Source organism: Cricetulus griseus, chromosome X (assembly GCF_003668045.3).
Source record: "Cricetulus griseus strain 17A/GY chromosome X, alternate assembly CriGri-PICRH-1.0, whole genome shotgun sequence".
Lineage (NCBI taxonomy): Eukaryota > Metazoa > Chordata > Mammalia > Rodentia > Cricetidae > Cricetulus > Cricetulus griseus.
Window position 1 is genome coordinate 6,698,027 of NC_048604.1, and position 71,376 is coordinate 6,769,402.

Consider the following 71,376-nt stretch of genomic DNA (forward strand, 5'->3'; position numbering starts at 1 on the left):
AGTATTGGGGGACATGCTTGAGAAGGTTTTTTCTCAGTGAGTGTCAAATCATGGTTAGCTAATGGTCTAGATTTCTCTTCCAGCCTCTTTAAGGAAACAAGCTTGGGTTGATTTCATTTATTGGATATTTTGAATGTTTCTGCAATGCACTTGGGAGTATAGTTATTGTTTCTGTATTGAGTCTGCATTTCTTTCTGCTATATATCCAAAACTGCCATTGATGTATCATATGACAATTTTGTTTTTTGATCTTGGGGAACCTCCAAATTGTTTTGTTGTTGCCCTATTCACCCATTGACAGTTTGTAATGGCTCCCTTTACTGTGTCTTGGCCAACACTCGTTAGCTTTTGTGTGTGTGTGTGTGTGTGTGTGTGTGTGTGTGTGTGTGTGTGTGTGTGTGTGTTGTGTGTGTGTGTGTGTGTGTGTGTGTGTGTGTGTGATATGCGCATATTACAGATGTGAGCACCTGAGTGAGCATGCAGAGGGAGGCCAGAGGAAGACAGCAATGTCTTGTTCTTTCACTCTTCACCTTAAGACAGAGTCTGTCACTGAAACTACAACTAAGCTGGTGGCCAACAAGCTCCAGTAATCCTTCTATACAGTTCCCACAACACTGGAAGTCACAGTATGTGCACAAACATGCCTGGATTTTTCACAAATACTTGGCTTCTGAACTAAACACTTCATGCTGTGAGCATGCTTTATGGTGCCATATGGATGCTAGGAACTGAACCTAGATCCTCTGTTAAGAGTAGCAAGTGCTTTTAACCAGTGAACCATCTCTCCAATCCCCAAAAAGTAATGGTTAGAAAGCGCAATATAAATATATTTGTTTTATGAATGACAAAGGGAAGATCAGGCATAATGGTGCACACTTCTAACCTGGCACTCAGGAGGCAGAAACAAGCAGATATCTGTGAGGTAGAGGGGCCACCCTGGTCTTCCAGGACAGCCAGGTTTACACAGAGACACTCCATCTCAAAAAAAGGAAGGAAGAAAGGAAGAGAGAGACAGACACAGAGAGAGAGAGAGAGAGAGAGAGAGAGAGAGAGAGAGAGAGACAGAGAGACAGAGAGAGACAGAGACAGAGACAGAGAGACAGAGACAGAGACAGAGACAGAGATTGATTGATTGATTTGGACTTATGCCTGGTACTGCAACCCTGATCAGAAGCCTGCATGCTTAGATAATTAGTTCAAGGTAATATAATTTCTGCTGGATCTTTTTCCAGTCAGTTGATGAAGTCTTAATTTGCCCTTTAGAATCAAATCAGAGATCTTTTCTATATAAGTCTTTAGCTTTTTATTTTGCTTGTGTGGCAGAATAAGCACAATTATTAGCAAGAATTATCCCAAAACTGGCAGAATTAAATTCATAAAAGAGACAATCTGGATCCTTCCACATATTGTAAGACAATTCTTTGTAATGATTTCCTAGTTTCTACTTTATTGATTTCAGCCCTCAGTTTGATTATTTCTTGGTGTCTACTCCTCCGTGGTGAGTTTGTTTCTTTTTGTTCTAAAGTTGTTCTGTCAATTCTCTAGTGTGACTATTCCCATATTCTTTATGTGGGCACTTATCACTGCTTTCAGGGTGTCCCATAAGTTTGGGTAGGTTGTGTCTACATTCCCATTAAATTCTAGGAAATCTTTAATTTTTTTTATTTCTTCCTTGACCCAGGAATGGTACAATTGGGTGTTATTCAATTTCCATGAGTTTGTAGGTTTTCTGCAATTTGTATTGCTGTTGAATTCTAGCTTTAAAGCATGGTGATCTGATAAGATACAGGGGGATATTTAATTTTTTTGTTTATATTTTTTATTAATTCAAGTTAGGGAACAGGCTTGTTTCACATGTAAGTCCTTTCTCCCTCTCCCTCCCCTCCCCCCACCCTCCTCCCCCACCTCCAACCTACCCCCCACCCCATCCACCCACCACTCCCCAAGCAGGGTAGGGACCTCAACAGGGGCTCTGCAAAGTCCACCAAATCTTCCTGTGCTGGGCCTAGGCCCTTCCCCATGTGTCCAGAGTCAGAGTGTATCCCTTCACGTGGGATGGGCTCTCAAAGTCGCTTCTTACACCAGGGGAAAATGCTAGTCCACTTCCAGAGGCTCCCTGGAGTGCAGGGGCCTCTTTATTGGCATCCATGTTTAGGGGGCTGGATCAGTCTTGTACTAGCCTCCCAGATAACATCTGGGGTCGATATGCTTTCCCTTGTTCAGGCCAACTGTTTCTGTGGGTTTCTCCAACCTGGTACAGACCCCTTCGATCTTCATTCCTCCCTCTCTTCAACTAAATTCCCGATTTCAGCTCAGTGTATATCTGTGGATGTCTGTCTCTGCTTCCATCAGCCACTGGATGAGGGCTCTAGGATGGCATAAAGAGAAGTCGTCAATCTCATTTTAGGGGAAGGGCTTTTAGGTTATCCTCTCTTCCATTGCCTAGATTATCAGATCGTGTCATCCTTGTAGGTCTCTGGAGATTTCCCTAGTTCCAGATCTCTTCTCAGACCTATAGAGGCTCCCTCTAGTATGGTATCTCTCATCCTGTTCTCTTTCCTCTATTCTTCCCCCTACTCAATATCTCTGCTCCTCCATTTCCTCTCCTCTACTCCTCTTCTCCTGCTCTTCTTGTGGCAGCACCCTCTCGCCTACCCTCATGCTCCCAATTAGCTCAGGAGTTCATGCCACTTCCCATTCCTGGGGTCTATTTTTCCCTAAGAGTCCTTCATGATTCCTAGTTTCTTTGGTGAAGAGGATTATAGGCTGGCAATCATTTGCTCTATGTCTAAAATTCTTATATGAGTGAGTGCATACCATGTTTGTCTTTTTGTGACTGGGTTACCTCACTCAGGATGGTTTCTTCTAGTTCCATCCATTTGCCTGCGTATTTCAAGATTCCATTGCTTTTTTCTGCTGAGTAGTACTCCATTGTATAAATCACCACATTTTCTCTATCCATTCTTTGGTTGAGGGGCATCTAGGTTGCTTCCAGGTTCTGGCTATTACAAACAATGCTGCTATGAACATGGTTGAACATATGTCCTTGTTGTATGAACATGCACTATTTGGGTATATACCCAAGAGAGGAATGGCTGGATCTTGAGGTAGACTGATTCCCATTTTTCTGAGCAACCACCATACTGATTTCCAGAATGGTCTTACAAGTTCACACTCCCACCAGCAATGGAGGAGTGTTCCTTCTTCTCCGCATCCTCTCCAGCATAGGTTGTCATTGGTATTTTTGATTTTAGCCATTCTGACAGGTGTGAGGTGGTATCTCAGAGTTGTTTTGAGTTGCATTTCTCTGATGGCCAAGGATTTTGAGCACTTTCTTAAGTGTCTTTCAGCCATTTCAGATTTCTCTGTTGAAAATTCTCTGTTTAGTTCTGCACCCCACTTTTTAATTTCATTGTTTGGTGTTTTGGTGGCTAGCTTCTTGAGCTCCTTGTATATTTTGGAAATCAGTCCTCTGTCAGATGTGGGGTTGGTGAAGATCTTTTCCCATTCTGTGGGTGGTCGTTTTGTCTTACTGACTGTGTCCTTTGCCTTACAGAAGCTTCTCAGTTTCAGGAGGTCCCATTTATTGATTGCAGACCTCAGTGTCTGCACTCAGGATGTTCAGGAATCGGTCTTCTGTGATAATTTGTTCAAGGGTTATTCCCACTTTCTCTTCTAGAAGATTCAGTGTGGCTGGATTTATGGAGAGATCTTTGATCCATTTGCTCTTAAGTTTTGTGCATGGTGACAGTTATGGATCAATCTGCAGTCTTCTGCATGTCTGAATCCAATTGTGCCAGCACCATTTGTTGAAGATGCTATCTTTTTTCCATTGTATAGATTTAGCACCTTTGTCAAAAATAAGGTGTTCGTAGGTGCGTGGGTTAATATCTGGGTCTTCAATTCGATTCCATTGGTCTATCTGTCTATTCTTGTGCCAATACCAAGCTGTTTTCAGAACTATGGCTCTATAGTAGAGCTTGAAGTCAGGGATGGTGATGCCTCCAGAAGATCTTTTATTGTAAAGAGTTGTTTTGGCTATCCTGGGTTTTTTATTTTTCCATATAAAGTTGAGTATTGTTCTTTCAATGTCTGTGAAAAACTGTGTTGGGATTTTGATGGGGATTGTGTTGAATCTGTAGATTGCTTTTGGTAGGATTGCCATTTTTACTATGTTGATTCTACCTATCCAAGAGCATGGGAGATCTTTCCATTTTCTGGTATCTTCTTTAATTTCTTTCTTTAAAGTCTCAAAGTTCTTATTTTACAGGTCTTTCACTTTTTTGGTTAGTGTTACCCCCAGATATTTTATGTTGCTTGTGGATATAGTGAAAGGTGATGTTTCCATGATTTCTTTCTCATTGGGTTTATCTTCTGTATACAGTAGGGCTACAGATTTTTTGAGTTAATTTTGTATCCTGCTACCTTGCTGAAGGTGTTTATCAGCTGTAGGATTTTCCTGGTAGAGTTTTTCGGGTCACTTATGTAGACTATCATGTCATCTGCAAATAGTGAAAGTTTGACTTCTTCCTTTCCAATTTGTATCCCTTTGATCCCCTTTTCTTGTCTTATTGCTCTAGCTAGAACTTCAAGTACAATATTGAAGAGGTATGGAGAGAGTGGACAGCCTTGTCTTGTTCCTGATTTTAGAGGAAACGCTTCGAGTTTCTCTCCATTTAGTTTGATGTTGGCTATTGGTTTGGCATATATTGCGTTTATCATGTTTAGATATGTTCCTGTTATTCCTGTTCTCTCCAAGATCTTTATCATGAAGGGATGTTGGATTTTGTCAAAGGCTAGTGAGATGATCATGTGGTTTTTTGTATCTGTGGAGGTTTGCTATGTTGCCAAGTATGTGGTCAGTTGTAGAGAAGGTTCCATGTGGTGCTGAGAAGAAGGTATATTCTTTTGTGTTTGGATGGAATGTTCTTTTTCTTTTTCGAGACAGGGTTTCTCTGTGTAGCTTTGGAGCCTATTCTGGCACTCACTCTGGAGACCAGGCTGGCCTCCAACTCACAGAGATCCGCCTGCCTCTGCCTCCTGAGTGCTGGAATTAAAGGCATGCACCACCAATGCCTGGCTGGAATATTCTATAGATGTCTGTTAATCTCAATTGGGTCATAACTTCTGTCAGATCCTTTGTTTCTTTAAGTTTCTGTCTGGTGGTCCTGTCTAGTGGTGAAAGTGGGGTGTTGAAGTCTCCTATTATAAGTGTGTGTGATTTTATGTGTGGTTTGAGCTTTAGTAATGTTTCTTTTACAAACGTGGGTGCCTTCGTATTTGAGGCATAGATGTTCAGGATTGAGACTTCATCTTGATGGACTTTTCCTGTGATGAATATGAAACTCCCTTTTTCATCTCTTTAGATTGATTTTAGTTTAAAGTCTAATTTATTAGATATTAGGATTGCTACACCCGCTTGTTTCTTGGGTCCATTTGATGAGAAAATCTTTCCCCAAGCCTTTTCTCTGAGGTAATGCCTGTCTTTGAATTTGAGGTATGTTTCTTGTATGCAGCAGAAAGATGGATTCTGTCTTCATATCCATTCTGTTAACCTGTATCTAAAAAAGATTACTACAGACCAATATCCCTCATGAACATCAATGCAAAAATACTCAACAAAATATTTGCGAATCGAATCCAAGAACATATCAGAAATATCATCCCCCATGATCAAGTAGGCTTTATCCTAGGGATGCAAGATTCGTTCAACATGAAAATCCATCAATGGAATCCACCATATAAACAAACTAAAAAAGAAAAAAAAACACATGATAATATCACTAGATGTTGAAATATCCTTTGACAAAATCCAACATCTCTTCATGATGAAGATCTTGGAGAGAACAGGAAGACCAGGAACATATCTAAATATGAAAAAAAGCAATATACAGCAAACCAACAGCCAACATCAAAATAAATGAAGAGAAACTCAAAGTGATTCCTCTAAATCAGGAACAAGACAAGGCTATCTACTCTCTCCATATCTCTTCAATATTATACTTGAAGTTCTAGATAGAGCAATAAGACAAGAAAAGGAGATCAAGGGGATACCAATTGGAAAGGAAGAAGTCAAACATTCAATATTTGCAGATGATATGATAGTCGACATAAGTGACCCAAAAAACTATACCAGGGAACACCTAGAGGTGATAAACACCTTCAGCGAAGTAGCAGGATACAAAATATCTCAAAAAAATCAGTAGCCCTAATATATAGATGATAAACACTATGAGAAAGAAATCAGAGAAACATCAACCTTAACAGTATCCACAAACAACATAAAATATCTTTTGGTAACGCTAACCAAAAAAGTGAAACACATGTATAGTAAGAACTTTGAGTCTGTAAAGAAAGAAATTAAAGATGATACTAGAAAATGGAAAGATCTTCCATGCTCTTAGATATGTAGAATTAACATAATAAAATGGCAATCTTGCAAAAGTAATCTACAGATTCAACGAAATCCCCATCAAAATCCCAACACAATTCTTCACAGACCTTGAAAGAACAGTACTCAATTTCATATGGAAAAACAAAAAACCCAGGATAGTCAAAACAAACCCTGTACAATAAAGAACTTCTGGAGGTATCACCATCCTTGTCTTCAAGCTCTATTATAGAGCCATAGTCCTGAAAACAGCTTGGTATGGGCACAAAATAGACAGATAGACCAATGGAATTCAATTGAAAACCTGCATGTTAACCCACACACCTATGAACACCTGATTTTTGACAAAGAAGCTAAAATTATATGTCTCTACTAAATTGGAGCAGTTTTTCAAATATTTTAACATAACGCATATAACCGGTATTCCACACAATCCTACAGGACAAGCAGTGGTAGAGAGATCTAATAGAACACTAAGAGAAATGTCCACAAACAGCCTGGGGGAACAACCCCCCCAAAAACATAGGTTACATAATGTGTTATTAACACTAAAGTTTCTTAATTCTGATGAGAAAGGACAAACAGCTGTAGAAAGACACTGTACAGAAAAAAAAACCTGCATAATTGAATCAGCCAGTATACTTCAAAGATGTACTGACCTCTGTATGGAAACTAGGACATGTGTCACGTGAAGGAGAAGGAAAAATTTGGATACCATCAAAGTTAATCAAGATTCGTGTCGAAAAAGAAAAAAACTCTTGATGAGGAAGAATGACAGGTAACATACCAAGGTATGTCTCATAAACTGTATAGAAGCCTCCCAAAGGAAAGGGAAGTGTTTTGCTTTTATCGTCACAGGAAAACTCATCTCCAGAAGTCAAAGGACACTGCATGGGTAGTTACTTAAGAAGAGAAGGTAGCTATAACCATCAAACAAAAGGAACGTGCCATATGGTTAACTTGACAGCTGTCTCTCAGAGAACTCAATTTCTCTTTATTTCCTAGTCCCTATTCAATTAAACCAATGCTGGCTTTAGAGTTGGATTTGGCTTTCCTCCTCTAAATCCAAGCACGTTGTTAAAATAAACTTCAGAATTTCTGTATTGTATCAAGAAGCCAATTGATGTAATACAGAATAGGAGGAAGATTAGGGACTGCCATTTGTCTTTTCTTGGCTTTATCTCATAATTGTTATTTCCCATTGTTGCCTTTCCCGGTATGCATACATCAAGCAAACATTTCTCTGCTAACATTTATGTTTGAGTCCCACACAAACAATGAAGACCTGCCCGACAGCAATCCCTGGATGCTCCGGAAAGAAAATGGGCTACACCTCTTCAAGTACACTGGATCCAACTTGCTTCATTTCAACTGACACTCTAGCCACAACTTCAGGTACTGACTTCAATCAGTACAAGAACTTCAGTCAAGATAAGGACTTCAACCTGGACCTTCAATCAAGCATCTCCCACCAGACACAGACTGGATATAACCCATTCAGGACTTTCACTAACATTTCTTCTCATGGGACCCCACGAGGCTGTGGTCATCCCAGTTCAGCAGGAAGTAGGTAGCATGGAGAATACTACGCCCCCTTTCCCTACTGTTGACACCTACTTAGGGCTAGTTTCCTATTGTTTAAGGTTGGTTTTGGAAGGAGATGTTCAAGCTTTGACATCTCTTTTGGATGACTTTAAGGTTTAGTTGGAATAGTTATAGGTAAGATGTGACATTAGTAGATTATTATAACTTCATGTAATTCTCCCTTGTGATTGTTAATGATAATTTACACTGTTAAGTTTTAATCCTCTTTTAGACTAAAGGGGGAATTGATGGCGAATGTACTATAGACACATTCTCAGGGTTCCAATGGGCTACTGCTCTTAACTCTGAAAAAGCTGATTCTGTTATTACGCACCTGCTAGAGGTGATGGCAGTTATGGGTATACTTGCACAAATAAAAACTGACAATGCTCTAGCATATGTCTCCACAAAATTGGGACAGTTTTTCAAGTATTATAACATAAAGCATGTTACCTGTGTACCACACAATCCTACAGGACAAGCAGTGGTTGAGAGATCTAATAGAACACTTAAGGAGATGCTCAACAAACAAGCTTGGAAGACTAAACCCCCCAAACATAGGTGGCATAATGCTTTATTAACGCTAAACTTTCTTAACGCCAATGAGAAAGGACAAACAGCTGCAGAAAGACACTGGACTATGGAGAAAACTGCTAAACTCAATCAGCCGGTATACTTCAAAGATGTACTAACCTCTGTATGGAAACCAGGACATGTGTTACGTTGGGGAAGGGGTTTTGCATTGGTTTCCCCAGGAGAAGAAAAACTTTGGATACCATCAAAGTTGATCAAGATTCGAGCTGAAAAGGAAAAACCTCTCGACAAGGCGAAATGACAGGTATTCTATTATGGTATATCTCATAAACTAAATAGAAACCTCCCAAAGGAAAGGGAAGTGTTTTGCTTTTATCATCACAGGAAAACTCATCTCCAGAAGTCAAAGGACACTGAATGGGTAGATACTTAAGAAGAGAAGGAAGCTATAACCATCAAACAAAAGGAACGTGCCATATGGTTAACTTTACAGCTGTCTCTCAGAGAACGCAATTTCTCTTTATTTCCTAGTCCCTATTCAATTAAACCAATGCTGGATTTAGAGGTGGATTTGGCTTTCCTCCTCTAAAATCCAAGCACGTTGTTTAACTAAACTTTAGAGTTTCTGTATTGTATCAAGAGGCTAATTGATGTAATACAGAATAAAAGAAGAATTTGGGGACTGTCTTTGTCTTTTCTTGGATCTTTCTTTCAAGGTGTGCACCCTCTCATAATTGTTTTGCTCCCATGGTTGCCTTTCCCAGTATACATACTCACACAAGTAAACATTTCTCTGCTAATATTTATGTTTGAGTCCCACACAGCCAATGAAGACCTGCCTGACAGCAATTCCTGGACACCCTGGAAAGAAAATGGGCCACACCTCCTTGACTGCACTGGATCCAACTTGTTCCATTTCAACTGACACTCCAGCCAAAGCTTCGGGTACTGACTTCAATCAAGTTGAGGATTTCAAGCGAGATCTTCAATCAAGCAAATTCCATCTAACATGGACTGGATACAATCCATTCAAGGCTTTCACTATACTAACATTTTCTTCCTACAGGACCTCACAAGGCTATCGTCATCCCATTTCAGCAGGAAGTAGCTTGGAGGATGCTACACCCCCTTGCCCCCCATTGTTGTCACTTAGGATAGTGTATATACCTAGTTAGGGATAGCTTCCTATTCTTTATGGTTGGGATTGGAAGGAGGTGTTCAGGCTTGGACACCTCTTTGAGATGACGTTAGGATTTAGTTAAAATAGATAGGATGTGATATAAGCAGATTGTTGTATCTTCTTATATTTCACCTTTATGGTTGTTAATTTTGGATACTTTACACTGTTAAGTTTTAATTCTCTTTTAGACTAAAAGGGGAATTGTAGGGGAAGCTATAGCCACACCTACTTAGGGGCTGGCTACAGGTGTTCCTGTCCATGCCTGTGAGTGTATGGCCAGGGTGATGTAGAGTAAGAGGTTCAGGTGGCTGGGTTTCACTTTCATTTTCCTTTTTGGCTTGCTGTACAGATTGCTGCCACGCCGGCTGGCTAGGTCACTCTGTAAGTAAGGCTTTTCCCTATTAAATACCCTTATATTTCTACTTGGCTCCATATTGGTAATTTCCCATTTTAGGGAATTGTAGGGGAAAAGTTAGCCATGCCCTCTTGGGGACTAGCACAGGTGACACAGACCACACACACTGGGGCGTGGTCAGAGTGATGTAGCAAGACCTTAAATATGAGGGTCACATGCAGGCGGCTCTCTCTGTTCCCTGACCTGCCTGGTGGTATAAGATTGGCTCCATCGCGTGATTACTTTTCTAACAAACTTCTGCTCATCAAACTTGCTTTGACTCCATCGCGATTCACATAGATTGTGTTTCACAACAGGAACCTATGGCCTTCTATGTATTTATTGTGTATATCTATAGATGTGTGCTATTCTCAACCTTCATTAGAGACATTTCTTTTTCCAGTGAATAGCAGTTGATGCACTCATTATTGGTCAAATTCCTGAGAATAAGCAAACTTGAGTCTTTAGCTATACACAGGAAGTCTATATCAAGCTTCCCTTGACCCAAGATTCTGTGAACATTGTAGAAGGGGAATGTGCTGGCTGGTTTTACGTTAACTCAATACAAGCTAGAGCAACTGTAGAGAAGGGAGCCTTAATTGAGAAAATGCCTCCATAAGATTGGGTTGTAGGCAAGCCTGCAGAGCATTTTCTTAATTAGTGATTGATGTGGGAGGGTCCAGCCCATTGTGGGTGGGGCAACCTCTCTGTCCCAAAGCAGGTGGTCCCGGGTTATATAAGAGATCAGGCTGAACAAGACATGAGGAGCAAGCCAGTAAGCAGCTCCTGCCTCCAGATTGCCTCCAGGTCCCTGCCCTGTGTGAGTTCCTGTCCTGACTTCCTTCAAAGATAGACCATCATGTGGAAGTATAAGCCACATAAATACTTTCCTTCCCAACTTGTTTAGTCATGGTGTTTCATCACAACAATAGTGACCCTAACAAGGACAAGGAGACAGAAAAGAATGTAGGAATCCGAGAATGGGTAGCAATGCTGTGAAATGCTGCTTTCAGGACATGGCATAGCCATTGCACGTATAAGCTCAGCACATCTGTGGTTGCCTATACAAGATCAAGCCAGTAAATAATTTTAGCCTGGATGGAGGAGGAGCTCTCAAGGACACACCCAGCTGAGGAACTATTGGCAGTTGATGGCTGCTGCAGGGGTGAGAGTCACCTTGTTTTTTTTGGGGGGGGGTGCTGCCATGGGTAGATTCTCTGTCCCCCCAATGGATGGCCCCACAGTCATGCACACAGCTGGACTCAGTTGATTTTCAAACAAATTAATTTAAAAAGGACATGAAGTTGGAAGGGAGATGTAATAGGGCAACCTGGGGAAAGTTGGAGGAGGAGTGAGAGGTGGATATAAACAACATACAAAGTATACATGTAGGAGACTGTTGAAGAAAAAATTGTGTTCAGCTTTTAAAATTTAAGGTTTTCTAAATGTTTTTAAAAATTAAAATATAATTACATTATTTCCCCTTCCTTTTCTTCCCTCAGATGTCCCATGTACCCCCCTTCCCTCTCAAATTCATGGTCACTGTGGTTGTTTGAATAAGAAGGGCCCCCATAGGCTCATATATTAGTCACCGGGGAGTAGAACTCTTTGGTAGGATTAGGGGATTAGGAGGTGTGGCCTTGTTGGAGAAAATGTGTCACTAGGGGTGGGCTTTGAGGTTTTGAAAGCCCATGTCAGGCTCAGTTCTCACTCTGTTGTCCATGAGAATGTAGCCCTCGGCTATTTCTCCAGCACCATTCCTGCCTACCATCATGCTCCCTGATGATAACGGACTAATCCTCTGAAACTGTAAGCAAGCCTCCAGTCAAATGCTTTCAAGAGTTGCCTTGGTGAAGGCATGTCTTTGTGGCAATAGAACAATAGCTAAGTCTCCTTTTCTTTAACTGTCTTTTATTACATATGTGTATAAATGCACGCATATATAAATGCAGTCTGATGAGTCCATTTAGTGTTGCTTGTGTGTATATATTTTCAGGGTTGACCACTTGGTATTGGATAACCAATTAGGGGCTCTTGCCTGACTGTTCTCCTTCTCAGGAGTGGCTAGTTGCCAGTAGTTCTTTGCCAGGAGGTAGAGCCCCATGAGATTTCCTCCTTCCGTGATGGCATGTTTATTAGTGTTGTCATTGTACAGGTCCTTCTTAGGTAGTCATATTGTTGATGCAGCACAGCTTCCCTATTGTTTCTAGGAGATACAATTTCATAAGTTTCCTGCTTTTATGGCTCTTACAATCTTCCCACTCTTCTGTGATGTTCCCTGAGCCATATGCATAGCAAATACAAAGGAGAGGGCCAGGGGAAGAAAAACTAATACTAAGGATGTGTGTAAAAGTTATTTTTATTTACCTAAATTGCATATAACGTGTGTGTGTGTGTGTGTGTGTGTGTGTGTGTGGTGTGTGTGTGTGTGTGTGTGTGTGTCTCGACCTGTCTGTGGCTTAAATGAAGTTGTACCACTTTGGCTGCTGATGCGATCCCCACAATCCATATACTATCTACCAAAAATCCTAGGACTAGGCACAAAAACACCCCTCTCAAGTTGTTATCGGGGAAGTCCAAGAGACTTCACCAAACAATATAGGCTATTCTGCTACTCTTGTTTACCTCTCAGAGGCTGAAGGTTAAGTCCCTATTGCTGAAGACCCCATGCTCTTTGGACATAGGATCAAATTGGATCTGACCTGGAAGCCTCCTCCCTGAGAACCACCTTTCATAGTACCAGAAGGTACTATACAAGTTCCCAAGGAAGGTAAGCAAGCAACGGTCCACCCAGCTGTCATGCTTATGCACCACAGCAATGTCCTGCAAGGTGGGATATCCTAAAGGTGCAATAGTGGCATTCATGTCTCAGCAGTAATCAAGAACAGTTTAACTCATAGCCCACTCAAAAGGGAGGTTGTGCCCCTGAATTCCTTCTGAAGAATCCACTTTAGAAACAGCTACACTCATATTTTCTCCTTCCTCACAGGTCAGCAGCCTAGCCAATCAGTCAGGCAAAAATGAATCATGCATTACAGCAGTGGTTCTCACCCTTCCTAATGCTGTGACCCTTTAATACAGGTCCTCATGTTGATGGTCTAGACAGTGGTTCCCACCCTTCCTAATGCTGTGACCCTTTAATACAGTTCCTCATGTTGATGGTCTAGACAGTGGTTCTCACCCTTCCCAATGCTGTGACCCTTTAATACAGTTCCTCATGTTGATGGTCTACACAGTGGTTCTCACCCTTCCCAATGCTGTGTCCCTTTAATACAGTTCCTCATGTTGGTGGTCTAGACAGTGGTTCCCACTCTTCCTAATGCTGTGACCCTTTAATACAGTTCCTCATGTTGATGGTCTACACAGTGGTTCCCACCCTTCCTAATGCTGTGTCCCTTTAATACAGGTCCTCATGTTGATGTTCTAGACAGTGGTTCTCACCCTCCCTAATGCTGTCACCCTTTAATACAGTTCCTCATGTTGGTGGTCTAGACAGTGGTTCCCACCCTTCCTAATGCTGTGACCCTTTAATACAGGTCCTCATGTTGATGGTCTACACAGTGGTTCTTACCCTTCCTAATGCTGTGTCCCTTTAATACAGGTCCTCATGTTGATGTTCTAGACAGTGGTTCTCACCCTTCCTAATGCTGTGTCCCTTTAATACAGTTCCTCATGTTGATGGTCTAGACAGTGGTTCTTACCCTTCCTAATGCTGTGACCCTTTAATACAGTTCCTCATGTTGGTGGTCTAGACAGTGGTTCCCACCCTTCCTAATGCTGTGACCCTTTAATACAGTTCCTCATGTTGATGGTCTACACAGTGGTTCTTACCCTTCCTAATGCTGTGTCCCTTTAATACAGGTCCTCATGTTGATGTTCTAGACAGTGGTTCTTACCCTTCCTAATGCTGTGACCCTTTAATACAGTTCCTCATGTTGATGGTCTAGACAGTGGTTCTCACCCTTCCTAATGCTGTGACCCTTAATACAGTTCCTTATGTTGTGATGACCCCCAACCTTAACATTATTTCATTGTTACTTCATAACTGTCATTTTGCTACTGAGCAGTGTCGAAGTTCCTAAGAGTCTCACGAATGTGCTTTCTGATGATCATGACCCATGGGTTGACAACTACTGTAGTAAAGCCACAGGTGTGGGCCATCCAGTTTCACTTACTTTGTGGGCATATACTCGTCACATAACCATTCAAACCTCAAGATATTGCAGTGCCCACGGCTAGAAGTCCAATTCCCTGTTAAAGTATACTGAAGCCCCACAGGCTGGGACTTACTTTCCTACAAAACCCTGTGGACAGTACACACTGCTCAAGTGACAACTCAAGTGGCCAGGTTTAGGTTGCATCAGCTGCTTCAGTGGCAGTAGGTAGTGAAAGCAGAATCTTTTCCCCCTGAAATGATTTTTCCTTAGAATGTACTAGGCTTAGGGAAGGGTTAAAGTATTTCTACCTGCCTATGGTGGTCAGCTTTCCAAAGCTTTTGTGCAGTCACAGGTCATAAACATGTTCATCAGATATTTTCTCTCATTCTCATTTGTGACGGTTTTATGTACATTAGGCTGACCTCAAACTTCTGATCCTTCTGCCTGCACTTCCTGAGGGCTGGGTTCCAGTTGTGTTCCATACCCAGTTAATGCGGTATTGGAGAGGGAACTCAGGGCACCCTGAAATGCTAGGCAAGCACTCCACCAACTGAGTACCTATCCACCTCATTTCCATTTATTGCCACCAGTCCTAGGAGGGTTACTCATTCATGCAAGATATGGTTCTATTTGATCCCTTTTGTAGTTTCCAAAGGGCAAGGCATAGTTTGTTTCAAGTTAGATATCATTTGTGAAGTAGTGGGCAAACCACACAGCAATATACAAGAAATGCAGGTATCATGAGGACAAGTTGTTATCAAAGAAAGGGTCAGCAGGAAAAGCTGCAAATGGGTTCTATTCTCTCATGCCAACACAAAGGCATAGCTGAATACCTGTACTCCAAAAGTGCTTCTTTGTGAGTCTGTCTGCCCACAGAGCAAGACCTATGGCTGTCTTGCATAAGGAGATTCAAATTAGGGCTTACATGTCAACCAGCCTGGGCCTAGATGACAGCTTTCAGCAGAGACAACTCTTGTCTGTGAACACCAGCTGCTAGCAAGGTAACCTGTGGTGTCATGGGGTTTGCACTAGTATTTGGGCAAAGCCCCTTTAGCAGTTAAGACTGTGTCAGTTCAGTTGGGCTCCTACACTTAAGTACAAATCTGATTATTTACAATTTTTCAAAGGTTCTCACATTCAACTTCAGTTTGCTTTCTTTTATCCGTAACAGCATCTCTTTACTCTCAAATTCTAAGTGACCTAGTTATAAACCAAACTTGGAAGCTTCCTGAAAACAATGGGCTATCTATGCATAGATCAATGTCATAGTCAAATCTGTTTCTTTATTAGTATTTAGGCATTTTACTGGCCTGCCTTTGGAGTTGTGACAAGATACACCCTCAGCTGCTGCCAGTAAGTGCACCTCCTGTGCCTAGTCAATGTTTCCTTTTTAAAGGGCCCTGCCTACCTCCCATCCCTCTCTATTTCTTTCTCTCCCTCTTTTCCCCCATCCTCTGTCTCTTTTTCCTTTCCCACTGCTCCTGTTGCTGGAGACTGGCCTCCTCCCTCCCCTTTCCACCTTTTATGATCCGTTTTCCTCTCCCCTTGAACTGTCTTTCTCTCTCGAGCCACTTTTTTTTTTCTTTGAAATTACAACATTCTTGTCTAATTAGGTGAGAAGTTCCCTCATGAGGAGTCTCTTTACTGATTCCATGCCATTCCTGTTTGGATTGTGGCCCTCCTATATGGTTTCACCTAAGCAGTGGCAATACACTATGGATGGGATTGTCCTTTAATTCAATGTTGACTTTCCCATCATATTTACTTTTAAGCTTTCTCCGAATAAACACAAATACAGTGTAAATGTGGAATAAAAATGCTTACAAACCACCCCCCCCCCCGCAGCCATGCTTTTCCTTCAGTTGCACTGTATGGTATGTATGGTGTCTATACTACACCAGCACCAGCACGTTCTAATGACAAATACTGAGTCGCAGCACTCTGTTCTTTTACACAGTATCTTACATATCTTACCATCTAGGGAACTCTGACAAGAATTCCTTAGAATTTACCCAAAGAATTTTGGTCTTGAACAAATGGGTTATCATTTTCCTGCTCAGCATAAACCATCCAAACTCTGTGCAATACTGAATAATGATAATTCTAATTCCCAGGATTCCTTGCAACGGCCTGTTGACATTAACTTTGTTTCATTTCTCAATTTACTCCAATAATTAAGGATGTAGCATATAGAAATCGGTTCCAAAGACCTTTAAAGACTCAGGTCTAAAGTGCAGTCTTTTATCATGTGGCAAGTGAAAGATTTAAAGGCTTTTATACTTTCCCAATTAACATAAAATCTTTGGTATAAAAAAGAAAGTATTTAAAGCTGCCCAAGCAGGACACACTGAGGAAAAGATGTCAAGATGTAAATCCTTGTGCCTGCTAAGCTTTCTGAGTAATCCAGACTTATACCTGGCAAATGGCTATTTCAAAAGCACTGAGTAGACTGTAGGATCCAGGAGAGAATCGAGTACTATTATTCTGTAAGATGAACATATTGTTAAATTGCCTCTTAATTTATCTTTATACTCAACTCCCCTCAGAGGTTTCCTTTTGTACTAGAAAATAGATGGTCAATATAGACTAAAAACTGGTCAAACTGCAGTAAATAAGACTGAAAATACTCGGCCCTAATTGGGACATCTTTATCACTCCTCTGCCCCAAGGCAGAAAGACTGTTAAGAGCTAGAGGTAGGGAAGGACTTCTGTGGAGTGTTTTCTGGACATAATAGGGCTGGTGCACACATAAACTCACAGTGACTGATTATATATGCACAAGATTGGCACAGTACCAAAGCAGCCAAAATTCTAGCATTCCTGGACATTCCACCCCTCCCTACCTGATGAACTCTGTATCTGATGGCTGCTGGGGCAGCGGGGAGAGAGTAAGTTGTCTTCAAGGATTCAGTCCAGACAGGCTACCCATGTTCCTGTAGATGGCCTTATAACCAGGAACATATTGGTAACACTAAATGGATTTAGTCAGTGGGTTTAAAAAAAATGCATGACCTTTGGAGAGAAAGGTGGAATTGAGGAATGTAAGGCCGAGGGAAGGGAATCTGGGGTGATTATTTATATTCAGGCAAACCCTCAAACGAGAAATTTTGTTTTCTTGAGTTCAGAGGGTAACATGCTTCCCACCAAGCCTGGGGGCTTGAGTTTGATCCCTGGGGCCCACAGCATGGAAAGAATCAACTTTAAAAAGTTGTACTCTGACCTCCACATGCATACGGTGGCACATGTGTACACATGTATACACACAATGAAATAAAAATGTATAGTTTTTTAAAGTACAAAGACCTACTTGCTCCCCCATCCCCAATGGCAGGGTGTGCTGATGTGTTCACAGACATAAGTTTAATATTGTTTATTGGAATCCTATGCCTTAATATACTGAAATTTTAAAACGGAGAACACAGAATAGAATTTAAGTATTTTCTTTTTTGTTTTACCTTTTTATTAAGTTTTTTCCATACAATATATTCTGATCATGGTTTTCCCTCCCCCTACTCCCCACAGACCCGTCCCACCTCTTGCCCATCCACCCATCTTGCCCCCTTTCTCTCTCTGTTGAAAGCACATGGACTTTCACTTTTTTTTTTTTTTTAAGAATACAAAAGCCAGGATCACACTCATTTTAAATCCCAACATTCAGGAGGTAAGGCATAAGGACTGCCATGAGTTTGATGTGAGCCATTCCAAGCCAGCTTCGGTTATTGTGAGGCCACACCACACTGATCAACAGGGCTAGAGAGATGGCTCAGCAGATAAGAGCACTTACTACTCTGTACAGTACCTGGGTTCAGTTTCTAGCACCCATATGGTGGCTCACAGCAAGCTGTAACTCCAGTTTCAGGGGATCTGATTCCTTCTTCTGGTCTCTGTGGATAGCTACATTCACAACATACACACATACACATTCACAACACCCTCCCACACACACCCTAAAACAACAAAACAAAAAACATGTAAAATGATCATTTGCTTTGATATCTCCTCCAGCCCCAACACATTATATTTTGCCATTTATGTCGAAATTTAAAACCGGAGCAAACATCTGTCAGACTAATATTTTGCTTTTTCATAAGTGCAACTTTTTAATAAAAATTTACATCTAGATAAGATAAACAATCTTCAGATTTTTGAAACTTTAATAAGATTTTAAAAACATGACTTTAAACTGAAAAACATACACATTTTGCACACAAATATTGTAATATGAATCAACTCCAACTCCATTTGAAAACATGTGAATCAAATTACAGTTTTAGAAGTTAGTAATTCACATTTAAGCAAGTTAGCGCCTTGCTGAATTCAGCCTTTGTAAAAAAGAGACTTAGTGCATATTTTAATGGTACATTGTGACTGTGTACCATTTGTTGGTTTTTCACCTTATTAAAGATTAGGTTCTTGAAAGTTGGTAAATAACGGCTAACCTCCTATGACGTGGAATTTCCAATGGTAACAGTTACATTTTGTAACAGAACACTTCTTATAGATTTCTTTCCTATCTTAAAAATTTAAGAGCAATCATTGTAAGGATTGCATCAGCATCAATTTAGCAGAGGAAGATCAAACTTTATTGAAACTGCTTGCATACAAAATATATTGCACTATAACCAAACAAATGTCAACATAAAATCCAATCTGTTGTCGCTAATATGTACAGAGAATATTGCCCAAGAGCAGTTACATTACAAGGTCATTCTACCTTGGTTAATTATCTACAGTATTTTAAACCGAACAGCTTACAGATGATGTGTGCAAGGTACCAATTTCTGTTTTCAAATACTATACATTCCCAGAATAAATAACTAGAAATCAACATTGATGTTTGGCAATACTTTTTAAAAGACCTTTTAATATTTGTGAAATCATGTGCAGTTCGTTACCATTTTATATGCTTATTTGTATGCAAGGAAAAGTAAATGAAAAATGAAAATTCAAAGAAACAAATTCACAAAGTACATCAGAGGCAGAACTTCGGTTTGTACGGCTCTGTACAGATTCAGTGGTACCCCTACTCGGAGTTATTTTTTAAGAAAAATATAACATCTCAGAGTGAAGGTCCTTCACATATTTTTCTTCAGTAAATTTCATTCATTAAAAAAAAGAGAAACTCAAAAATAAGACTCAACCCATCAAAAAAGAAAAAAAAAAGTATTATTTGTTAACCAATCCTAGGTCTGTTTTTCAATTTCTGCGTATACATTAGACTTCATATTTCAAAGATACAAAAAATTTAACCTGCTTTCAATGTTTCTCAGACAAAGTACCTCAACTTCTGAGGGTTATTATGTGTTCATGAAAATGACCTTCATATCTCCCCCAAAATAAGCTTTAACACAAAATATGAATGAAAAACAAAATTTGGGGAGGACAAAAGAAGAAGTCTCTAAGTTGAAATTCATCATCAGGCCAAAGAGTAGGCATACCCTACTAACTTTCGACCAGGAAGATTTGCAAGTAGCTGAAAACATTATTTTAGCCTCTCCCAAATGAAAAGATAGTTATTTCTTCTCCTGTCTATACAGAAAAATTACACATCTCTTCCAATAACACTATTTCTCATACTTCAGTGCAACAAAACAAAAACAAAAAAGTCCTATTCTTTATACTGCCTAAGCTGATGTTTATGTAAAGAAAAAAAATATGGAAAGCATGCATTCGTCTATAAAGTACTAATGTTTGACAGGGTTTGCTACATCTTTAACATTTAGTGTTTCCAACTTATCTTTTCCCTGAACTCTGCATCCAAATATAATATTCCTACCTGCCAAGATATAAAAAAGGCACAGATCATACAACTTTTTTTTGCTAATGAAAATGACAAATGTCACATCACACACATTTCAGGGTCCACTAAAATACTGGAAAAGTGGACCAAAACATAAACTGACACAGGACATGAAATGGCACAGCACTTCCTGGAGACTTTATATGAGACTGAAGACAGAGATCTAGGATGATTACCACAAATGTGATTTACTCAGAAAGACTGAAACATACTGCTGAGTTATAGCCCAATGCAGGAAAATGGTCCTAGTTAATAAAGATCACTGCTTAGTATTTTTAAAAAATAAAAGTAAAATCCTGCCCTGAAGTGTTAAGTGTACTTAAAAAGTATGCTTCAAATTTCAAGATCTTTTTGTGCAAATCTGGAAGATTGTATTTTATGGCCAATATCAAAATAATTCTTTGCAGAATCTGTGTTCATTTCATGCTCTGTGCCATCTTGCCTACTACTTGTCTTTGGCCTAACAAAGTTTTCTAAAATGGAGTAAGAATTACGGAAATGGTAGAGGAAATATAACTTCGGAATTACGCAGTTTAGGGTACTCCATTCACGAGTGGTTGCTGCCCATCCATGCTGTCTGGCTTTTCCTTCTTCTGGTTACGATCTTTACCCGTGCGCAGCCGGTTACCTTCACTGGAGGCATTCTGAAATGGTTTGGTGTGGACACTCTTTTCATTATTGCAGTAAACTCTGATCTAAAACAAGTTATGGTTGTTACAAACACACACACACACACACACACACACACACACACACACACACACACACACACACACACACACACACACACACACACACACACACACACACGAGATCCTACTTGAATGGCCTGACAAGAAATGTAAGCCTGAAATGTGAATTCCACATGTTAAAGGGGGAAACAGAGGCAGATGGTTCTCTGAGTTCTTAGCTAGCCGGAGCTACATAAGTGAAACCCAATTTAATATAAGGCAGTATGGAGATGAAAATAGAACAATGAGTAGTATTTAAAGAATTTAAATAAAAAAATAAAAGCAACATTAAAAAAAGAAAGAAAAGAAAATAGAACTTACATGAAATTAAAGCACAGTAGGCTCTTTATTGGTTTAGGCTTTTAAAGTATTGTTTTGTAGCTGGCAAACAGTGGTAGTCACCTCACTGTGTCAAATCTAAGAAAAATGTCTAACTCTATATTCTATTTCACATTCTTCTAAGCAAAATAAAATAGTGAGTCCATTTATAACACATTATTAGCTAATAGAACATACATATGCTATATACAGAGTATATAACATATTATATGTACACACACAGAGACACAAAGCACAACTCATAATGACATTGCATTTCCAAAAATAGCTTATTCTGTAACAACTGTGATAACTACGGAGACACAATGTCTTATTACAGCTTCACGAGAATGAAAACTCAACCAAGCCATTCAAGAGCTAACTGTAGTTTCCACCTTTCCATCTATCCTAAGTATAAGTAAGCTCTTCTTCACCTCATCTCCTTTTCTCCACCAAAATTCTCCACCTGATCCTTTAGAAACCTTCTTTGTAGCTGCTTCAAAGTCTAAATACTGGGGGCTAGGAAGACACCTCAGCAGTTAAGAGCCCCTGTTGTTCTTGCAGAGGATCTGGGTTCAGTTCCTAGTGCCCAATGGAGGCTCACAACTACCTGTTAACTCCAGTTCCAAGGGATCCAATGCCTTGGTGCATTGGATAGGTGCAATGATGCACCTATATACTCATACACATAAAGTAAATACATTGAATAAAAAGACATTTGAAAATTCTAAATAATGTTGTAGCATAAATTTTTGGTCTTTGTATCAGTCTAGTGTCAATTGTAGAAAAATAGCAGGGTTACTTTCTAGGAACTTTTATTTTAGTAACAAGAGTCATATGGTTCTATAACTTGAATGCCGAAGAATAGAATGACAAGGGGAAATCTGGAAACAATGATTTGTAGAAGGTATAAAGATTAATGTAATTTAAAATAACATTCTAAGGGGGCATAAACTAAAGTGTGAATACTGAGCACTAATAACCTTTTCTATTCTGGCCCTTCAGAAACTACCATTAAGTTAACACACCCTTAGATTTGGTATGAATTCTAAAGATTGTACTATAAAGATTTTTGAGTTAAAATTAGCCAATAATGTGTATTGGTTTCTAATCAGAAAGGAACACTCATTAAAAATGTAGATTGAACAATTACAGAAAAATTCAAAGAGAACATGAATTCTGAGAATTAGATACCAAAGTCTGAATGACTATCACTCCACCATATGTTAGCTAAGTGACTGTGGGCACTGAACTACAGCTTTTGTTTACTTGCCTATAAATTAGATAAATAAAACTTCTTACCTCAGTGGATTACCGTAAGATTAGGTGAGATAAAAACACACATACACTTAGTAGAGGTGCCTGGATATGTTCAGGGAGTAAATTTGAAATTACTTAACAACTGGTTAAGCACTGACCAAGCTACTGGAGAAGGGATCCTCAGACTAGACTGTAAATATAAATGAATAACTGACCCACAAGGGCACCATAAGCCCTATCTTATCATGACTATGAGACAAATGAAGTCAACATGCCATCCCTGCTGTTAAAAGGAGAGGGGACCTGACTTGGGTCACTTAGAACATTTCATTCAGAATATTCTTGTTTTTTTTTTTTTTTTTTTTTTTTTTGACAACCACCAACATGGTCTGAAAAATATAATGTGGTCGCCAGGGTCCACAAATACTTAAGATAACATATCCTCTGGAGAAATCCTCATATTTGTGTCACTCTGTGGGGAGAGACACCTACTCATAAGGCCAGCCTTGAACCTAACCTTTAACCCTCCTTCCAACAGTTTCTCACAAAGGACTAAAATTGTAATGCTGAAGAAAAAATACTTAATATACTACAAACATGTTTAAAATAGAGTAAAATAACCTCTCAACTCTCAAATGGACACATTCAAACTACTTAGATGGAAAGAATCACCTAAATTTTACCTGAAGGGATCCATCAGCTGTTCTTCCTTTAGCCTCCCTTGGATTACGTGTACGATTATCTGTTCGGGAATGATCGTCGTTTCCTGTATGAATATTTTTAGAGTGTCAACAGTTAGTGACTCAAACACTTGCTCAAAATTCTGCATTTTCAGATTCCCCATTTAGATCAACAATAGAAACTAAAATACAATAAAGAGTCTACCAATTCCAAGTATACCATGGTTAATAATCCATTCTCCTAGTAAGAAACAAAATATTCTGAAGGTACTATGAATCAACAGGTCAATCTGGATTAACAATCACTTGCTGGGTAGAAACCCAATAAATAGTATGAATTAGTCTTCATTATTTATTCATAGTTTCCACAAATAAGGAAGGTATTTATTCGGCCACTACACAAATGAAAAAATAATCATTTGCTATGATGATAAGCACAAGATAGGTAGATTATTTTTTTATTTTACAAGCACTCTTATTTACATATTCATCCCCCCCATTCCCTCACCCTCCCATCTTCCCAAGATCCCCCACCAACCCCTTACCCCCCTCCCCAGGGATAATGAGGTCGTCCACGGGGACCATCAAAGTACATCATATCATTTGGGCCAGGGCCCAGGCCCTCAATTCCTGTATCTGGACTTCGACAGTATCCCTCCACAGGGAATGGGCTCCCAGACAGGTGGATTATATTGCCAAGATTTTTTACTCAGCTTCAAATAGTTAAGAGTTTACCTTTAATCTTTATTTTTCTTTAAAACATAGTACATTTTTATTAATTTATTTTGGGGTATGTATGTGTTGGGATACATATACGACAGCTTACATGTAGAAGACAGCGGATAAAATAACAAGAGACACTTCACTCCTTCATCATGTGGATCCTGGGGATTGAACTATGGTTTCAGGCTTGGCAGCCAAGTCCCTTTATCTACTGAGCCATCTCAGTGGCCCTTAACTTTTACTCCTCAGTTATGTAAACCACTATACCTTTGAAGCCTCCTCCTCTTCCTCTTCCTCCTTGTCCTCTTCCTCCCCCTCCACGCCGCCGTCCGTCTCCTCTGCGCAGGAAGCTCTCCCTCTCTTCCTCTGTTGGAGCTAATGACCAATCACTGAGTTCATCTCTGTGGTCAGATTCTGTTTCAGAAGCATTTGATGCTTCAGAATTAGTTCCTATCAAGAGTTAAAAGTTATATACCATTGTCTGACTTTTAAAAAGGTTAACAGAAGCTTCCAGAGATGATGTTTCAGGGGTGACTCAATATTCTTCCCAATTTAGAAGCCTACCAGAGAATATATTCATTTCCTATGTTTAAAACCAAGCAATTTTAAATTCAAAATGAAAGGCTTCCCATAACTCAAGTAATTTTGGTTTTAATTTCTTTTAAAGAAAAGGTGTATTGTTAGCTACCTAAGTTCAGACCTGAATGTGCCATGTCTTTAAATAGCTGTGATCATGGAGGGAGAATTGTCTATAACAAAGCAATAATTTGATAATCAAAATTTCTATGAGAGCTTTTAATATCAGGCACGGGAAAGAAGAATGTGCATATTTTGGCCAACTCTAAAATGAGCCAATAAAGGCCACCATGGTATTTGTGTCTCATGGAAGGATGTCTTGTGGGATTATCCCCAATGAAAGGGATATGCATTCCTGATGCATGGCCCACAATCCTCCCTCCCACTCCCAGTGGTAGACTGACTGAACAAAGGATCACTCTAAAACAATGCATTATGTCTGCGGGGTTAATGACATAGAGGGTGGGAGTGGGGGGAAAGAGCTCCACAGTGAGGTGGACATTCATTGGCCCAAAGAACAAATTGTTGGGAGGAGGGTTGCGGGTTAGGCTCAGGGTTGGCCTTATGAGGAGGTGTCTCTCCCCACTCTGGATATCAACTCTACTACCTCTCTCTCTTCCTCTGTTGGAGCTAATGACCAATTATAGCTTCACCATTATAGCGTCACTCCTGTGGATCTTGAAGGCTTTTCCATCTTAAAGAGTTCCCTTTTGAAATGCAAATATTTGTGAGATGGATTATACCTTATATCATCATTAGCAAGTTACATAGTAGATACACAGTTGAGCAAGAAAGACAGTAGGAACTCGTAGGTGGGCGCTGGGTTCACCGAAAGTAACTGGGAGAAAAGAAAGAAGCACGGATAGAAGGCAAAGAGATACTTTGCCTACTTCTTGACTGTGCCTAGGGCTGACTTTGGCCATGCCACTCAAAATCACCTTATGAGTCACAGGATGCAGACCCCTGATTTACACAGTCCATCCAGCAAGTATGACCAGCACATGCCTGACAAAAAATGAGCCACAGTACACAAATGAAAAAAGTTTTGGCTATACAGTAATAAAATCAGGAGAGGTCTTAGGTCATCAACACACAAGGGCTTAAGCAGATTTATTCCCATTCAGAATACGGACAGAACTCACAACTGCCCTGTGAACTATGTGTGTCATTAGCAGGCTTTTACTCTACATGTCTCTTGAAACAATTTGACCCACTGTGAGTTGGAAACAATGTAGTGAGAAACTGTTACTATGGAGTTCTAATGAATAGTAGAGATTAGCAGCTATTAAGTCTAGGAACAGATACAGTTACTGAGGAAAATGCTTAGTTTGTACCTGAAGTATATCCAGGACCGCGTCTGCCGTGCCCCCTATTTCTGTAAGGTCTACTACCTCGACCCATTCCTTGACCATCATCAGTCACATAGCCTTTTTCCTTATCTGTACGGTTTGGTGGTGGTCTAGAACTAGCTCCAATTTGTCGCAACTGCTCATCAATTTGTAATCTCTCCAAACGCAACTGGTCTACTTCCTATTTAAAATATACAAGATAACAGTAAAAATAATTTGACATTTTACTTAGTAATACCTTTCTCCTTTTTATCAGATAAAAAGTATACTGGAAATATTTCAATTTCAATTCTAAATTTATAGTAAACACTGTTAACACAGAATTATCAGGAAATTGAATGGTCTTAAAAAGAAAGATTACTATTGATACATTTACTGATGGCAAGACTTAGAGATATAACAAAAACACAAAGTTTTAAAATTATGCTGAATAAAGTTAAGATTGTGTGATTTAGCACTACTACTCAATTAGGCTATGGATAAAGCAGAGATATGTTAGTTTTGGGACTTTTTGATGTAAGATTGACTAAAACCAATACTAAGAAGTATGAAAATACAGATAAATGACATACATTTAAGGTTTAATCAACAAACCTTTAAAAATCACATTATAAGTGAGCTCAATGAAATTATTTTTTCAGTTAATATTTTAATTTACAATGGATTATGCTTGGGGTATATTTTAAAGAACATGTATTATTTTTGGAAATAGTTATACAATTAAGGACCACTTATTTTGAATGAACTGAAAATGCTAATATTCCTTTACATGAAGGTGAAAAAAACTAGGTCTCACAGCAAAACACCTAGCTCTCATAAAATCCTAAAACTCTGCTTAAACAAATATAACAAACAATATAAATTGAGTTGAATAAAATATATCAACTCCAAAATGCACTGACAGACCCTTATACACAGTGTGTGCAATAACTTGGGTTCTGTCAATTCCAGATGAAAACTTCATTTTACCCCTTGCCTTTGTAATATACCCAGGAGCATCTCACTTATTAGCTACAGGTAATAAGATCGCTAACTACAGCAAATATTCAGCATATCAGTCACAAAGAGGTCATAAAAACTAAGTTGTTAAAATCTTGTTTCTGACATCTGGGAAAGAAAAGGTCAGACTGAGAGAGAATTCACAGTGATTTTTACTTTTTCTCTAACCAGAATCTTTAATAAACTGGGTAGAAAAAAGGAAAGACTATAGCTGAGTGAGTGGCTTCCTCTAAAAGTATATTTCTAACTCATGGAATATGTTATGTAGATACTGCATAACAGAATGGATTCTAGGGTTATTGTACTTTAGCAAAGCAGTCAGTTTTGGTGAGATGCCAGACCCAACCAAAAGAGATTTGAAGATGGAAAGAATGGCAACAGGACAGCTGCCAATAATCAGACAAGAAAGCATTAATTGAAAAAACAAGGGACATGATATAATGCAGCCCTTTCTATCTAGGTCATAATAATTATTTTAGCTAAAATTATAAAGGAAAACACATACGGCATATTGCACATAAAACACACTGTCCAACAAAAAATAAGTAAGCAAATCAAAGTGGCATCCTACCCATGCAAACCTTGCTGGATGAAACCTTCCCACTTTTACTTATTAACTGACCACCATTAATAATGACCAAAATGACCAGGTACTGCACCTTTTTTCCTTTCACTTACTTGCTAGCAGACTCATTCACATTTTATTCTTTTAAGTCAGCAAACACATCTTAAGATAGTATCATAAATAAAATAGAACTTAGATTATTTTTTAGACTTTTTCAAAAGACCGATATAATAATTCTGGTATATGAATTTTTTCAGAAATAAGACATTGTAAAAATGAAAACAGTTAAGATTTCATTTCTTTTTAAATTTTATGACATTTGTGCCAAAGGGAATTTGAAAAAGCATTTAGTGGAAGGTAGTGACTTGCTTAAAGTCACATAGCTAGTTCGCAGCTATACTGCCAATCCCGTGCTCTTTCCACTAATAGCCTCCGGGTTCCTACTTCCCAGCTTGCAAGCTAAAGGAGGCATAACAGTAACAACAGTAAAATGAGTATATACAAGAATACATAAGTAGTTTGTATTTTGATTAATATAATATAGAGAAGACTATGAAGAGTAAACATTTACATAGAGGACTTCATGAAATACTAGGATTTCCTTAATAAATGACATAAAAGGGACAACAAAGGCAAGTTCTATAAACACAAACTTTAGATTGGAAAACATTCACAAAAGCTAGAAGGTTCAACTATATTAAGAGGATATATATATATATATATATGTAATATATATATATATACATATATATATGTACATACACACATATAAATATATATATATATACACACACACACATATATGTATATACACATATATACACCTAATTGAGCTTTAAGGGTTTAACAGAAGAGTAACTATATAAATATAGGAATGTATTGAGAACTGGGATATTAGCCCTAAGATTTACAATGAAAAAATTTACGGAAAAAAATTGAGAAATGAACTAAAATAATGTATTTATTATTTTTACAAGTCATACATTGGTATACACAGCTTAGAAAGATCATAGTTTTGGAAATATTTACAGCTTTTAATAATTTAGCACAAGAGGATTGGAAGTTAAAAGTCATCCTGTTCTCACCTTTAAATAGTTCAGATGATAATCCAAAAGAACAGTGGCATTAGTGATGCTGTCTTTTGTTCCCACAAAAACAAACGGTACCATTCCCTGAAAAAGAAATTGTAGTAGTAAACCTAAAGAACTAGTGATTATTAATCTGAAAAACAAACAAACAAACAAACAAAACAAACAAGCAAAACAAAACACACACACACACACACACACATATCCAATGACTAAATCCCTAGCATAAGGTCTGGCAAGCAACAAGCACACAAACATCTGTTTAAAATATAAATCATTTGTAAAACCAAGTTTCACATCTAAATAAGGACAGATCAATATAATGATTCCTTAAATACCAGATTGTTTTAAAAGACTGCCATTTAATGTTGGCAAAATAACAAATATATAACTAAAAATTATACAAGCTTTACTGTGAGACGTGTAGTGTAAATTAGATGAATACTTATGCTTTAATTCATTTATAAGTTATATCTAAATCAAATTCAGTTTGAAATCAGATAGCAGGGATACAAATGTAAAAAACAAACTCAATTTTGCTAACCAAATCAATAGAATTCAAATCATGAACAAAAATTAATCTGTACAAGTAATCTGTACAAGAACAACAAAAATGAAGGCAGAATCTTAGCCATAATGTTTAACAAGTCCATATAAATTTCAAAAAATATATTATGAAAATCCTACAAAGTTTAATTATGAGAAAAACTTTGATCTTCTATGAATACTACTTTAAAATAGGGATAATTTTAAAGGTACAATCTAAATATTTGTACTTAGTATCAGTATAAAAGAAGAAATAAAACATTCCATATCATAACTAGTAGGGAAGACTAGCTACTGGTGTACAAAGAGGGAACAATTAAGGCACATTCTAAGTTAAGAACAGTTCGATTATTTTGCTACTAAACAAATATACATGGTTATTTGTATTCACATATGGCTAATTAAAAGCATTACAGTTATAAGTGTTTGGCAAAGCTAAAAGGTATAGGAGGTCAAGAAGCTGTCCCGTGAGCAAAGTGTTACTCTTTTCTAAAGAACATTCTCTTGGTACATGTAGGTATTGTTGGGATATTTTTGCCTGCTTGCATTCGGTGTACAATAGTTTCAAGACAGGAAGTTAAGGACACAAAATTTTCTTTATCTTTTTACATGAATGTTACTGTTGATGAAGAATAAACCTGAACCATCAGAAAATACTGCTTTTAGGCTAATTATTAACTAGGAGGCAAGGCATTGCCTCCTAGAAGCAATGACTATCTCAACTACCAAGTGCTGTTGAAAACCTGTAAGGGCTTTCTTTTCTGTACTACCATCTATAAAAATTGTCCCCCACCCCCACCAAAAACTGCTTTAGTCCTTTTCTCACTAGCACAGTCACAAAGGCATTAACTGTATTATTTACAAGTGCCAAATATCATGTGATGGAATACTACATGCTTTCCAAGTAATCACCAAAATAGGCTTCAAATTTTGTGTTGCAGACTTAATTAGGGTGAATTTGAAAAACATCATTGAAAACTATTCTCTCTTACAACATGGTACAAACTGTTGAGATTACCCAGGGACAACTCTTATGTGCTTCATCAGAAGAGCTGAATAAATGGAAAGAAATAGAATACCTATACTAGGACAAAGTGGTTCTCTGTTCTAAGATGAGAAGCAGGATGCACAGCAGAAAGGAGTTTCTGATCCACTTGTAGTTATCATTCTCTATATAAAATGGCATTTTTGCTTTTAGTCTCTTCTAAGTCATACCATCCTAATTATAAGCAATTAAGGTCAGGCAAGGGACCCTGATCTCAAGGAGCTTACAAGGTCGTTGGGGAAACCAACAAAAAAACATCTAATACCATTATACTCTGGTTGAGCACACAGGAGCATAGAGCAGGTAGGAGACCTCTGGTAGGTAGACAAGGAAAGCTTCACACACAATAGGTTCAAAGTGATATGGCAAATACAGGAGAAAGAACAGTTCGGGTAGAATAAACCCACACTTGGGTTTCTAGTGGACACATCTAGAAGCAGCAAAGATTATGAAACTTTATTTTCAGAGAATTCCAAGGCTCAAACTTCCCTAGAAGACACAGGGGAAAACTGGTAGGAAACGACACTGGACATGTAAGGGAAGACCTTGTAAGTGAAATTACGTTGTTTGAGATTTAGACCAGGGCTGTGGATCCAAATACCCATGAACACTTCTCCACCAGCCCTCAACCATGAGGGTCATTTGTAGTCTTTCGTAACGAGGGGAATAAACATTAAAATATCAACTTAAAATGTATTTTTCAAGGAATGGTTTCCTACCTGCCAAGCCTTGGGTTCAGGTTTCTGGGATTCCCCTGCTACAACTGATGAAAGCACTAACACCTAAAGTAGTATAAGGAATGCAAGTGATGTGATTAACTACAATGAACGATACACAGAAGCCTGAACGCAGGACTCTCACTGCAGGACTTCTAAACGCATTTTTCAATAGGTTAGTTCAAATAGTGAAGACCAGTTTCTAAAATATGGCTTCAAGAAGTAACTAGCATATCTAATAGAAGGTATACTTTGACTTATAACACCTGCAAAATTTAAGGAGTTATAGCATGGAAAAAAAAAAGTCCACCCTCAACAGAAAAAAGTGACCCCATTAGGTTTACAGCTTAAGATTTGTCACTGTGAATAAATAAAAAAAAATATGCATTACTTTGGTTTGTAATCTCATATGGTATCCATCATATGTGAAACCATAGAATATGAGTAGCCTACAAATCTAACCAGAGAAAATAGCTCAAATACCAAATGTGGCATCTGAGCCAAAGATATTACTTTTAATGTGGTTAGAGGTGACAAATTAATTCTTACCCTCTGGACTTTTGTACTGTTAGGTTGAGAAAAATGGGTGCTGTTTTCCTTTGTATCTAAATGTTTCTTTTCTTCAGAGGAATTAGGTCCAACCCTTGAATTATTGGAAGGTAGGGAATTTGGTGGCATAATTTCCTTGATAAAAAACATAAAACACAAAAGATAAAAAGTACCAATTTTAAGATTATTTAGTTCCATTATTGTGTCAATGACTTCTATTTGTTAAGCACAGTCACTTAAATATTTATAAAGATATCTTAAAATTCAATGTATTAGGAACAAACAAATGTTTAACGTTCACCTTTTCCTGTTAAGGATGATGTTTAAGAATACTGATTACTATTAAAGTGTTTTGACATATAAAATTACAAGGGGTAAAAATTATGTAATTAAAAAACAAATCAGGGGTTAGGGGAAATGGGTTAGAAATTAGGAGGATGTACATTTGGTTTCTAGCACCCGTATCAGACAGCTCACAGCTGCCTGCACCTCCAGTTGAGGGGATCCATTCTCTCTTGTGTTCTCTCTCTTTCTGACACATATATACACTTTAATCTATAGAAAAAATCTTTAAAAACACCAAATGGATTTAACTTCAATTAAAATTATCATTTGCAAAAGAGGGCTAGTTAAAGTGAAAATTATGATCCTGTGTGTGGATAGTATCTTTGCTGAGGATTTTTGAATTTTTATTGTTTGACTATTTCATGCATTGATATGCATTTAAGTCATTGTTACCCATACTCCTATTTTGCATTCCACTTCTGCACCGATAGAAACTGTGTTTTCAAGAAGTCACCTCCTGACATTGCTTTCTTTTTGTGTGTTGGTGCACTGAGTTTAGTAAGAGCTACCTGCCTGAGTACAGTAAGGAGGTTATTTGATGGAAAGGACAACTCATCTGTGGCTACAGCACTGAAAAAAAGGACAGGCTCTTTCACAATGACCACTAATTATCAATAGTCCCTCTGGAGGAGTACCTTTTACATCAATTATTTTTATTTTTCTTTGAGATATAGACATTCATTTTTGTAAAACGTGTTTAAGATGTTTAACTGAAGCAACATAGCTAAAACAGACAGTGAATTGGCAGGAAAGTAAGAGTAGTTTTAGACAGAAGATAAAAGACTGCACTTTTTAAATTTAAGGTAAAGAGGATAGTATCTTCAGAGTACAACTGCAAAAAGGGTCATGTTTTCTCTTCCCACACTCCACACAAATACTTCAAAGTTTACTACCAATAAGCATATATCCAAAGTAGATATTAAGAATGAGGGTTGTAAAAGTCATATATGAGGATTTTGGGGAAAGTGATTGTATGTGCAGAAAAGGCACACACAGAATGAACACACTTATTACACAACACTTAAAAACATTTACAAAGGCTTCCTTCCTTCCTTCCTTCCTTCCTTCCTTCCTTCCTTCCTTCCTCTCTCCCTCCCTCCCTCCCTCCCTTCCTCCCTTTCTTCATTCTGAGACAGGGTTTCTCTGTATATTTTGGAGGCTGTCCTAGAACTGACTCTGTACATCAGGCTGGTCTCAAACTCACTGAGATCTGCCTACCTCTGCCTCTCGAGTGCTGGGATTAAAAGCATTAGTCACCAACACCTGGATTAAAAGTTTTTCTATACACAGTACTTGTCATTAATTGCTGATGTAGTGATATGTGTTTTATAATAGCAAAATCATTGACTACCCATTATAAGATCACAAAATAAGATAAAGGTTAAAAATAACTAATCTAAAATCCAGCATTAGAAAACATTGTCACTGGGTGGTGGTGCTGCACACCTTTATTCCCAGTATTCGTGAGGTAGAGGCAAGTGGGTCTCTGTGACTTTGGGACCAGCCTGGTCTACAGAGCAAGTTCCAGGACAGCCAGGGCTACACAGAGAAATTCTGTCCTGAAAAACCACAAACCAAACCAAACTAAGCCAAAACAGGGAAGTCTATTGTCCATAGTATCAAGCATGTCTGATAATCAGAACATTTATATTCATGCTCAGTTTTAGAGCACATGCCCAGTAGGCCCAAAGCTCTGGGTTTGATTCTCAACATTACAAAAAGGAAAACAATATTATATGGATATAGTACACAGGGGCTTCTATATTAGTAAGTCAAATAAAACAATAGAAAATGCACTCTTTTGAGACAAAGCAGAAACATAAGCACTGTTACATACCTCTTCTTGTGGGACATTTTTCTCGTTTTCAGCCTCAATCCTCACTCTCACAACTCCTGATTTGTCCACGATCTCTTGAATCAGTTTTCCATTTTTTCCTATTACTTTGCCTAAGAAATAAATAATTCATGTTTGGCTTTAAGAAGACATCACCCAAATCCTATACGACACTCCACTATAAACTATCTTACAGATTCATATATATATATATACTGGATTAGAAAATTCAAAATAGAAGCTGTTTAAGAAGACAGTTTAATTATAAATTAGTCTCTTTGATTAGGTCATTATTTAAACTCCTTTGGTCAGGTACTACAGTTGATTAATTCTTGTGAATTGGTTGGTTATTTTAAAGGTAATTCAAAGAGAACCTCTTCTTTCACATAAGAGCATATACTTTAAACTTGCTGGCTGGTACTATGGCATTTACCATCCTATAAAGCTCTACAAAGGAGACTAAGGAAAAGATAATAAATGTATTTGCTCATTTGACAACGTCAATTCTTATCTAGCTCTGTTTCACACTTCCTCATTTATACATAGAATTGTGTATGGCACATCTGTAAAGGATGTTCTTAAGTTTCAAAGGAGCTTAGGAAGTTATATAAATATCTAAAAGGAACAAAAATTCTTCAGGTCAATGTTACTAACAATATTATTTCTATGCATGCATCACAATTCAGAGCAGCATATTCCTAAGTAAAGCACACTTTCAGATAACGCAAAATTCTGATGAAAAAGAAGTACTCTTCAGTAATAACTGTAGAAAATCAGAATAATCAACTACTAGTAATAAGTAGCACTTGATTGTTTGCCTCATTTTGTAAAATTCAATTATATACAAAACTGGGCCAAGATTGCTTTCACAGCCACCATCATACATCAGTGCAAAGTATGAATTTACAAATTAAGCACTAATAATTCTAGAAACCTATATATATATATATATATATATATATATATATATATATAATAATTCTAGAAACCTATATATACCAGATTCCAAGGGCTCAGCCATGAAATGGAAAGCACTTACACAAACTATGAGGGAAATGCTATTATATGCTTGTTCTACCATCTAATCTGAGGCAAACTTGGTGAAAAGTTTGGGAAGTCAAAAATTGCTTCCAACTATATATATATATATATATAGGTTTCTAGAATTATTAGTGCTTAATTTGTAAATAAGAATCTATCAAAGAATCTTCTTGCAGAAGGGTTCATGGAGCTTGTAATCAGAGCTAGAGTTTTGACGTTCTTCCTGAATATGGCTTCCTTACTCCTCTACCAGGAGTTCTTTTGTCTGGTCAGTGGTTAGAGAACAGAACTCATGCTACTAAACCATGATGCCTAATTTAAAATGTATTATTAATTTTTAATGCTTTGCTCTTCTTCAAACGAATCCCAAGTATATACAGAAAACCTACCTGGAGTCTTTCCAGTTTGTTTTTCCTGTATCATCATGTATTTATGAATGTTGACTTTAATCAAGGTGTAAATTAGCATAAAGAAAACTGGAATTTTAGCATGTTTCTATTAAGAAAATATCTTGATTACCCTATAATACTGGTGACTAAACAAACTCATTGTAAAAGTACATAAAGAACAAGCAAATTTTTAAAAAAGATAAATTGGTATACATGTTGAAGAGGGCTTGAGAAAAACATAATAAATCAGTAGGTGAAACTCTAGAAAACTCATGCAATATTGACTACAAACAACATCTTCCTGAACTCCTACCTAGCAAACCTTACGAAAAAATGCTTTCTGAACAAGCCCAGAATGCCCAGTGTTATGGCATGCCTCCCCCAAACAGAATTCTCTCATTTACTAAAAGTATAAACACAACAAGAGAACTCAATTAGACTGATTTACTGCAACAGGCTTTCTGGTGAAAATAACTTCAAACATCCTCTACATTGAATGCAAGTCTACAGATATAATCTCTTTCCTTTTTGTTAGCAGTCTAATCCTATATTGCAGTTACTTCCAAATTCCAAAGAAACAATGTACTATAATTGTTTTAATGAAATGGAGTAGCTATAGATAAACAAAAGAGAACATATAGTTTCCTCTTTTGCCCAGAACTGTACTACCCGTACCCACACCTCCATTAAGCTGCTAGACTATCACCACATTCATATACATGGTAAGTGAAGAAAAAAAGATTCTCCTCTCAAGGGCTAAATCAGATATCCAAAGTCACACAGTTACCAAATACAGCCAAGCATTTCCCCTACCACAGCGCCATGCAAATAAACTTCAAAGGACACCCACAGTTCTATCATAATCACGTCATCCTGTGCTATTCTAGGCATGGATCTTCTACACAACTGGATGCGTGCTACCACAGTAACACTATATTCACAAACTTCTGTTTTAGTGTACATGTCAGCTACTAACTTTGCTAGTATTTGTACTTGACCTTGAAGCTCTTTTTATTAATGGGAAATATACCATGACTCTGGGACCAGTTTTTGGAATTAGGGTCTTGCTATATGTACCCTATGCTGTCCTTGAATTTGTGATTCTTCTGCCTGTCTCCTGGATGCTGGGACATTACTAGTACTTTTTAAATGATACTGGAATGCTGGAATGCATTCAGGAGGCAGAGACATGCAGATTTCTGTGAGTTTGAGGACAGTCTGGTCTATAGAGCAAGTTCTAGGACAGCCAGCCAGAATTCTGTTTCAAGAGAGAAACCCGGTCTTGAAAAAGACCTGTCTGTCTGTCTATGTGACACTGGAAGATGATTATGATTCTATTTTGATAAAATGCAGCCTATGAATATTTTAAACTATGTACGTAAAATACATAGGAAGTTTGTTCATTTTAAACTCCTACAAGAGATTAAGAGGTGATATGCCCCAATCTTATTTATAAATTCAAAACACATTTTGTTTTTTCTTATGGTTTTTATATAAAGCTATACCTTTGGTATGTTCTACCAAACATAGCTGAATTATTTGGGAATGCCAACGAAAAGATCCTATTCTAACACTAATCACACTAATGATTAGGAAACAGTATTAATCAATTTAAAATGAAGAATTACCACTGAATCCATAAAATTCCTAGGATACTAGGAATTAAATTTATCTTTCAAATTTAATGAATGCTATCACTTTAACAAATATCATTTAACAAATATCACCAAAGCCTCAATTTTCATTCATGTGAAAAAAATTAAAGGCTATAATAAAAAATGATATAAGGAGTCTAGGTAAAATTTATCCTTTTAGACATTTATAGGTCTGAACAAAGTATTTCTTGTATATCTGAAAATAGAATCTTTGAGTATGTATTTTCTATACACTGTAAGAACAGATTACATTTCAAAAAATTGCTCTAATTAGATTACACTTCTTAGTGAGAGAAAGAGATTTAAGTGATACAGAAGTTGTGTACAGAATTATTTGTGGTATATATTAATAGTTATTTTTGACTTACCTACTAAGTTACGTGGAACTTGTATGACATCTTCAGCAAATTCCAGAAAGCTTCTAGCCTTTTTCACTGCATCTTGATCCTAATAAAGCAGGGTGAGTGGGTGTAGTACAAAGACAAAAAAGATACATCATTTGAAATACTGTTTGTTTGTTTTGCAGGGGAACTGGATTATATAGTGAAATATTTACCTCTCCATAAATATGAAATGTGCAGGTATCCTCATCTAAATCAATAGCAGTGACCCCAGGTACTTTTCTAGCTTGCTGAATATTAGCACCATGAGTACCAATAGCTAGACCCATCAGATCTTCTCGTACAATAAACTGTTCATGAAATCTTGAGGCAAGCTGCCTTGAACTCTAAAGAGAAATGCACAACTGATGAACATACTTTATCAATTATGAAGACAATTTTATTTAGGCCAGCCATGTAAATTATCTTGACCCTATATATCAGGGTCCTATAAATTGCTTTATTTGAAAACTAATTTTAGAATTACACATAAGTTCTTTTTAGGCTACTGAGTCTGTGCCATTTAAAACATTTTTTGTTAACAGGAAAGAGCTTGTGGACAGTTTTTCAAGGTTACTTTTGAAAACCTATTTGCAAGGCTGCCTTTGTTATTCAATGATATCCACAATGTAATTAATAATTAAGAAGCAGACAAAATAATCCCAATTAAAAAACAGCTCACTTGGTCTGACAGACTCAATGAAATTAAGTAACAAAATAAAAATACCATCTTTAAGGAAAAAAAATTACTCACTGCACTTTTATTATAGATATATTAGTACTTTTTCTAGAAATGGTGTCACTTTCATAATACATCACCAGGTATGGTGGATCTAAGCATTTTGCTGAAATGTGGCATTAAAAGAACACAAAACTTAAGGAAAAGAATTCTAAAACTTTCTGGCTTATCAGTTAAGTGAACACTTACAGAATATAGATTTCTCAAATTTGTTTCACATACGTGATCAGAGTCTGTAAGACTTTGTGATCTGGATCCCCAATGAACTCTTCATCAATGACAAAACTAAGTTCCAATGATACCCCACACATGTGGATAATCACTGTCTTTAAGTAGCATACCAAAACTGAATGTTTAGTTCTAGCATGCCATTAATGAAAATCAAACATATTAGTGGCTCATGTTGAAAAATGGGTATTTCTTATAAGGATATATGAACCCCTTTAATATTAGTAGTGAAGAAAATAGGCATGCACACTAGTTTATCATTATTCAACACACCTGATAATTTGAATGAATGAAAATATCTAATGTAAGCAATTTTAAAAGAAGAATAGTTATTTTTAAAGGTAATAGTAGTAAAGTGTACAAAATATTCTAGGATTTTCCAAGAAGTCACGTTTTTGGATCTTGACTCATTAGCCTGGTTCATTCTTTCCATTGATAATTTATGGACACACGTAAACTAAAGGTATGGCAAAGAGCATTCAAGAAGAATTAGATGCTTAGGAAGAGGTATTTTCTTAATACTCACAATGAAATTAAGAAGACTGCTGTGGCCTAAGTTATGAGAAAAAAAATCACTAAACAAACCACATTGTGAACTTGGGGGACCATCAAGAAAGAATGAGAGCAAAAAAACAAACAAACAAACAAACAAACAAACAAAAAACCAAAAACAAAAACAAAAAAAGATCAGACCTCAGCGGCCATTTGGAAAACAAAAGTAAAATTTTCCTTTCCTGTTAAGAGTTTATCAATCACACATCAAGTTGAAAAGTGGCAATTTTCACATCCTTGACTACCTTTTCTTTTAACTGCAATTTTAAACTCCCCCTTTGTTTTGCTTTATCAACTGACAATTCCCCTAACAAAATGAATAATGATGAGGGCCTCTTCAATTTGACAGCAATCTACTTGAGTTGGCACATTAAAATAAAATCCATTTAATTTCTATGGTAATGGATGGAAGTACTAGATAGTTATCAATGAAAATAAATGTATGGTGATGGCAATTATTGGAGGATTAATAAAAGTAGATAAAATGCACCTTAAGAGACGAAATAGTAAGTTAGGGAAATAGCCTCTGGCAGGAATCTGAAGACAGGAGTTTTAAAGAGTGACAACCAATTAGAATGAAGAAGTTCTATACCCTTTTAAACAGAGATAAACATACATAATGAAAGGAATAAGATTAGATATTTAAATACTCTCTAGTACTTTAATGATAACATGTTACATAGAAGAAGCAGTCTCACTTTATAGCAGCTTTGACAAACTTGGCAAAAATGAATTGTCCAAAACTTCCTTAAAACACATGACTGCTGTGTAACTTCAAAACATCAGGCATGAAAACTTTAGTATGATTATACTTTGAATAATTTAATATTCCAAACTATAGGGCAACAGGAAGTAAACAAGAACTATACAGTTATTTTTGGACAGCTTTGCCAAAAGTGCTAGGGAAAGAACATACCTCCAGTTGCTTACTGGCTTCTTCATTTCTCAGAATGAGAGACAGCTTAGTGCGCAGACTTCGAAAGTGCATGTCAATCAACATGTGTGCTCGCTTTGAGGTGACTTCATTGATGGACTGAGTGGTTTAAAGTTAACAACATTGTTACTAAAGCAGACGCCCTAAATGGAATAAACCAAGCTGTACCATTCAAAAAACACTCACCAAAATGACCAGCTGATAATTTTCTGGATCATAAGTTACAGAGAAGGCACCCACTGCCTTTTTAAAATCTTTATGTGCCGATTCTTTGGCACACCTAGAAATGAAAGACAATATTCATCATTAACATGAATGCTCACCAGACACTACCACAAATATAGACAGATAGAATTACACTAAGAAGAATCAAGGATTCATACCAAATTTCTTTTATTGCAAAATGCTTGATCTATTTGCAAGTTATGTTCATTTTTTACACATCTTTGAAATAGTCCAAGCAAACACTTGTTACAATAAAGAAAGGGTAAAAAAAGCAACTAATTAAAAATTATTTTTGAGAATTTCATACATGGCACTGTATCTACATCACCTCCATCTTCTGCATTCTCCTAGCTATTTTTAAAAACATTTATTTATTTATCCGTGTGTCCCTATATGTGCACATGCATGGTGTATGTGAGAATACACATGATGTGTGTGGGTCATGGCATGCATGAGGCGGTAAAGGAACAACTTATTGGAGTTGGTTCTCTACTCCCACTATTTGAAAGCCAGGGATGAAACTCAGGTTGTGAGATGTGACAGCAAGGACAACTGTAGAGTCATCACATGAGCCCTAGCTTTTCATCCCGCTCCCTCTTTTGAGATATGGTCTCATCATGTTATCCCACGTTAGCCTTAAATTATGGAACTGAAGTTGGCTTTTACCTCCCAAGTGTTGAGATTGCGAGCATGCACACCACACCTGGCTAAACGGTTAATGTTCTTAAGGAATCGCTATTAGGGTTAGATTGCTGAAGAAGCCACATTTAAGGGAATCACTTTCTTCTGTATAATTTTGGATTTGGTTGACATGTAAGTCGATATTTTTCATGGGCCAAACTGAAACTTAGATAAGTCACAGGGCATCTGGATTTTTCTTGTTCTTTTTTCTTTTAAACAAAAGCAGCTAACTATTTCGAAAAAAGAGCAAGAAATATGTAAACAATGACTTGCATACATCATCTCTAGAATTAAAGAGGATGTGTATGTATTCTGAACAATAATCTGACATTTATCTAGGGTAGAAGTCTGTATCAGATTTACTGTACCTTTAAAAGAATCACACTCTTATGTGAAGTGTTTAACATCATTCCAGGTAAAAGATTACAGTCAGGACTTTTCCCAGCCTCTTTGGCTTTAACTTTGTAGTCGTGACTTTTGATGGAATTATAATTTTGTCATTCTCAAAATTTTAAAAGCTTTTGAAAAAGTTGGTTTAGAGAACTTGATGTATATTATACACTTTAGCTATATATAAGGTAAGCTTAAACAAATACAAGACTTGCTTGATTATACAACTAGGAAAAAACAATTTTTTTTCTTCTCTACTGAAACCAAACTACTTTTGCCAACAATCTGAATTAGTACCCTATACAAACATGCATGCACTTGTATGTCTGTATAAAGCATAACTTTGCATGTCCCCAACATCTTCTCATAGAGCATGATTTGTATACCAACTTACATTTGTCGTAAATCTTCTGGCACCTCCAGTTTGATCTTATGGAAAGTATCTTTTGTAGCAGGTTTGTTGGGATTAACAGATCGTAGACGCTCAATTGTGACAATTTCATTATATGTAGCATCACATGCTGCATATTCTATCACATAAAACTGAGGGAAAAACAAAAGTCATTCTTAACTATATTTTTAAAAGAACACAAAAATGTAATACCTTTTCCAATTTTTTAAAACAAGAATTCATAATGGCCCAGGCTAACCTAGTACTTGCTATGAAGCCAAGGATGACCTTGAACCCCTGATGATCCTATAGTAGCTACTTGAGTGCTGGTATTAAGGGCATGGATCACCCTGCCTCACTGTTACAATCATTTTGAATACAAACTTTTAGGGGAGGGGGAACCTTATCAATGAAAACACATAGTATTTAATAAACCTATAATAAAACATTTTCATAAAATGACTTAAAATTAGGTAGTAATTAAAAATAGATACCAAAATAAAAATATAGTACCTGGGTTTAGAACATGTAAATAGTATGAACAAATATCCATTTTCCTACCTCACCCTTTATCATCCTCACTTTAGCTAACCACCAACAGCAAGGCTCTTTTTCATTTGCTCTGGAATAAACCTACACAAAAATTACAAAACAGAAAATTTATGATTAATATAATTCAGAACCAGCATATATCAGACATATCATATATGTTTGAAATCATATGCCACATGCTTTCAACCAAACTGTACTTATATACTGACCTAGATGAAGATATGTAATTGGAAACAACTTGAGAACTTACTATTAAAAGCACTTTGCTTACCTCTTTGCCCTGTCAGTAATACTCTCAACATGGAAACTTGAGAAAATATGACATCCATAACATGGTTATATTTCTCTTCTGTAGGTACTTAATGAGCTACAAAATAGTATCTGAAATCATTTACACATTGTTTTATTCTCATAAGTAAAACTAATCCAAAGTTACAGACGCCAGCTCCAACTACCTGTTCACTAACTTCACTAATCACTTGGCCCACTAGGGGACTGGCCTTTATCTTTCCTGAAGGCTACTCTTGCTGCTCTTCTTCTACATAAAAAAGGACAGATCTATGCTGGCAATCTTCTGAATATCACTTTTCTGGCTCTTGTACACAATTCTAATAATTATCTCTTGGGAAACCACTCCAAAGTTCAGTTGCAATATGTAGCATAGAATCTTTTGTAAAGACACTAGTAAATAGGTGTTAACAGAAAGTAAGTGTCATGACCTGCTGTGCAATCTCATTAGCTCTTCAGGTAAGTTTTATGAGGCATCTTATTGTATCTTACCTGTCAAATAAGTTAAAAAAAAAAACACAAAAACAATAACAACAAAAAATAGTTTTCTTTACCCCTCCAAAATCTTGACACAGAAACAAAGAATCAGAAACAGAAACTGCCCCTTGCTTTTACACAGCATGCAGCCCACAGGGAAGTTGACAGAAGAGGGTTTTTGAAAAAACAAAAACGCATTTATTTACTTAATGATGTAAGTGTATGGGTGCGCATGTGGAGGGCAGTTCTTATTTCATGGCTGCTGGAACTCACCTCAACTTCATCACTTTCGTTTATATCTTTATTATAACCTACAGGTGGAGGGAATCTCACATCATGGAATGGAATCTGTCTGTCTGGCTGCCAGCTGCAAACAAACAAAATATCATTATTTGATTGACATGCTTCTAGTGTTTAATGGAAACAGTGTCCATGCTGCAATCAACTTTGATTAAGTGTGACTCTTTCTTGTTTTAAAGAAGCAAATGCCTTCAAATGGCCAGTTTTTGCTGAGTGGTGCATAATGGCATTGTACAGACATTTTAACAAAGTCTCCATGCAGCATAGCAGCCTGTGTTTCCACACAGAATTTCTCCAAACACAACAGATCAAAACTATTATTTAAAAGGTTTTCATCGAATAGTTTCAACTCTAAGACTTTTAAAACCTAAGTCCATAATAGAAATTCCTTTGATGCTTAAATTAGTATTGGTAATTGATTGTTAGTAATATCATCAACATAGTTCTAATTGCAAAATAATTGCAACCACATTCCATCAACCACAAGAACTGTCCTCTACTTTCCAAGCAACATGGCAGTCAGCACATTAGCATTCTCAACTCACTTTTCCCCCTTTACATTTTAGATCCCACGAGGTGGTCAATTCTTGCCATGGGTAGCTGGATGCTGATCGGTATGATGTATTAGCATGGACTGGGTTGGTAGGGGGATCTCCTAAACCACAGAAACCCAATGGAGATAGCCTACAGGACTACAATTAAATTGTCTATATTTCTTAATTTAAAATAATACTGAATATCTTTAAGATGCCAATATTATTTTTGCATTTACTTGCAAAGACATTCATAAACCAATTTCATAAAGACACTGGATGACTCAATCACTGTAGCAGTCATTTTCCATAAGAAAACACTGAGATTTGTTCTGTGTAAAACACACATTTTTATATTTATTTAAAAATTTCTGTGCTTATATACATGCCGTGTGACTGTGTATGTGCATGCACTAAGGCCAGAATAAAGTATCACATCCCCTGGAACTAGAGTGTCAGGTGCTGGGAACTCAATTCCATCAAGCATCCTTAACTGCTGAGTAACATTTTCAGACTCATAAAATGCCCATATTTTGGTAAAGGACACTTTAGTAAAACACTATGGAGGAATATTAATTTGTCTTTTTTATTTCTGTTTATAAAGAAGAACTATTATATAAGAGGACAAATAAGTCAGAATTTGTGGAATTATGTTGAGTGATGAAATCAGAATGCATCTTCTCTGTGACTTATGAATATATCAGAAAAATGTAATTAAAATAAAACAGAACATCCTTTTTATACCTACTGATAACTAGTGACTTTTAATATGTTAAAAATTGATTGGTAAATTTAAATTTTTTGGTTCCAAAGAAGTGACAATGACTAATTCTTTACATACAGAGATAGAGATTCAAGTCTACTGTTCAAAGATGTTAAATCTGGAAGGTTAAAAACTAAGCACCCTAAACAAGCTATTCTTCCGAACTGAAAGAATTCTATTCTATGAAATACTGTGTGTGTTTTTCTTCATGCTTTCTTAATGAATCTTTCTCTTCCCTTTGCCCCACCCCCACCCCTTTTACGTGGACAGCAGAAAAAGAAAAAAAAAAGAGAACACACACACATAAAAAACAACAAGGAGTCTGCTTAATAGTTTACAGGTCACAGAAGAAACTAAGAGTAGTAAACCAAAATGGCTATTTTGGAAAACAGTATTTCACTAGTGAAGAAAATAAGCAGATAAAAGTATAATCACAATGAGGCTAGAAGTATGGCTGAGCTGTTAAAGAATGCACATTTGATGGGCAACTTACAACTGCCTCTAACTCCAGTTCCCGAGAGGATATGATACTTCTAGCCTTCATCAACATCTGTGTTCATGCTGAACACACTTACACATAGATATACCTATATGCACATAGTTAAAAGTTTAATTACAAAAACCATATCCCCCAAATTATCAATGATTCCTTCAGTAGAGGTATAATATTATACTTGTCTATTATGTAATGATAGATCCTTGAAAAAGTAAAAAGGCAATTATGGAATTTTTGTCTTTAGGAATTCAGAGAAAGGTGTTTTATTACTTAAACTTGTATTGTAGACTAACAGTATTAATATAAAGCATGGCACAGGGTTTATTATTCTCAATCCTCTCATCTGTGTCCTTCTAAATGTGTATCAGGCATCAAAGGTTACTACTTTGTCCTGCTCCTAGCTAAAAGTTATCTGTGCTTACAGTCTAATTTCAGATTTTTCTAGACAGTGAATTGCAGGTCTGCTCTTAATATTTTAGAAGTTAGGCACTTGTATTTACTGCTCAGTATCTGTGTCAGACTGCATTTTGGGAGATGTACTGAGATATAATTAATAAATCACATAATTCACCAATTTAAAGGTACAATTCTATAGTGTGTAGTTTGTTATCAGATGTATACAATTATTGTTAGTGCTAAATGTAGAACATTGTTATCAGCACAAAAGAAATTCTTCTATACTTTAGTTACAGCCTCTCTCCCACCCCCTAACAAGCTCTAAGCAATCACCATAGCACTTTATTGTTTACAGATTCAGCCTGCTGTAAATGTACTATTAATTACCATCGTACAGAAAAGCTAAATGTCACTCTCCACAGTTAGTAAAATACTAATATCAGCACCAAATTTATATTTACTTCAGTGTCTCAAATGGCTACGACTAAAAAAGGCCTTTATTAGTACTCAAATTTAGTGAATAGATTTTTCTCCCCCAATAAAATGATAATACCTACACTATTGACTTTTTCACACAGCTCATATACCTAGATCTTCAAGTTTTGTTATGATCTAGAAACAGAAAGCAGTAAGGATTATCTGTCATAATTACTAATGAAAATATATGAAAAATAAAAGTAACCAAATGTAGAAACTTTTTTTCTGGTAAAACTATATAATTAAAAAATACTGTAAAAACTACAACCATTTTTGTTATAAATGTCCACAAATTTGTACATTTTCAATTTTTAATAAAATTACAAATATTTCTCCTATTTAAACTCTCAAATACTAGTAGTGAAAACCGTGCCTTCTCATAATCAAATGAACATAGGGAAGGATCAAGACTACATTAAGGAGCTCTGAAGACATAAACAGGAGCCTTTCATTGATTAATAATGGGTTCTTTTGGAACTTCTTGTTTAGTAATAGGAGAAATATTCAAGCAAGATTTCATTTTAAGAAAATGAGGAAAAAAGGAATAAAACATTCAAAGTCTTCAACATTAAGATTATATAGTGAGAAACTTACTTGTTTTCAAATGCAACTGTTATGGAATCTTCATGAACATCTTTCACAAATGCCTGGAAGAAAAATACAAAACTTAACTTTTAAGCTTGAAGACCAATTAAATTAAATTTTAGAGATATTTCAGAATAAAATGAATCCCAGGTGGTATTGGCACACACGTTTAAACCCAGAACTCGGGAGGCAAAGGCAGGCAGGCAGATCTCTATGAGTTTGAGACCAGCCTGGTCTACAAGAGCGAGTTCCAGGACAGTCTCCAAAGCTACACAGAGAAACCCTGTCTCCAAAAACTTTTTTTAAAAAGCAACAGAAAAACAAAACAGATTAAAATGGATCTTTAATTGAAATATAAGTTTCTGATGTTCACTGATTCACCATATCTATTTTGCCAGGTACTGTTTAGGAATACAAATAGTTACAACACTAAATAAGAAAAATTTTCTTAGAGTTTAGCATCTCAAAGAGATGGCTACAATTCAGTATTGACTATTAAGTGAGAGGTACTCTTTAGGCTATGTTTGTATTTAGAAAATATTATCTTACGTATCAATCTCCCCCTTCCCTCTCCCTCCCATGACCCCTAACAACCCCCACAATCCACCACCCTACCCACTCCCCAAGGATGAGGCCTTCCATGGGGGATCACCAAAGTTTGTCACATCATTTCGGGGAAGACTTAGGCCCTCCTCTGTGTATCTGGGCTGAAATAGTATCCCTCTATAGGGAATGGTCTCCCAAGGTCCATTTGTGCATTAGGGATAAATACTGGTTCCACTAGTAGAGGTCCCATAGCCTGCCCAGGCATCCCAACTGACACCCACATTCAGAGGGTTTGGTTCAGTCTAATGCTGGGTCTGTTTGTTCTTAATAGGTCAGGTCAGATGGTTCTGTAGGTTTCTCCAGCACAGTCTTGACTTCTTTGCTCATCGCTCCTCCCTCTCTACAACTGAATTCCAGGAGTAAGGCTCAGTGCTTAGCTGTGGGTGCCTGATTCTGCTTCCATCAGCTACTGGATGAAGGCTGTTCAGGGGGCCTGGTTTGGTCCTACGTGGGTTCCCCAGCTGTCAGATGGGGGTCCATGAGTTCCCACTTGCTTAGGTCAGCTGTTTCTGCAGGTTTTCCCAGCATGGTCTTGACCCCTTTGTTGGTCATTCTTCCTCCTCTGAAACTGGATTAGAGGAGCCTGACTCAGTGCTTAGCTGTGGACCACTGCTTCTGCTTCCATCAGCTACTGGATGCAGGCTCTAGGATGGCATTTAAGGTAGTCATCAACCACACTATAGGAGAAGGGTATTTAAGGTAGCCTCTCCACTATTTCTTAGGTTCCTAGATGGGGTCATCCTTTTGGATCTCCATACCTTATCCTAGTGCCAGATTTCTCTTTAAACCTATAGTGGCTCCCTCTATTGATGTGTCTCTTCTTGTTCTACTCTATTCCTCTCCCCACAAAATCTTCCTGATCCCTCATGTTCTCCCCGATCCTGTTCTTGCCTCCTCTTTCTCCTACCTCCGCTCCCCCATGCTCCCAATTTGTTCATGGGCTCTTGTCTTTTCCGCTTCACTGGGGAACCATGTATGCCTCTCTTTTGGTCCTCCTTGTTTCCTTGCTTCTCTGGAGGTGCGGATTGTAGGCTGGTAATCCTTTGCTCTATGTCTAATATCCATATATGAGTGAGTACATACCATGTTTGTCTTTTTGTAAGTGAGTTACCTCACTCAGGAACTTCAAGTTCCATCCATTTGCCTGAGAATTTCAAGACTCCATTGTTTTTTTTTTTTTTTCACTGAGTAGTACCCCATTCTGTATCCATTCGTCGGTTGAGGTGCATCTAGGTTGCCTCCAGTTTCTGGCTATTACAAATAATGCTGCTATGAACATCGTTGAACAGATGTCCTTGTGATATGAATGTGCATCTTTTGGGTATATGCCTAAGAGTGAAATTGCTGGATCATGTGGTAGACTGGTTCCCATTTTCCTGAGAAACTACCATACCGATTTCCACAGTGGCTGTACAAGTTTGCACTCCCACTAGCAGTGGAGAAGCATTCCTCTTTCTCCACATCCTCTCCAGTATAAACTGTCATTGGTGATTTTGATTTTAGCTATTCTAACAGGTGTAAGATGGTATCTCAGAGATGTTTTGATTTGAATTTCCCTGATGGCTAAGAATGTTGAGCAATTTCTTAAGTGTCTTTCAGCCATTTTAGATACCTCGATTGAGAACTCTGTTTAGTTCTGTACCTCACTTTTTGAATTATTTGTTGTTTTGATGACTAGCTTCTTGAGTTCCTTGTATATTTTGGAGATCAGACCTCTGTCAGATGTGGGGTTGGTGAATATGTTTTCCTATTCTGTGGGCTGCCACTTTGTCTTGTTGACTGTGTCCTTTGCCTTACGGAAGCTTCTCAGTTTCAGGAGGTCCCATTTCTTAATTGTCAATCTCAGTGACTTTGCTAGTAGCATTATGTTTAGGAAATGGTCTCCTGTGCCAATTCTTTCAAGGGTCCTTCCCACGTTCTCTTCTAATAGGTTCAGTGTGGCTGGATTTATGTTGAGGTCTTTGACCAATGTGGACTTAAGTTTTGTGCATGGCGATAGACATGGATCTATCTGCAATCTTCTACATGTCCGAATAAGTTATGCCAGCAACATTTGTTGAAGATGCTTTCTTTTTTTCCATTGTATAGTTTTAGCTTCGTTGTCAAAGATGAGGTATTCCCAGGTGTGTGGGTTAGTATCAGGGTTTTCAATTCGATTCCATTAGTATTCTTACTTTTGCGCCAATACCAAGCTATTTTTAGGACTATAGCTCTATAATAGAGCTTGAAGTCAGGGATGGTGATGCCTCCAGAAGTTCCTTTATTGTACATGGTTGTTTTGGCTATCCTGGGTCTTTTGTTTTTCCATATAAGTTGAGTATTGTCCTTTCAAGGTCTGTGAAGAATTGTGCTGGGATTTTGATAGGGATTCCATTGAATCTGTAGATTGCTTTTGGCAAGATTGTTTAGGCTACATTTTAAAGAATTGATAAACTTGTTCTAGAACCACATGCCTAACAGTAAAGGTAAGTTGTAACTTTTCCATAAGTGCTCTATTGTCCTTTTCCCCCCTTTTAGTTATCTATCTTCTATTTGCTTTTTAGGTTTCATGTCAGATTGAAAGTAAAACTAAGTTAAACTTAGTTTATACACTATAATCTTAGGAAATACTTAGAATAAACTCAATGAGCATCTATTAAGTGGACTGGTGACTAAGATGGTCCTCTCCCAGCCAGGGAAAAAAGATGTTTGTTGGCATTGCTGTTATTTTGATAAGGGAAGATATACTGGAACAGTGACATTTCTACTGACCCTTGAAGTTTAAGGAAGAATTGGACAAAGACAGTGGAGGATGGAGAACAAGAATGAAAGTGCAGATAAGGAAAAGCAGCTTGAAACTGGAAATAAGTCCTCAGTAAAAAAGCTGAGACAGCCAGGCATTGGTGGTGCATGCCTTTAATCCCAGCACTCGGGAGGCAGAGGCAGGTGGATTTCTGTGAATTTGAGGCCAGCCTGGTCTCCAGAGCGAGTGCCAGGATAGGCTCTAAAGCTACAGAGAAAGCCTGTCTCAAAAAACAAAAAACAAAAAAAAAAAAAAAAAAAACAGAGGCTGAGACAATGAAGGAAGAATGGGTTTTTAACTCATATGTATGTGAATGGGGGTCGGATGGATATCTACAAGTCAAGCAATAAATGTTCCTTTGAGAAGACAGCAGCATCAGGGAATCCCGCTCATACTGGGTGACCTGCAAAGTTATTTCCCCACGATTCATTTCACCAGTATGGTGTTGGTAGCACACCTTGATGATTCACCTGCTTTAAAAGATAAAATAAAGATTATGGACATTTCAACCCAAATTGCAAAAGAAATATTAGAGTCCAAGCAAGCAATATGTGTACCAGGGATAAAATCCTTATAGGGAGCCCCTGAATGATGATGTGAAGCCAAAGATACAATGGAGACTCCAGACAGTTGGAAATTACAGGAATGTGGAACATGAGGCCAAAAGATGCAGGAAGCAAGCACAACAATGTATAAGGACACATACACACATGCACGTATATACGTATGTGTATACATACCCATATAGTTAGAGGGGTAAAAGATGAGGAACACAAATTTTCTTCCTATCCATCTAATTTTGCTTATTTCCTAGATTTATTTAAATTATTAACATCTTTCTAGCACATTCTAACAACTCTAGTACAGTATTATTCATCATACTTTAGAATATACCCTATTCCATAAGCAAGCATGCTTCCAGTGTGCTAAGAGACTGTTTGTTTGCCCTATTTAACAACAAAGGTGCCTGATTTTGAATTAAAATTTGTGGGAAGTGTTCACTCAGGCTCTTGGTTTTAAATACCATAGAATAAATTTATGGAGAAGGGGAAGGATACTCATTTCATGTCAGGATGTCCTTTGTCCTCACACAATAGCTAATACCAAGTTAGTATTATTTCTGGCAGACATTATTCAACTCCCAACTAAAATCAAGACTTCCATTATCCTTCATTTGTTTACTAAGGAAAGGTAACTGCTTATTCACCCTTGCTGAATATGTTTGCATATCTTGGAAACAGCACAACACTAGTTCTTTACATCGCATTATATACTGAAAATCTTAAACTCTTCAATTACTAAAGTAAACTTTGGTACAGCTGCGTGAAGAATTGTCCTTTGCAAAGTCTTTGCCTAAAACTCTGCTGTCTATGCTAACCATAAGTAATCTGTGGCTATTTACATTAAAATTAATTAAAATTAAATTCAGTCACCCATTCACCAGCCATATTTTGAGTGTTCAAGAGCGACAGATAGCTCACTGGCTATTGTAGCAAATACTACTTAAACATTTACAAGGGTTAAAAGTTTTCAATCCAACCATAAAAGCACTCTTTAAAAGTTAGCCAAAGTCTTATGACTATATGGCTGTATTCTTTTTCTCCCTACTTGCCTAAGTTATTATCCAGTTTAATCATATGCATTTAGTACATTTGCCTATTTCCTAAAAATGAAGTATTCTCTCAAAGTAGAGCTGTAAACGGTATAGCTAAAAAAGAGAGAAAGTAAAAAAGAAAAAAGGCAAAAATATGTTTTCACAGTCCTTGAATGTAATTCTGGATGAAGTGTGAGAAATAGTTTGAGTAATCATCACATCCCAACAGGGCCACTGCCTCTGAGTTAATGCGCCTTATCTATGTATAGATATTTGCATGATTGTTTCAAAATCAGTCATTTTCAGTCACAGTTTGCATATTAACTGAATACAGAAGGCATGTAATACCTTCTGGTTGCTGCATTACTAAGTAAAGGAATCTTATCAGTGGACTCTGACCTGCACACACACTAAGGTCTTTATTTTTCTCCATTTTTTAAAAAAAATTTAAGTTAGAAACGACATTGATTTACATGTCAATCCCAGTTCCCTCATCCGCCCTTCCTCCTCTGCCCCCATTAATTCCCTTTCTGCTCCCCAGGGAGGGTGAGGCCTTCCACAGGGGATCTTCAAAGTCTGTCATAGCATTTGGAGCAGGGCCTAGGCCCTCCCCAGTGTGTCTAGGCTGAGAGAGTATCCCTCTATGTGGAGTGGGCTCCCAAAGTCCATTTGTGTACTAGGCATAAATACTGATCACTACCAAAGGCCCCATAGATTTCCGAGGGGGTCTGACACACATGACACACATGTTTAGGGGGTCTGGATCAGTCCTATGCTGGCTTCCCAGTTATCAGTCTGGGGTCCATGAGCTCCCCCTTGTTCAGGTCAGCTGTTTCTGTGGGTTTCACCAGCCTGGTCATGACCCCTTTGCTCATCACTCCTCCCTCTCAGCAACTGGATTCTAATTCAGTTCAATGTTTAGCTGTGGGTGTCTGCTTCTGCTTCCATCAGCTGCTGGATGAAGGCTCTAGGATGGCATATAAGGTAGTCATCAATCTCATTATCAGGGGAGGGCATTTAAGGTATTCCCTTCACTACTGCTTTAATTGTTAGCTGGTGTCATCCCTGCAGATCTCTGGGCATTTCCCTAGTGCCAGATTTCTCTTTAAATCTATAATGGCTCCCTCTATTATGGTATCTCTTATCTTCCTCTCCTCTATCCTTCCCCCCTCCCCAGACTCAACCTTCAGGCTCCCTCATGTCCTCCTCTCCCCTTCTCTTTTCCCCTTCTCATTCTCCTAGCTCCCTCTCCCCCCAGCATGCTCCCCATTAGCTTAGGAGCTCTTGTCCCTTTCCCCTTCCCCAGGGGACCATGTTTCCTTGGGGTCCTCCTTGCTTCCTAGATTCTCTGGCAGTGTGGACTGTAGGCTGGCAATCCCCTGCTCCATGTCTGAAATCCACATATGAGTGAGCACATCCCATGTTTGTCTTTTTGTGACTGGGTTGCCTCACTCAGCCTTCCTTCCACGGGTTCCATATATTCCTGTCTTTTCATCATATTTCTTCCAACGATGCTTTTTAATCTTTGTCTCTCTCTTAAAACATTCACTAGGTTCCTCTAGAGAGCTATCACCTCACCTACAACTTAGAAAACATTTTGCTGCGATTTTTTCCTATCATGCTAAGTGGGTGTTTGTAAAAACTACAGGCTGATAAGATTTCTATGATATATTCAATGGAAGATTGGATGGATGCCCAAAGAGTGCTTCACTGCATCTGAGAGGTAGGGCTATTACTGAGATCAGAGAACTCAGGTTGAGTTTTGTTGTGAATTAAATACAGACTCAAAATCTTGGTTGGCTCTATCATGCAACAGCTGCAGTATCTGGTAACCTGAGATTCCTCATTTTTAAAGTAATGACCCAGACCAGCTTCTTAACGTGATGAAATTATTCACACATGTAATTTTCATAAAAGATACAGAACCATAAATGCCTTTGTGTGGTGTTATTTTGTTTATGATCTAACAAATAAAGCTTGCCTGAAGATCAGAGAAGCCAAGTAGCCAGCCACCAGAAAGTTCTCACCTCTACCAATGCTCAGACCAAAAGGGAGATCCTATCCTGTGATTTCATCTCCAGACTGCCCTGCTCCTCAAACTGAACTGCTTTCCCAAACCTCAGATTGGACTGCTTCTGTCTCCTTCCACCTTATATTCCTCCCTAGTGCTGGATTAAAGGCGAGGGATTATAAGTGCTGAGATCATCTTTTTGAGTTCTGTTTCTCTTTTAGACTGGATCAATTTCATGTAGCTCAGGGTGGCTTCAAACTCACAGAGATCCATCTGCCTCTGTCCCCTGAGTGCTGGGATTAGAGGTGTGGCAACCACTGCCTGCTTCTATGGCTAACTAGTGTGGCTAGCTTTGCACTCTGATCTTCAGGCAAGCTTTTTTAGCTCATAAACAAAATAGCATCACACCTTTGTATTTCGGGATGCTAAATTCTCCCCATATACTTAGAAAAGGCTTTAATGGTGCTATCAAACCAGAAGCTCTTAAGGGGATGACTAGAGATTGATATTCTCTACAGGATGTCAGTCACTCAATAGTGCTAATGTTTTCCTAAACAGAGATGAGATTTAGCCATTCATAACCATGACAGAATCCTCAGACTGCTATTTGGAAAAGTAAATGAAAGTCTTAAAGGTCAAATAAAGACTTACAAATAAGACAGACAACGAAAGGGATACTTCCACAAAGTTACTAAATACTGAATGGCTACTTTGACTCTGGGAAGAAGAAAAATGTGACAAAAGACTTGAGGGTTTGAGAAAAGCGATAAAAAATAATAAGCTCTGACCAAATACTCCAAGGTTATTTACCAAGGGAAAAACAGAAAGTTTAAGTCATCATAGCCAGATCTATCTAATTCAAACACTTTTATTAAATGGATGCAAAAAAAAAGACAGAAAGTTCAGCCCTATTTGGGTAAACTTTTATTCCCACTGGACTCCTTCGCACATCTTAGCTTTTAAGATGTGCGAAGAAGTCATACTAGGGGTTTGAAAAAATGGCTCCATGATGAGCACTGGCTGCTCTTCCAAAGGATCCCAGTTAGATTCCAAATACCTACCAAAACACTCATACATATAAAATAAACTTAAGCTGGGCGTTGGTGGCACACGCCTTTAATCCCAGCACTGGGGAAGCAGAGGCAGGCAGAACTCTGTGAGTTCAAGGACAGCATGGTAGCCAGAGTGAGCGCTAGGATAACCTTTCTCGAAGAAAAACAAAACAAAACAAATCAAAAAAAAAAAAAACTTAAAGGTAATAAACTATCTTAAAAATAGGAAAGAACTGGTCACAAGAGGTTATTTTCTAAGTTGTTTCAATGTAGCTCTATAAGCACCAATTAAATGTTACATTATCAGTAGAAACTTGTAACAATGTGTAAAGCAGAGAAAGTTTAACATCATTTTAAAATATCCCTCCTAGAGTTGGGTGTTGGTGGTGCACGCCTTTAATCTCAGCACTTGGGAGGCAGAGGGCTCTGTGAGTTCGAGGCCAGAGCCTGGTCTCCAGAGAGAGTTCCAGGATGGCCTCCAAAACAATACAGAGAAACCCTGTCTCGAAAAACAAACAAAAAAAATCCCTCCTAGAGTACAGGGGCATATAATCAAACCAAACCAGTTCAAACCAAAAGCTTCATGTATAAAGTGAGTTTTATTCTTTCCCTTCACATGTAGGTACTAGCAATGTAAACGAATGAGCTTAGCAACACTTTGTTACACAAATTCTAAGGAAAATATAACTCACCCTGACCAAAGACAACATAAGCATAAAGAAAAACAGTATCCACTGACTTGTTATTTTTTTTTTTGGTGTTTATATGTTGTTCACATAAGTTACATAGCTTTTCAGGTTTATCAATTTTCTTGAATAAGTAACAAAAGCAAATCTGACAACAGGCTCAAAGATTTGTGACTTCATCTTTCCTTAATAAGAATTTATAGCAAAAATTACAGGAGATTTCAAACCAGAAGGGTTATTAAAAAAAGAAAACTGATACATAAACTGGAGATTTATGACATCTTTGTGTCCACAGTTAAAGTACAGTTGTAGAACTGTACTTATGGGATGCTAAGGCAATGTCAACAAGTATGAGCGAAGATAATGAAATTGAAAAGTGAGCAGAATCCATTTAATTTCTTCAAGCTAAATTTCATCACTTCATTGTCAAAAGTCTGATTTCAAATCCCAGATCCAAACTTTCAGCACCCTGACAAGCATTAGCAATCATCTATGTCATCTCCCTATATAGTTCCATCCTTATGTAAATGAAACAGTGGAAGAAAGTAATAGAGGCAAGGAATCCACACCTGGTAAATATGACCATAACCATGACTGCAATCATCTCCCAGAGTGGGCCAGAACCTGAATTCCCAAGTACTACACTGTTGGATTTTGCATATGATTGAAAATTAGAGGTTATTAGAGTATGTGAATATGGAATCAGAAAATGCACATTTCCAAGGTGGGGTGCTACATTCATAAAGATACTAAATCTTTAAAAGGGTATGTAGATTTGGGAAGATAAAATGTAATTTATATCGTCGGGAGGATAAAATGTGGTAATTTATATCAATTTTTTCAACATTCAAATCAACATTCATACTCAGAAGTTTGCTGGCTTTCAAAGAAAACCATGAATGTGAGTTTATGTGCATTTTATGTACGTTTATAAATTTCTAAAGCTTGTGAAAGTTCATTTGTGATAAAAGACTGATTTTTACTAGTCAATTGAGCTAAAATGACATGCTGGGCACTAATGACTTCAAGAAAACCATTTTTTAAAGATAGGATTTTAGTATGTATCCCTGGCTGGCATGGAACTTAGAGCCCCACCAGCCTAGGTGCTGCCTCCTAGGTGCTGGGATTACAGATGTTAGCCACCATGCCTCACATTCAAAATGTCTTGACTATACAATACATTTCGTATTCATTAACTACTACCTATGGTAACAATACTACATTAAAGAGTCTTTTCTCAGATGCCAAGCTTAAAACAAACGATATTTATGTATGGTAGCATATTTACATAAGCACACATGATAATTAATTAGATACTAGCCATTATTAACTGAAATTAAAATGTTTTGTATCAGGATAGAGAGATGGCTCAGAGGTTAAGAGCACTAGCTGCTCTTGCAGAGGACTGGGGTTCAATTCCAGGACCCACATGGCAGCTCACAACTGTCTAACTCCTCAGGGGATCTGACACCTTTACACCAATGCCCATAAAATAAAGTTAAATGAATTATTTCTAAAAAAGTTTTGTATCATGTCTCCAACATGATTTACTCATTTTCATACTGGCATACAAAACCTGGAACTATGTGTACCCATTCTACATCTAAAATGAAGTTAACTCATTATCATTCTGAACATACCAAAAGTGCAACACACAAAAAAACTATAGGGTCAGATGCTCCTAGAATAAAGATATATTCCAATGTATTGCAACATTACTGGCTTAAGCAAATTGCTTTGTGAAGATCATATGAGATACAAATCAAAGTGTCTTCATATTTTAAATAGCATGCCTGAAGAGCTCAAAACTAGTACATGTGACCAACTTTTTCTAGGTTAAAGAAATACCAAAGCTTAAAAGTAGAGGCTCTGATGATTACTGAATCTAACTTCCAACTTTAAAAAATAAACACCAAAAACAGGGCCTGGTCTTGAGACTTCTCAGCAGGTAAAGGCTTACAGACCTGAGTTCCATCCCCAGTAGCCACATGGTGGAGATAGACAGCCAACCTCTGTAAGTTGTCCTCTGACCTCTGCAAGTGTGACATGGGATACACACAGACACACATACCCCCAGAGTCACAAATAAATCTAATAAAAGTTTAGAAAAATAAACACCAAAGAAAAAATAGAACTAGCTGGCTCTTAGCATGCCAAAAGCATGATTTGTGAATTGGGAATCTTGGATTTAGTGATCTTTTATTTATTTATTTTTTATTTTTTGGTTTTTCAAGACAGGGTTTCTCTGTGGCTTTGGAGGCTGTCCTGGAACTAGCTCTTATAGACCAGGCTGGTCTCGAACTCACAAAGATCCGCCTGCCTCTGCCTCTGCCTCTGCCTCTGCCTCCCGAGTACTGGGATTAAAGGCGTGCGCCACCAACGCCCGGCCGGATTTAGTGATCTTTTAAAGAAAGAATCAAATCATTCCTAGCATATGTTTTACAAAGTTATTCTGCAAACTTAATGTGCTCAGAGTATGTGCAACTATCGTTCAGAATATAGTAGTTCTGGTAAGCAAATCAAAGACTGAATTCAATTACACCCAATTTGACTTGTTTGGCTTTAAAATTTTAATTCTATCAACTTAATGAACAAAGTCTTCAGTTTTTCTATGCTGGTCTTTATACACCTTTGTTGTCTACTTTACTCAAAAGCAACTTAGCATGCTTCCACTTTGCTTTATCTGGTCATAGCCAATATTCTAAGCGATGTAAAATTTAAACCTATTCCAGTATAGACAATATCCTTCATATAAACCAGTTGAAATGGTTTTTAAAAATAGACTTAAACACAACAGCAATCAACATACATTTTTTTCAAAGTATTACATTGCCCCTCAAGTAATAAAAGGATAATCTACAATCCATTCCTTTTTTGTTCACCTTCAAATTAAGATGTCGCTGAAAAATAAAGCCAAGAAAAAACAAGGGGATTAATAGCAAAAACAGAGTACTTAAGAAAAATTCCAGTCAGTTTGCAAGCAAATTACTGGAGCCAATGAGTAGGATAGGCTACTTGTCATCCATGGCAAGCCAACTTCATTAGAAGCCACTCACAGTGAACTCAAATCTAAGCTGGTATTAGAGATGAACAAAAATACTTAACTATTATCCCTTGCTCATCTGTGTCTCACTGCCCCAACTCTAGTAACTAAAACTGTCACTCTAGAATCTAGAAATCTAATGCAAAGGAACCAAAACTAACTGAAATAATTTTTATCACAGCAAATTGAAAATAAATACACAGGTAAAATTAATAAAATAAATGATGTGTTATTCATGTCTCCTTCACTACAAAAGGATTTTTGTGCTATAAATTAGTATTTTGCATACCTTCTTCATTGATGAAATTTATCCATAAACTTGGTAAAGGCGTAATTTATTAAAGTCAGTTTCCTGATTCTAGCCACATACGTCCCATTTGAAATGTCCAAGTTATTCTACGGTAAACTTAAAACTGTTGGGTAGTGCCAATAGCTATTTTCCATGCTCCCTCCATGTGCACCTTCCATTACTGAAATATTCTACTGAGGTGGGGTCTTACAGAGGTTATAAACACTCAAGAAAGGAGATTTAAAATATTGCTAGATGTACATTTATGAGCCACAGCTACTTATAAATATCTTCAGGTTCCTTCTAAAACATAGGATGTTACCTGATATTCAATGTAATAAAACTGTCAGTGATTCCGTGAATGCCTTTTCAAAACCTTAACAATACAGTCCACTGCACCATCGCAAAAGTCAAAGCCAATATACTCAAGTTCATGCACTTGAGAGCAGAACAAATATTCCAAACAGTCTTGGTAAAATTCACTAGCAATCATATATTCCCAGTTAATTTCCCGAAGTTCTGTCGTATATATCCGCGTCCTTGAGCACTTAAAACAGAGAAAAAAATTAAGTAAGCAGACTTGTTAATATTTTCAACAGCGGAGACAGGGGAATCCCTCGATTTCTCCCGGTTGGAGAGAGGTTAGGAGGCCGTGGCCATCACCGCGGGCCCGCTTCTTTAATGGCTCTCTGGGATGTCATGAGCTTCCACAAACTTTTCGGTCTAAAAGCCAGCTTCGAAATTCACAAAGAGAGGCCACTAGAAATCAGTTGCCATTGTGATTCCGGGCTGGCTAGCGCTTCTGGCTCCCCCCGCACCCCTCACCCAGAACAGGGGAGCTTTCCAAAGTGCGGGGCTGTGGACGGAACCCCGGGACTCCAGATTGCCCACGGCCGTCCAGGCAAGGCAGGCGGCGGCCGGCCTGAGGCGCCCCCCAATCTCCGGGGCTCCCCGCCTGCGTGTCAGGCCCGGACCCCGCCGGGAGAGGATTATTGGGCGAGCAGGACTAAGCCGCTGCCACCTCCCGCCCGCCCGCTGCCGCCCGCCCGCCGCCGCCCGCTCGCCCGCCCGCTTGCCTGCTCGCCGCCCGCTCGCCGCCCGCTCGCCCTGGCCCCAGTCGGGCCGGATCCCCCATGCTCGCACTCCCGCTCCGCGGACGGAGCTCGGCCCCGGAACGGCCTCAGTTCCCCGCGCTCTTTCGAGTTGCGCCGTGCGCTGGGGCCTGGGGCGGGAGTGCAGCGCGGCCGAGGGCGCCAGGCCCCGAGTCCACCGCGTCCCTCCAGCCACCGCACGCCGCGCCCGCGGGGCCTGCCCGACGCCGCCCGGGACCCAGGGAGGGCGGGAGAGCGGGAGGGAGAGCGGGAGGGAGGGAGGGAAGGAGGGAAGGAGGCCGAGCAGCCGGCCTGGCCAGTGGCCGCTTACCTTGTAGAAAGCGCCATTGGAGCCCCGCACTTCCACCACCAGTTCCTCCATCTTCTCGTCCGTCCTCGCGCCGGGAGCCCGCCTCCGCGAGCTGGGCTGCAGGCGCTCCAGGCCCAGCCGCCGCCGCGCGCCGCGTTACCGCACGCCCCCCGGCCCCGGCAGCGGCGCCGCCGTCACTGCCACCGCCCGCGCTCGCCGTCCGTTGGCTTCGCCGCCCGCCCTCTCAGGCGCGGCCCCTCACCGGAAGTGAAACCGAAAGGCTGCCTAGCGCCTGACTGACTGAGGCCAAGCGCTCGGCCCGCGCCTCGTGTAAACAGTCAAACGACATCACGTGACCAGCCACACCACGCCTCACAGTGGGCTCGGCCCCCCAGCCGCCCCGCCCTCGGCTCGCCCTGGGCAGCCGAGCACGCGCATGCGCCCTCCTGGGAACCGGCCCAAGGGAACCGGGCGGACCCTGTGGCGAGCACGCTCGGGGCAAGGCGGGAAAGCAGCGCAAAGGGTGGTGACAGGTAGGGCTGCCTCTGGTCAGCCGGCTGGGTCCAGAGACCCTGTCTGTAGAGGACGAAGCGATGCCGTGGGAAAAGGCCTCCAGTGGTGGAGCGTGGGGCCCAAGTGGGCTGCAGGGGCTTTGGGTAGATTTTTCTCAGCAGTAGCGTCGACCTGATTGATCTGGAGGTTGCAGCAGGAGGGGCAGTCAAGAAAACTGGTACATTCGTTTGGGTCACTTTGATCTACAACAGTGCTAAGCACATGGACTCTGACTTCTGGGACCCATACAACCAGAAGGCAAACTAAACCACTGTACTACCAAGCAATGTGGACAAGAATTGTCGGTACATCCTGTAATTTTTGAGGAGCAATGGGGTGTGTCAGGACTACAGGACAATATCCCTTTCTCAGACACTGCTGGCCCACACACTTGACTTTCATACTTTCACTTGGCATTCGAAATACAAGAGAAAGAGAATGTTTTAAACACTTTCTAATTTCCTTAAATTTGGCTTCTACCTCTTGTATGTGTGCCCTATACCAGAGGGGGAACATGAATAAGCATTCCTGTAGCCTGTCTAGGTACATCTTTGTGCCCTTTGCATGCAGCTCTCTTCCTTTACCTTCTTACAGCAGAAGCAAGCCTAACTTTTTTTCTTCTGGCCTCTGTACTGGGCTTGTGTCCAGCCTAAACTATGTTCCCTTATTCTAGAAGGCTTGTATCCAACTGAGGAGTTCATTGAATGACTACCATGTGCCAAGCACTGGTATTAAGTGCTAGTGAGTCACTGTAAGGAAAAGAATCATCATTGAACTTGGAATCTACAGGACTAGATGAGCAAAATTGAACTTTTTCAAAACTGTGGTTAAAGCATTTGCCATGCTAGCACAAAATTCTGAATTTTTGAAGCCCTAGGATCCATGTAAAGCTGGACTTAGCAGTGCCTGTATATAGTCTAAGTAAGCACTCACACAGAGTCGAGTCCCCAGAAATTCACGGATTAGGGTGCCTTACCCTGCTTTGACCTTATCACTAGGTAGAAGGCAAGTTCTGGCTCCAGAGGTTATCCTCTGACCTCCACACATGTGCTGTGGCGCATGACATGCACGCATGCATGCACGCACGCACGCGCGCACGCACGCACGCACACACACACACACACACAGAAAAATGTAAATGTCGAAATGCAACTTTGATTAAGTCTATAATGTGTGGGTGTACCTTTTTATAGTTGGATATAATCTGGCTGTGGTGTGGGAAAGGCCGCGACCACAGAAGCCAGACTCCAGCTGGAATGTGATAGGGGAGACTTATTTGCAAGTGTGCTCTTGGAGGAAGAAGGGTGAATTGCCCCAGGCATAGGTACTAGTACGAGAATGAAAGGCATGTTGGGCTTCCAGTTCCTAGCCTGCCCCAGCCAGAGCAATGTTAATGCTGTTGGAACTCCAGCTTTAAGGCAGTGGATCAAGGGCCGTATCCCTTGAGGCTACAGTATCCATTGAACTAGGGTCTTTGGAGAAGCCACAGTATGTTAAGACCCCAGTAGAGCTGAAAACAAATCTTGCCATAGACATTACCTGCAGTGTGGTACAAGGGGGCATATTGATTGCAAAGATTATGCCTTCCAGGTGTTACATATGCAGTTTGCCCAGGGCTTTCAATCGTGTCAGTACTTCACAAACGTCACTGTCCCATGACATACTTTCATGACTTCGTGTCACTGCACATACTTTTCTTTCCCCTTAAAGGTACTAAGTAGATTCCAAGTATTTAGATGTTTCACTCCAAATGCAAATATTTGAATGAACTTTTTTTGTTTTGTTTTACTTTTTATTCATTGAGTGAACTTTTCATTCAATTCTCAGAATGCTCTCCTTGGTTCTTGTATGGTTCCTCTTTTCTCGTATTATTGTGTGTGCTATTTGTATTCATCTTTCTCATTCACCTCTCTCATTCCTCTAGAAACCAATTGTTTAGTAATAAATTAATAGTTTAAGGTTGTATTTTTAAGGACAGATTCTGTTGTAGGGCAGGCTGGCCAGAACTCTCTATGCAGTAGGGGCTATTCTTGAGTTCCCTATCCTTCATTCTCCACTTCTAGAATGCTGGGATAAAAGGCATGTGTCAGCAAGCCTGCCACAGAATAGATAGTATTTGTGTATAGTTTTTATGTTTACAGAGATGCTACTAGACTGTAAATCTGCTTCCCACTGTTACCATTAAAAATTTATTTTAAAATTTTCTTTTGAGAAAAGGTCTCACCATTAGCCTTGGCTGGCCTTGAATTCACACTAATCTGTTTGATCCTGCCACCCCAGTGGTATGAAAACTCTTGCAATTGTCTTCACACACTTTGGAAAGAATTTTGTGTGTGTTCTCTTACAGAGTTATGTATGTACTTCCTTTTTTTTCTTTTTTGCACTGATTTCTTAATATTTTTCCTGCCATATATAATACACTAGAATTATTCATTTACATTTATTTTCCTTACTGGTCTGGTAGTACAATCTAGGCAGAAAATGTCTTCTTTGCCCTTGTACTCTAGGTGTTTGCTGTTTTTCCTCACTACTTGGATGTGGTGTGGCTTTGTATTTCCTCCTATTTTTATTTCTGAGGTAGAGTTGTACTCTAAAGCTCTTACCATTTCTTACCATTTGCACATTATCAATATTTCCATTCTTTCACCTATTTTCATGTAGCCATTCCTGTCTTCTTTTTGTCATTTCCCAAAACAATACCCCTGCTTAGGTGCCATGCCTGTCACACACTTTCAAAACACTTCAATGGGTCCCTGGTCAAATTTCTTTGGTAAAATCTAAAGTCATTATTTATTCATGTCTCAATGTTGACTCATTCTGGTATCTTTTCTCTCTTATGCATTACATTCTAAATTCCACAGTCACTCCATCTAGCTATGATACTTTTTTGGTGTCTTGAAAATATCAGGCAAGTAGTCTTTTTCATTAGAACGTAAAATTAATAAGAAAAATAATTTTCTTCTAGTTATTGCTTGTGTCACCAATATCTGGAACATATTAGATAATTTCTAAATATTTATTGAATGAATGAGTAAGTGAATGAATGAGTACATACCTTTACTTCAGAACTTCTGGCCCCACTTTGACCCCTACCATCCATCAAAAAACTGTCTGTTTTCTGCATTGATTTCATTGACATTTCATGGTTTTGTAACTTGAGTTTTCTATGCGTGTTTCATTCCTCAATCCCAGTTGAAATGTCTTCTGTCTTTTCCAAATCTGGAAATCTTATGTGTCTTTCATGACACTGCTAAAGTCTGACTTTTTTCATGCCATATTCTCTAAACACGTCACCTTGCTGTGACCTCACTTTTGAAACAGATATTTAAAAAATATAATTGCAGTGCTTCAGGTTTACAGAAAATGGAGCAGATAGTTCAGAGTTCTACTCTTCTCACACCCTGCCTTTGAAGAATGTGCTTTATTGTTAATATCTTCCACTAGCATGAGAGCATTCAGTAGAAGTGATACATCATTGGTGAAAGCCTATAACTTACGTTGATGTTCACTATAACGTTACACAGTTTTTTGGGTTTTGACAAGTCCATGAATTATCCACCATGGCATTATCACACAAAATAGTTATATTACCAATTTTTTTCATGTTCTGTTTATTATACTGCACCTAACCATTAACTACTTACAGTTTTACTGTCTGTTTAGTTTCAACCTTTTATGAACTCTCTTCTATAGTTTTCTCTTTTTGTGTGGGGACATATCATTTCACCTCATTGAGTAGATTAGAAGATGTAAGGTTACTCATTCATACAGCAAAACAATGTTTGAACTTGTAACAATTTTCTGAAAGCTCTTCCAAAGTGGCTGTACCATTTTGCATTCTCATTGGTTAAGAGCTGAGAATTCCCATTGCTCCTTTCCCTTGTCTAATAATGTATGGTATTGACATGTTTCATATGTTTTGCCACCTGTGAATCTATTTTAATAAGATGTACACAAAATGTTTTAACATTTCTATTATGTCATCTTTTATATGGTGCGTTAAACACACACACACACAGTATATGTCTGTGTATGGGTATATGCATATGAATGCAAGTGTCCACTGAGGCCACTGGCATGAGATCCCTCTGGAGCTGTAGTTACAGGCTGTTGTGAGTCACAGGACATGGATGGTAGGGACTGAACTCAGGTCCTCTGCAAGAGCAGTATGCACTTTTGACCTTTGAGCTGTCTCTCCAGCTCCTTGGGGTTCTTAGCTGCTAAAATTGTAACATGCTAATGTAAAAAGTTAGCATTAGTGGAAATCAGGTTAGCGGTAAATGGAAACTGTTTTGTTTCTTTGTTGTTGTTTTTTTAATTGAATTTTTCAAAATAAATTGTTTATTAACAATTGATAGAAAGCTGGTGATGTACCTCAGTCAGTGGAGCCCTTGCTCACTATTCACAAATCCCAGGTTTTGATCCCCAGCACTACATAAAATCAGGCTTCATGATGCATGCCTCAAAAGCCACCCCAGCATGGAGGTACTAGCAGGAGGATCAGAAGAAGTTCAAGGCAATCCTTGGCTGCATAAGTTCCAGTCCAACAGAAGCAGTCTTTTTTTTTTTTTTCAAATCAAGGCAATGCATGGTATAGGAAAATTTTAAATGATAGTGTATTTGCATTTAAATGATAACAACTGTAATTAGAATGGATGTTATCTAAACCTTTAGATATAGTCCTAAGAAATTTTCACAGCTGAGACCAGAAGACTCATGGAAGGAAAATATTTCCCTAAGTTTATTAGTTATGAGCAATGAAAAGCCTACAATGCCAGAACATCTTTGGAATAGATAGGTTAGACAAGTGTAATTTAGAATTAGAGGAAAGCTTGGGGCAATGACAATGATTCAAAACTTGGAGTAGTATTTGTCATTCAGATTGTGCTCTGTATCCCAAGCCTATGGTCCTATGATGGAATTCTAGATCTAAGAGGATTAGCTAGGAATGCTGTGTAAGGCATCACTTGTCTTTGGTTACAGAGGAGCTGAAACCAGTTGTTTTTACCAACTAATGGGCATTTGCATCTTCAATTCTTCCTGTAAATGGCTTGTGCATCCCTATAGGAATTCCTGGACACAGGTATAATTTGAAGACAGAGATTTTAACAACCATGTGTTTCATCTGGAAGTAGTAACAGAGTATTAGAGATGGGAGATATCAGAATAGGAACAAGGAAATAAAAATGTCACCAGAGGAGAACGCATTAAGAATTACTAGGGGATTCTTCAGAATTAGTTTTAAGAAGAAACTACCATTTCCTCTAAATTATATGGGATGGAGCATGGTCAGAGAAATACAATTGTAGTACTTCTATGGTGACTATTTTTACATCTAAGTTGATGTGACTGAGAATAAGTATATACAAGAATATATTTCACTAAGCCTTGCAGTAGACCTGATTGCTATTTGATGAGTTCCTTTAGTACTGAAACCTGGCTTATGAATGCTCACTAAAGTACAATATAATAAAGAACAGAAGATAATGAAAGTCAGTTTGGCTTGAGAGATTTATGTTGGATAATGCTTTTGCCTGGTAAATGGTAATTTTGTCTTATAAATAAGAAAATAATAATGTGCACTTTAATCAGACTATTATTATTCATAGAAACTGACCAATTAATTATTCAAAAGAAATTAATTCTTCAAAATTAAGGCTGGTAGCTGGTGTTAATCTGATCACTGACAGTTTGCTCTTCTGAGAAAGCTATATAAATACTAAAAATGGAACAAATCTTGTAGTTTTTTTTAAATCAGGATCTTCTTTATGGCAATAAATTTGTGAAAACACTTCCTATAAATCTAGAGGGAAAATTGGGCAGAGTTTTAAAATTCAAAGTCAAATTATGGTTTAAAATAAAGGAATATTTGCACATTACAAAGTTTTGCAAGTGAGAAGAGATACTCTGGACATGTAGTTCTCAATTCCAATCACTCTACTTCTCTTGAGAAAAACATGTTGGCACCTCCAATTGTTGGGAGCACATCAAGTCTTGGATTCTTCAGGAGTAAGCTGATAGAGAAATTTCTCCTTAATGAGCTGCTGGAATATGTGGAAAATAGTATTCTGGTCATTGGACTGAGGAAGAGAATACTGTACAGATTTTCCTGGGAAAACCTTGTTTGTCAAAGTGAGAGGGAGGTGTGATACTTAGTTTTTACAACTGGACACAAACTAGAGTCACCGGGGAGGAAGTGTCCTTAACTGAGGGATTGCCTTTGTCAGACTGCATGTAAGCTAGTGTTGTATGATTTTCATGATTGATGTGGGACCACCCAGCCCACTATGGGTGGGAACACCACTGGGTAGGTAATTCTAGGTTATCTAAGAAAAGTGAACAGGCCATAGGGAGCAAGCCACTAAGCCACATTCCTCGACAGTCTCCAGTTCACTTCCTACCTATAGGTTCCTGTCTTGAATTCCTGTCCTGACTTCTGTCAATGGTGGGCTGACCTCAAAGTATAAATCAGTTAAACCATTTTCTCCTCCAAGTAGCTTTTGGTTGGAATATTTTTGTCACACCAATGGAAAGCCAACTGGGACAGGAGACATGTCTAGTTTCTACTTTCCTATCTATTTCTATACTGTTGTTTTGCAGGGAGTCTTCTAGATCAGCCTCTATCTGACTCAACGTGAAGTTACTTTTAAATTCTGGTTTTCTAAAATCTAGGACTGAAATCCCCAAAGTGAAGTTACTGCAGTACAAACAACCAGCTCACAGATTCTACAGCCAGGAAGAAGATTCATTGATAGGACATGTTCTTCTGTATATGTTTCCCTTATTTGTTGATGAATAAAACACTGATTGTCTAGTAGCCAGGCAGGAAGTATAGGCAGGGCTACAAGACAAGGAGAATTCTGGGGAGAGGAGAGGAGAGCAGAGAGAGAGAGAGAGAGAGAGAGAGAGAGAGAGAGAGAGAGAGAGAGAGAGAGAGAGAGAGAGAGATTGAGGGGGGCAGAGGGGGAGGGAGAGAGAGACGCCATGTAGCAATTGAACGAGTAACAGGTCCAGGCATTCTCCAGTAAAATAAGACTCATGTGGTCAGAAAAAGATAGAGATATACAGTAAAGACTGATTCAGATGAAGACAAGCCTCTAAACAGTTTCCAGTGTGTTTAAAAATATGGGTAAGCTTGGGAGAAAAATGAAAAAGGATAGCAAAAGTCCTTTTAGAAAAAGAAATAGAGTAGGTGGGTGTGGGGGCACACATCTTTAATCCCAGCACTCATGAGACAGAGAAAGGCAGATCTCTGTTATTTCAAGGCCTGGTTTACATAGTGAATTCCAAGACAGCCAAAGTTACACAGAGAAACCCTTTCTCATAAAACCAAAAAATGAAATAAAATAAGAGTTACAAAAAGAAGCCATGTAAAGATGGAGAATACACAGAGACTGGTTACTATATGTTATTTTGTTGTCTTTAAATTTTTTGATTACTGAGAAGGGAGCAACATCTGCTAAAAGACATTTGATTATAAGTATTGCTGGATTAATCCAACTTATATATTTTGAAAATGGTTTGACTTCAAATTTTAAGTTTAAGGACACAAACATATATACAGAAGAACATCCTCCATCAATTCATCAGACACATTAAGGTAAATAGAGTTGCTAGGAAGAATGGGATATTTGGAACAGAAAGGAGCACATAATATTTGATACATGTAAGGGCAACAAAAGGATAATTTAATAGCCAAAAATAAAGGATGTAACTGTCACACTTGAGATACAAACATTATATCCCAAAGCATAACTCAAAATACAAAACACAGAGAGATAAAAATCATGGTTAGTCATGATATTTGGATGAAAGGCTTGGGAAATTCTATGTGCAAACTGATATTAATTCTGGGGAAAGAAAAAATGAATAGAGAGTAAATTGTAAGGAAATGATAGAAGAGAATCTTTGTGTAAGGAGTAAATATCTGAGTCTAGTCTATGGATTGAAGGTCCATTGCAAGTTCCTTACTGGATTGGTAAGAAGAGTTATAGAGGCAAGCTAGGCTTCTAAGACATCAGAAAGTTGCGATGGAAGGAACTTCCTCTTTCCTACAGTGAATTATGCCACTCGAAAAGCCAGAAAAGTGCTATTTTTATAGACAACACCCCAAAAGAAAACGTCCAGATTATTAAATTCCCCAGGTGATGATAATGCAAGCCTTAGATTAGAAGGACTGTTCTAGAAGTAGCTGTAAACCAGCTCTTTTCTATGATCTGCATAGAAAGCATTACTCCAGCAATAGTCTCAGATGGAAGTTGGTGTCAATAGCAAAGCAATGCCAAGAAAAATGATGCACCTATTCTCACAGTGTAGGAAAGATTGCTGCACTGCTAAATATTGGGAGTTCTTTCTAGTTATGGAAATATGGTAATAGCCTACTTCCTTTTCCGTTATTGTTTCCCTCTCTCTCTCTCTCTCTCTCTCTCTCTCTCTCTCTCTCTCTCTCTTTCTCTCTCTCTCTCTCTCTGTGTGTGTGTCTGTCTGTCTGTCTGTCTGTGTATGTGTGTGTGCCTTTGCACACGTGCTTGCATGTGTGCACAAGTGTACAGTCATAGTTGTAGGAGTGAGTGTGGAGGACAGAGGTTGATGCCAATTGTTTATCTCAATTGCTCTTAAACATATTTTTTTTGAGAAAGAGTCTCTCCATTACTCTGGAGCTCATAGGTTGGCGGGACAAGGATCTCTAGCAATTCACTTGCCTCTGATCCTTAACCTCCAATCCTAGGGTCATAAGTGCTCCTGGGTGCACTTTGCCAATTCAGATATCTCCCCCGTCACTTCTATTTTTGTGTGTGTGTTTTGATTTTTGAGACAAAATCTCCTTGAGTTGCTTTGGCTGGCTTGAAACTCACTTTGTAGAGCAAGCTGACTTGGAACTCATAGATATTTACCTACCTCTGAAGAGTGCTGGAGTTAAAGGTGTGCCCCATCAGACCCAGCTTCTTATTTCCACTTTTATTTGTACTTTTTTGTGTGTATGTGTGCTTTGCCTGAGTGTATGTCTATGTACCATGTGCATGCATGTTGCCCATGAAGACTATAAAAGGGCATTGTATTCCCTAGAAATGGAGTTACAGAAGGTTATGAGCCAGATGCTGGGACCTAAACCTGTGTTCTCTTCAAGAGTTGCCAATGGATCTATCTCTACAGCCACTATTATTTCTGTTTCTAACACCAGAATGGAATTTGACCCCTGAAGGGAGGAGCAATATGCTGTTTAGGCAGAGGCCTGTGTAGGTGCCATAAGTAGATACCTTATCATCTAATACCTTAGCAACAACTCAGGACCCTAGTGATGAGTAATTGGTACAGTTTCAGCATGGGATTTCTAACAGCTAGAGGCTTGAAGAACTGGGAAGATGTGACAGCAGAGATGAAAAAAAATCTTTGAATTCTGTGGGGGCTGATGCTCATAGAAATGGCATGGAACATGGAGATTACAAAGGCAGGGGGAATTTTATTTTTATTGTTTAAAATAATTTTAAATAAAAATATATATTTGTTATATCCCACTCCTTCAAGTTCTTCCAGATTCTCTCCTCTTCCTTACCTGCCCCACTTTAAGCTCTTTATAAAAAAACAAATGAAAACCTATTACAACAGACTCCCCAAACCAAGAAACAAAATAGAATATCCAAATAGAAAAAAATTACATAGCAAACTGTAACACACACACACACACACACACACACACACACACACACACACACACACACCCCCCAAAACCAAACAAGATGGTGGAATCCATTATATGTTGGTCAACCATTTCTGAACATGAAGCCTACCCTGGAGTGGTTGATATATATCTTGGTATAAATGACAATTCAGTTTACCCTAAGTGTGTATGTATCCATTCATCCATTTGCTCAGTTATTTAAAATATAACAAAATAAACAATAATAAGATAAAACAAGAACTATCACATTGACAGCACAAACCACAAACCAACAGAAGGAAAAGAGGCTAAGAGCAGGCACAAGAATCAGAGAGCCACTCACTCACACATTCAGGAGTCCCATAAAAACATCAGATTAGAAGCCATAATATATATGTTGAGTAACAGGTGCATATCAATGCAAGCCCTCTGCTTGATACTTTAGTCTCTCTGAGTTCATATGAGCTTTGTTGATTCTGAGAGCCTTGTTCTCCTGGTGTCCTCTGTCCTCTCTGGCTCTTACACTGTTTCTGTTTCCTCTTCTGCAAGGTTCCTTGAGTCCTGAGAGGTGGGATTCTATGGAAACATCCCATTTTTAGAGTTGAACTGAGTGTTCTAAGGCCTCTAATTCTAAATCCTCTAAAAGCAGAGGATTTAAAGAGCTGTACTTCTAAACATGGTCTATAATAATAATAAGGCTAATAAAGTTTTAAAAGCTTTGTTTTTATCGATTTCCCCTGAAAAAAGGAGTGCAAGAAGGACATTGGATCCAAGTTAAAGATTTGCTGAGAATATCTCTTATTTTTTTTAAAAACTAAACCTAACCCTGACCCTAACCCAAACCCTAACTCTCTAACTCTAACCCTGACCCTAATCCTACCATAATGCTAAACCTAATCCCTAAACCTAACCCTAACCTTAACCACAACATTAACCCTAACTCTAAACCTCCCTAATCCCAAGCACCCTATAATCTAAACCTAAGCCCCCTAACACTAACCCTAACCTTAACCTCCTAACCTGAACCCCGAACCCTAACTCTAACCTTAACCTAACGTTAACCCTGATCCCAACCCTAACCACATACCTAACTCCCCAAACTCTAAGCCTAATCCTCACCCTAAACTTAATTCTAACCCCTAACCCTAAGCCTGCACTTAGCCTAACCCTGAACCTTAACACTAATCCTAACCCTAACTCCTAGCCGTAATTCCCCCATCTTGAGAATGTATTTATTCAAATATACGTTAATACTTTTGATCTTAAAGGCAACTTGGATCTTTTAGTTCTGATTCATAAAACTGAACTCTGTACTTTTTAAAGCATCACGGATTCAGGAATGACTTTTCGTATAGAATAGAATCTTCCAAAATATATGTTAATGACATATAAATTTCCACTCCTTAATGGTACCAACTTAATTTCTGTGTGAAATTTTACTTATAAAGTCAATGGAACAATGCAAGTGTTCTGGGAAGGTAGATCAGACAGTGTTTAGATCATTTATGAGTCTGAGCATTTGATCTCTATGTTTCAGCATTTCTAGAATGTTCTTTGCATCCTATATATAATCAACTGAAATGGTTTTGAGACCCAAGGGTACTTCTTTTTTTTATAACTTCAGAAAGTTAAAATCAAATGCTATATTATTTTATTTAAAGAATGAGTTGGGTATAGCTGGCAGTAGGGCTAAGTCCAGATAATTGTTACTGAATAGTTCCTTTTCAAGGTCACATTTAGGGTAAAATAATATTTTATTTTTCTCCATTTTCTTTACTTTAGCATCTTGGCTTTAGGTTGTCATTTCTAAGTGAACAAGTGGAGACTTTTGACTGTACCTTTAACCAGAATAGAAGTGTTGATTGG

The 71,376-nt window shown here is 38.3% G+C and overlaps 1 protein-coding gene across 9 annotated transcripts; it reads right to left on the reverse strand.

The window, feature by feature from the left end:
• Positions 1 to 18,314: 18,314 nt before the first annotated feature.
• On the reverse strand, positions 18,315 to 59,589 carry Fmr1 (FMRP translational regulator 1). 9 transcript variants are annotated; one of them, XM_027433400.2, is made up of 17 exons: positions 59,322 to 59,588; positions 45,846 to 45,898; positions 42,560 to 42,653; positions 41,531 to 41,602; positions 40,973 to 41,121; positions 39,469 to 39,562; positions 39,265 to 39,381; positions 37,006 to 37,176; positions 36,818 to 36,896; positions 33,368 to 33,477; positions 31,186 to 31,320; positions 30,640 to 30,702; positions 28,327 to 28,413; positions 25,663 to 25,858; positions 24,020 to 24,166; positions 23,033 to 23,115; positions 18,315 to 20,684 (listed from the first exon to the last, which is right to left on the reverse strand). In XM_027433400.2, exons 1-17 carry the CDS (start codon positions 59,370 to 59,372, stop codon positions 20,574 to 20,576), a joined length of 1,812 nt encoding a protein of 603 aa, XP_027289201.1. In that variant the 5' UTR covers positions 59,373 to 59,588; the 3' UTR covers positions 18,315 to 20,573. The 9 variants fall into 9 exon arrangements, with proteins under 9 accessions (XP_027289201.1, XP_027289203.1, XP_027289200.1 ...); XM_027433402.2 differs by having other exon boundaries at positions 24,020 to 24,127; positions 59,322 to 59,587; XM_027433399.2 differs by having other exon boundaries at positions 24,020 to 24,202; positions 59,322 to 59,586.
• Positions 59,590 to 71,376: the final 11,787 nt, after the last annotated feature.

What these genes read in the sequence shown, in the direction of transcription:
- Fmr1 (XM_027433399.2), bottom strand. Translation starts at nt 59,372, where the DNA reads ATGGAGGAACTGGTGGTGGAAGTGCGGGGCTCCAATGGCGCTTTCTAC. An exon ending in ACGAAAGTGATGAAGTTGAG is followed by an intron (nt 41,603 to 42,559) that starts GTGAGTTCCAGC and finishes ATTTTTGTGTAG; the next exon opens with GTTTATTCCAGAGCAAATGA. An exon ending in CGGTCCTGGATATACTTCAG is followed by an intron (nt 24,203 to 25,662) that starts GTACAAACTAAG and finishes AACTCTTGATAG; the next exon opens with GAACTAATTCTGAAGCATCA.